This window comes from Perca fluviatilis, chromosome 19, assembly GCF_010015445.1.
Source record: "Perca fluviatilis chromosome 19, GENO_Pfluv_1.0, whole genome shotgun sequence".
NCBI classification, from domain to species: Eukaryota; Metazoa; Chordata; class Actinopteri; order Perciformes; family Percidae; genus Perca; species Perca fluviatilis.
In genome coordinates this window covers 7,865,021-7,937,109 of record NC_053130.1, presented here as the reverse complement: position 1 = coordinate 7,937,109, position 72,089 = coordinate 7,865,021, and the positions used below count along the sequence as shown (strand labels likewise).

Here is a 72,089-nt window from a genome sequence, read left to right as displayed (position 1 = left end):
AGTTATATTGAAATAAAAAGCAACATATCAAACAGAATATTAATAGGCGATGTAATTACATCATGGTCATCACCAAAAAAAAATGTATTTGGATACGCCACAACAAACAGTTATATTCATTATCAAGTCATCTACCAATTATTTAAACGTCAGAAAATTGTGAAACACGCCCATCAAAATTTCCCAGAGCCCAATGTGACATCTTAAAATCTCTGATCAGCAGTCCAAAACCGAAAGAAATTTTGTCATAATGATATAAACACAGTGGAGAATTAGAATTAGCAGTTATCAAAATAGTTGCTGATTCATTTTCTGTGATGAATTCCATTCCAATGTATTCACGGTTACTATACTTCCATATATTTCAGAACAATTTGCTTACAACAAGAACGAGACACCAGTCACCAGCCATGCAGGGTATGGAGTATTTAATCCTAGTGCTTCTCTGCAGCCTGAAGCTTAGGTGAGTGGAGTAACAATCACCCTAGCTCTAGTTTACCCTCATCTAACCCCAACTGGAGCAACGTTTGAAGTGTTCCTTTGCCCAGGTGTAACTGTGCTTCTATGACCCAGAAAGCAGCTTGTATTTTTACAAATGTCTTCATATATGAGTCTGTGAATTAGAACTGGGGTCTAGTCCTGCCCTACTAAATTGAATTAAAGAAATACTGCAACATGCACGCACCGATCTGTCAGGCGCAGAAGTCGGGACAGCTGCACGCGTCTTTCCTTGTTGATGTAAATGTTGAATAGAAACTCTCTCTCCAGCTCTCTGATCTGCTGCTTGGAGTAAGGACAACGCGTCCTCCTCCTCACACAGGGCTCTGCTGGAGAGAGAGGGAGAATGATACACCTTGAGAAAAGAGTTATTACAAAGAATAGTAAAAAAGCTAATTTTTAATCTAAGTGTGTCTAATGTAATAGAAGAACATTACTAATGTAATACAATGCAAATGTTCAGAGGACACCTGTCTCTTTAAACACCCAAAAGAGATGAGCGACAACCAGTCTGTGAATTAGACTGAGTTTAATTGAACTGTTTTTTTGGGGGGGTTTTGGGGGTTTGGATATTATTTTTGGCTTTTTTTAGCCTTTAATGGCTAGGACAGCTATAGACAGGAAAGTGGGAGAGATATGGGGGATGACATGGCCACAGGTCGGAATCGAACTCGGGCCACTGCGATAAAGACTGAACCTTAATATATGGGACACACACTCAACAAGTTGAGCTATGGGCGCCCCTGAAATGATTTTTAACTTTGACATTTTTTGTATTTTTGTTTTACTATCCACACAGCCACACATTGACAGGAAAACACTCACTGCACATTTCAGACATCTCAAAAAATTAATTAACAGACAATACAATTAAAATGTAACTAGACTATTAAGAATAAGTAAAACAATAAAGAGAAAAATTGGAGATAGGTTTGCATTAAACACAATAGAATGGTCTTTGACAACACTAGTGTGGTGAAAATAGAGAGACCATGCAGACAATCAATCATGTGAGATGGGAGAGTCTCCATGTAGATGATACAAGGTTGACATATTTTATAGAAACATATCTTGTTTATTGGTGAGTAGGTTATCTTTTCCAGATGTACGCAACTGTTCACTTCTGAGAGCCACAATCCAACTGGAAATAGGAGATCTGATTTTGACATTTTTTGGCAATGGCCTGTAGGATTTTTGTAAGCTTGATGGAATAATGTGTAAGATTAGATTTTAAGAGGTTACTCAAAAGCCATATCTCAGGATTATTGGGAAAGTAACTAAAGCATCACAGATCCCCTGTCAAGAGCCTTTTTTAGTCTATACACTGCCAAGTGGAATGAAGGAAAGTACATTTACATTTGTTACATTTAAAACACAGGGGTGAGAAATTGAGGTTAACATGTAGCTTGGAAGGGGCAAGCTAAATCTGATGTAAAACATTGAGATTTTTAACTTTTCATTTAAGGTGAATGTCAAGGTCTAAGTGGGAACAGTGAGTTCAAGAACTGACTGACCAGAGCCAGAGTTTATAATTACAAAGTGTTTACATTAAGTTATTTGTTTGCATTTGTAGATTTGTAAATGTGTAAGTCACAGGCAAAACATGCTTATTTAGGCCCACATGCATAGGTAGTAGGCTACGTGACTGTTTACTATTTCAGCCATACACTATCAGTTGGGAGTGCAATTGGCAACAAAGAAAATTGGAACATTAACTAACTTTATTGTGTCATTTGATAAATAATCACATATCAGTGCAAAGAAGCCTATACTTTTAAAATAGCTATAGGCTAAAAACAGCATGCATGCTTCCATTTTAGAGAGATTATATTGCTATATCGGGGCCATTAAATACATTCCTTAGGTTGTAGACGTGTAGAGAAGAAAGAAGCTAAAACAGTACACTAGGCTATTAGCCTAGGCTTTGTGTTGTTAATTGTTACATTATATTCAGTCCTGTTAGCTTATAGCTTTAATTTGAAAATACAAACCTGTTCTAATCAGAATCAGAATACTTTATTGATCCCCTCAGGGAAATGATATAGTTGGAGTTGCTCACAGTCAAATTCAAGGTAAAATAAGAGTGAGAAAAGTCAATAAGTGTATAAAGTAACATAGCTACAGTATAGATACAGAAATATATGTTTAAAAAGATAAGTAGAAGTAAGTGAGATTAGGTTACAAGTAAGATTTGGTTAAAAAGATTGTTTCAAATGGATTGTACAAATTCTATTGTAGTGCAGTGTCAACATAAACACAGTAGGACATTACACAATAAGTACAGTGTGAATATAAGTAGCAGCAAATAGATTAGATTGAGTAAACACAGAGTAGCAGTCTACACAACAGCAACATACATAAATAAAAAGAGTTAACTATTAGTCTATTTATTTATTTTTTTGCCTGGACAAAAGGTCTATAAATGACTAATCTTGGCTGCCCCCCGTTGGGCCTATTACGGCTCTTCACAGCATTTCACAACATTCAGTGAGTGTATGTGTAAGGAGTAGAAATGATAATGTAGGCTAATGTTTTAATGAAAAACGTATAGGATATCAAATAGCAAATCATTCGTTGCACAAATCTCTTGTCTGAAGCAAGACACCGCACGTTGGTTCATCATGACACTAACAAGTGCTGTGGGATTTTTCAAGGGGCTCTACGAGGTCTCAATTAGGAATTCAACTGGTCTATTTATCTAGCCTAGGCCCTACTTGCTTTTAAATAAATTAAACTATTTATCTCATTGAAATTAAAGTAGTCTATTGTATGCCTTCCACTTACTCGGGCCTTGGCTGTAGTCTCCTGCACTGCCGCTGGATAACGGCGCATCCTCCTCGTCCTCCTTCGCAGCCTGGGGTGACTCTGACCCGTCCCTCACCTTGCTGCTTTCTCCGGTGTGACAGCTCGTCCACTCGGCCGGATTCGTCTCTTTCTGCTGTTGGCTCCCAGATGTGGGTCTAATCTGGGCTCTCGGATCTACTGCCTCTTCCGCATATTCGAGAAACTGCTCGAAAACCGGCGGCAGGACTCTGTTTTGCCCTGCCGGGAAGAGAAGTCCAGAGTCCGGATTGAACGCCGTGTGTCTGCCGGGGAAACCCCGCGGCGGGTCTCCGGAAAACGACTGAGCGTGAAAACGGGGACCGTTAGCCGCTCCGCCGTAAAGAAAGCAGTCTTTACCGGTGTTGAATATCGTCTCCGACGAGGATGGTAAGCCCTGGTACTCGTGAAAAACCGCCTCCCCCGGCATGCTGAGGCAGGATGGCGGCGCAGAGGTGATGGGACGGTTCGCCTGGTGGAGACTCCATTTCCACGGAGGAGGATACTGCTGTCGCGGCTCGTGGTGGTAGTAGTCCCGGTAATCCGGCACTCTTCTCGCTGAAGCGGTGCTATGGTCCAGTAGAGCTGCGCCGCTCTTCGTTAAAAACGGTGAAGCGATGGAGCCAAAGTCAGACTTTGACGGATAGGTGCAGCTTGGTAAATACATGGACAATTAAAATACTTTAAATTCTAACAGGCTGTGGTTTGACCAATTAAGCTATCTAACAAAACCTGCACGCATTCATAAACAGGGTAAAGGTAGGCCTATCCCTATTTCTATTTCCACATGGGCAAACCTAATTAGCAGGCTAACCCTAAATGTAGAAATTAGGCTATAATCTATAGGCCTATAAACATCAACCTAAACCTAGCACTGCATCGTGACCTAAGCCCTGACAGTTAAAACAAGAAACATAAATATTATAGCCTATAAAAAGCATACCTCCCCATCTCTGTATTAGCCCCAATGAAACCACTTCTCAATGGTAAGTGAGTAAGGTCTTTGACCTTGATCCCGCCCAAACTGGGTCTGCTGGGTAAAATTAAAAAGGCTGGGCTGCACGTTTTCGTGGTCAGGCCACGTCAAATCCAAGCCACACACACACACACACACACACACACACACACACACACACACACACACACACACACACACATACAAACTATGCCAACAATAGTACTGTAGTTAAGCCTTTTCTGTATAAAACAAATACAATGCCAGGAGGTAACATTTAAATCATACAGTGAAACAAGCAGTTAAGTGTTACGTATGTAGCCTATAATAAACAAATCTGTTTTAAGCACAAAGAAAACCATCCATTTTGCATGCACACTGATTGTCATAAGACCTCTTGGGTATTTTCGACTTGTAAAAACACACAGCAATGTTCAAAGTAGCCTATAGTATTTCTTAGAATAAGGAGCACAAACAAGTCCAAAAGCTTGACTTCAAAGCCCATTTTGAGCATCTACAAGGGAAGCAGTTGGGGCTAAATGTATTTTAGAGCCCTTTAGAGCCCTTTAAATGTTTTTTTTATCCTCTGTGATCACCCATCCTGTCCTATGTGCCCACACTGAGTCCAGTTAAAGAAAACATTCACATTCCGGTAGTATATAAGTGTATCAGTGTCTGTTTAGCTTCATCTAATCTTTTTTTTTTTTACTGAAATATTGTGCCTTAGTGATTGACAAGTGTAATATATGGGCAGCAACAATCCCCAATTTTATTTACAGAATACAGGTATTCTACAAAAACTTTGTTAACAGTGACATCAAGGTAGAGTAAAAACTGTCAAATTATGTGTTTAAAGAGAAAATCATAATTGAACTCACATGAGTTTTATAGCTTTATTAATCTGACATTTTGCTGACAACCGTGTTTTACGACAGCATTGGACATCTTTAGATTTGTGATTTTCCATCCCAAAACATCAAAAGGATTTTTAGCATTGTGAGAAATATTGCAGATTTGCTTTTAAAACTTGTATACAACCACTATCTGATATATATAATCTAAAGATATATATATACTGTATATGTAATGAAATTCCATTATCAGCTCAGTATTTTGCAAACTAATTAAAGGAAATGTTTTTCTTCTTAACCTTAATCATTTTGACTTTGTTGGTGATTTTGCATCATGATTATTGCCAGCTAATTGTTAATCTACTTCTTCTTCCTCCTTACGTAATGCCTCACTAATTACTGTTTGGAGGACAACCTTCCCAACACTACTCTATGTCTTCAGACTTTAGTCTCAAATAGATCGAACTAATGAATATATATTAAGGAAAATAGCATCACTTTGATATTCTTGTGCTTTTTGTACAAAGCCAATTGCTCTAGGGACAATAAAGGTTTCATTCAACAACATATCCTGTTGGCTAACTCATCAATAGCATTACTGGTAATAACAACCTAGTAACAGTGGGCAGTGGTAGTAGTTAATTGTAGTAGCTGTAGCAGCAGATTAGGGCTGCAACGATTATTTTCATTGCCGATTAATCTGTCAGTTATTTTCTCGATTAGATATTTGGTCTATAAAACGTCTGAAAATGGTGAAAAATGTAGATCAGTGTTTTCCAAAGTCCAACATGACATCCTCAAATGTCTTGTTTTGTCTAAAATATATTTAGTTTACTGTGAAAGAGGAGTGAATAAACTATAAAATATTCACATTTAAGAAGCTGGAATTAGAGAAATGTTGGTTTTTAAAACAAATGACAAAGCGATTAATCCATTATCAAAATAGTTTCAGATTAATTTAATAGTTGATCATTTATCAATTCATCGATTTATCTTTGCAACTACAGCAGATACAGTAACAGTAGTATGTGTCCCTAACTGGTGGCCCGACACTCTCCATAGATAACTACTGCTAGTAAGAGTAGCCTACTCATATTGGTTTAGAAGTACTAGTATCAGCAGTAACACAGCCAATACTGGTAGCAGACATGTGTTTGGTCAACAGTAACAGTAATAGTTGAGCAGTTGTCCTCAGGTTATATTTTGAAATATATATAACATCTCTGTAAAAGGAAAGTCTCGTGTTGTTAGGGGATTTTCCAATTTATTGCTCAGTAAATATATTTCACATTCACTTATCATGCGGACATCGCACTGAAACACATCGGTGTATTGTTCTGAAGAAAGTTAATTGTCGCTCAAAGCCCAGAGTTATTTTTTTTTTATGTTCTTGTTGTATATAGACCATATAATAGGTTGGATTCTGACATTCCCTTTGATCAGCCTGCATTAAAGTGCTGCTGAAGATGCATGTGACAGAAAATAATGTCTTAAATGGCGTTGATTAAGGCTTCGCAGACACTCACATAGGCTCAAGTAAAGACCATTAGATGCCACTTTTTCAGATTTGTTTGATAAACCCGCTTTAAACTTACAGTCCCGGAAAAAAACAGTTGTGGCTGCCTAAGAGAGGGGAGGCAAAGGCCAACCAACAACCCAAAGGCCTATGAACCCAGGCTTTAAACTACAACAGCAACTTAACTACACCAAAACAAAAGCTGAAAACAGGCCTTACAGCCAAAATCAAAATTAGCTACAACAACAAAAGGATTTGTTCTGGTGGAGCTGGGCTCTCTCTCTCTCTCTCTTATCTCCATCTTGTAGCCTTTGGACATAATCAGCCCAAGTTCATTACTTCATTAGGCTCTGGAGAGAGAAGAGAATAGGCAGAGAATGAAGGAACGCCACCAGAGGGTTGGCTTACTGGCTGACTACCTTTCGGTTATTGTGACTGTCGAAAGAAGAGGCCTTGATTATAGGAGATGAAAATCATGGCCTGGAGTGGCTTTTTGATATTTACACAACATTTGTGTCATATAATGCAAATTGTCGGCTTGTGTGTTAGTTTTGCATGAGAGTTGAGTTATACATAGCGTTCCCTTGCCAAACAAGGGGTCTTTTTTGTCCATAAAAGACATTTTGACATTCCACGGTAGGAAAAACCACAGGAGTGAATGATGAAATGGTGGCTGAATTTCATTCAGCTGCTTCAGTTTTCAGGGTCTTGCTGTTGCTGGCACTCACACTTTTAACATGTATCACTTAATAAATACATTTAAAAAATTATAGAAATAATATAAAAAATACATTTTAAACAGCCTGAATAAAAATAAATGCACAACTGTTTAAAGTTTAATTTAAAATAAATACATAAAAGAGAAAAATAAATAGGAAAATAAATAGACAAATTGTTATAAAGGTAAATAAATAAAGAAGCAAATTAAAACAGAAATATCAATGTATTTTACATTTTAAATTAAATTGCCATTTATTTTTAATATAATTATTTGGTACATTTAATGTCACATTAATATATTTATTGGGTCATTTAGAATATTTATTTTTTATTTTGGCAGCTTCCATCATCCATACACACTGTCATGCTTTACTGGAACACTTAAGAACCAAGCTAAGCTATTTATAACACTTATTTGCGTAACAATGTGTTTGACTGCTGACGTTTAATTTTTATATGCCACTGTCTTGGGTGCCTCAGCAGGTGTCTGCAGGTGGGCTGCTACACATCTCAGTGGTTGTGACTTTACAGTCTCTCTGGTGTTCACGGATGCTTCTCTGACCAAGGGGGGCTATGCAATCCACATACTCAGAACAAGTGACTCTGGGTTGACATGCATTCTTCACACCAACAGATTCTGAATCTGAATCATTTGAATGGTGTGAGTTAACTTTAACTTACAGCAGTGCAGGGCTGTTGCAGCCAGTGAACATTTCTGTGTAGCATTTAAGTCATTTAGTACTAAACCTAATAAACAAACCAGATATAAACAACAACAAAAAGTGCATTATATTTAGGTTATCACATTTCATATAGGCTGAAACACCAGAAACCCCCTGAGGTCTAAAGCCATATGGTGTATGGGGATTTCCCCATTTATTGCATAATCTAATTAAAAGACTTGGGCTACTTTATGGGCTAATGCTCAACAGGCAAGAATGTGTTGCAACAGGAGGACATCTGAATTTAACACATCAGTGTTGTTATGAAAAGGGTTATCTCTTTCAACCCATGTTCAGCAACTTTTTGATCTTAAATTGCTGTAATGTTTTCTACTGTAGAGAGCACGCGATGTATACCAGGAAAACCTAAAAAGCCTAAATGCAATATAACTACGGGGAGAAAGTAGCCTTTGTGCTTTTATGTTTTGTTTCACACGGTATGGTGACAAACGGCAAATATAACAGAAAGAATGAATGAAGCTCATAGTAAAACCACCTATATCCAGTTGTGCCAGTGGAGCCTGTAGGCCTATACGCCAGACTCAGGAAAAGATTCTTTGAAGACCGAGATAGCCTATCAGTTCAATTTTCTAAGCACAAACGGACATTTGGAAAAACAGAAAAATGGGTTAAAATATCCAATTTATCATTTTTTTCCACCTTGACAAATTAATAAATTGGATCTTTAACCTGTTTTTCCAATTTTCTGTTTTTATTCAGAGGTTCAGAAATTGAGAAAATTACAAAATAGCGTCTGAGTTCCAGTTATTCAATACTGCAATTGTATTCTCTTCCTCTACTTTGCGGAATATGCAGGTCATTAACAGCATATGGACCAACAAAAAAAACTGATAAACTTTGGGGTCAGAGGTGCTTGCAACTGATGATTTCGAGTGGGGGGCGGGGTGGAGCTGGGCGGAACGAGGGAGAGAATACCATTGCAGTATGGAATAATTGGAGCCCAGACGCAATTTTGTAATTTTCTAAATGTATGATCCTCTGAATTAAAACAGAAAATTGGAAAAACAGTTTAAAGATTTTTTTTTTTGTCAAGACGGAAAAAAAAAGAAAAATTGGATATTGGAACTCATTTTTCTGTTTTTCCAAATGTCCGTTTTTGGAAAAACAGAAAATTGAACTGATAAGCGTTACACTGACCCCTACAGCCCCATGTCATTACAAGCTACAGCAGGCACTTAGGAGCCCTGGAACAACAGCACCAAAGACCCTGACAAAAGATTCTGAGGATCAGCTGGGAGGACAGACGCACCAACATCAGCGTTCTAGGGGAAGCAACATGACCAGCACAACCGCCACAATAACGCAGTAGGCTATGGCCTACCAGCTACGATAGACCGGCATGTCAGCCGCATGACCAACACGTCTCCTCCAAACACATCACGTAGCTCCCAGCTGAAGGAAGGGCAGCCAAAAAAAGCCCCGGCGGGCAAAAAAAATACACTTCAAGGACAATATCAAGGCCAGTTTCAAGACATATCACATCACATGTAGCACCAGAGGAGCACTTTGCACTGGACAGGCGCTCCTGGAAGAAATCCGTGCAAAACGGAACTCTGCCGTGCCGCAGAGACAAAGCGACAGATAGAAGAGAGAGAGAGAGAGAGAGAGAGAGAGAGAGAGAGAGAGAGAGAGAGAGTAAAAGGCTCAATCACTAACCATGCATGTGGATCATGGCCGCTACAGTCACCTGAAGACCGATCCAACAGAGAGCATCTAGGCCTACTCGCCGATGATGATAAGTGAGGGTTTTTTTAAGAACAGAAATCTCACAGCAGCATTGACGCTGATTTCAGTGTGAAGGGCTGAAATTCACCGTTTCCCTATTCAAATATAAAAAAAACTGGGATATTCATTACCTTATTAAATACATATAGATATTAACCCATATCACTGCGCGCTATCCTGTAAATAAACAGGTCTAATGTAAAAAAAAATCCCCATATACGGGGTTATTTTCCTCATTAAACCTTATTTAGGGCTTGCTCCTGTGTAGCCTATTACAGGCTTGAATGCTCATACAAAAAAATCCTCTGTGATTACCCATCCTGTCCTATGTGCCCAGACTGAGTCCAGTAAAAGAAAACATTCCGGTAAGAAATAAGTGTCTGTTCAGCATCATCTAATCTTTGTTTTTACTGAAATATTGTGCCTTAGTGATTTGTATAGTATAATATAGCAACAATCCCCAATTTTATTTACAGAATACAGATATTCACCAAAAACTTTAACAGTGACATCAAGGTAGAGTAAAAACTGTCAAGTTATGTGTTTAAAGAGAAAATTATAATTTAACTGCGCGCTATCCTTTAAATAAATAGGCCTAAAGTGAAAATAATTCTAATTAGGCTATGTAAATGGGTCAACAAATCCCAAAATACGGAGTTATTTTCCTCCTCAAACCTTGTTTAGGGCTTGCTCCTGTGTAGCCTATTACAGGCTTGCACGCTCCTACAAATAGTTGTTTATTTTAAGTAAACGAATCTAACTTGTCTAGGCTATTACACACTTTGTGCATTAAAACAACATTTATTGTAACATTCAGTGAACGTGCGGGTCAAAAAGTCGGTGCGCTGAAAGGTGAACATGCAAACTAAGGAGAGCAAAGGGAGAAACGGACAGAAACATGAAAGAATCACGTTTTCAGAAGTGATTGCATGTGAATAACTGAATCGTGAAATAAGGCTAACATCCAGCAGAGTAGAGGTTTACCTTGTAGGCGGATGAAAGGCCGAGCAGCAGCAGCAAATCCAGCCCAACTTCGCAGTGAGTCGGCATGGACATTTGTCCAAAAGCAGGTGTCTCCTTTTTCTGACAGACACACACTGACTGCCAAGTCCAATAAATGGTTTTACACCCCCACCCACCCCCCAAACTACTAACACTTGAAGCATGTGCCGTCCACTTGAAATGTTCAGTCAACAAAGAGAAACTGACAGCAAATGGTGGCATGCGGCCCTTTCATCCTCACTGGAAAGACTTTAGTCCTAGAAATGTGGATAATATAGGCAATATCAATACCACTATTATATCAAACCATGGCCCTTAAAATCCTAACATTTGAGTACCACAATTGAGCTTTTTTTAAATTAAAAATGAAGAGGCTGTAAGTCTTTCAGTTATCAGAAGGCTCACTAACAATGTTTTTTTTAAATAACATAAAGTAGCCTAGCCTGAAAGTCTTGGCTGCTTTGTTGTTCAAAATTACTTAAAGATCTATTCACGTCTATTCTTTCATTAATAACTTTTCTTTAAAGATGATGTGGTTGCTGTTCAGTAACTTTGCAAAATCCATTACACACACACACACACACACACACACACACACACACACACACACACACACACACACACACACAAAGACAGTGTGTGTCTGGGTGTGTGATTTGTGACAGTGGGATACTAGTGAGTTGTAAAAATAAATAAATAATAATACTAAAAACAAGTCCCCACTTTTCATTTTCATCCAGAGCGTTTAATTCATTACGGGTTAATGAAACGGAAATAACATCCGCATCAAGATTACTCATCATCAGTCTTCAGTTATAATACATCATTAGCATATTGTGTGTGTGTGTGTGTGTGTGTGTGTGTGTGTGTGTGTGTGTGTGTGTGTGTGTGTGTGTGTGTGTGTGTGTGTGTGTAAATTAGGGGGGTAAAAAGAGAGAGTTTTATTAGGCCCATAACTCTTGAGACTCCAGAGGAAGCTGTAAGCATTAAAGCTGAAGGCCAAATCTCTGCACACAGCCTAATCTGAAACAGCTCATGCTGGGAGTTGAGAAAATGCTGCTGAATATTAGAGAGAGAGAGAGAGAGAGAGAGAGAGAGAGAGATTCCAGTATTCTCTTCACAACATTTTCTACCATGCATGTGATAATTGTGGACACTACTGTCGAACTGAGTCGTAATTTGTATTGGCATGTGATATTCAGCAGGCCAGATTTCCTTAGTAGAAAAGGTCACTTAAAGGAAAACTATAAAAAAAGAAGATATTCTCTTATTTTCAATATATGTCTCAGATTCTAAACCATTTGTAGGTGGTGTGTGGTCTCAAAAAGATGCCAGTGCCTCATGACTGTGTGTCATTTCTGTAGTTGAAATTATTAGGCTACATTGCAGATATTTTAGAGGTGATTGTATTCAATGGTGGCATGCATTTTGACAAGATTATTTAATTTAAGATGTTGTATCATCACAGTCACAACCCAGTAAAAATGAAATCTATTCTCTGTCACACTGATCATCTCACACTGGATGTTGCATTGCATAATGAAAGCCAACGTGAAATAATAATATGTGTGTGACATCTAGTGGCGAAAATGTGTCTTACATTGTGATTACATGCAGTAAAAAAACATGATGCGGTAGGCTAATTAATGTGTGCAAGGGATCCTTTTTGGACTTTCCTATTTGATGACTGCCTTTTTAATATTCCACCTATTTTTTGATGGCTGACACTTTATGATTTGTAATAAAATGTGTAAATGTTATGTCTGGTTTTCAATTAGTTGCAATGTGATGTGTGGCCTATTTGTTAGGCTAATTGATGTGTGGCTTTTCATGATTGGATATCAATATTCATCATTGGATGTTTGGCTTTTCAAGATTTACTGTAAATATTTATTATTTGATGATGTAGCCTACATATTCAATAATTGTTGTTAATTAGTTGCTGGATACTGGCATGAATGTTTGTGTGTGTGTGTGTGTGTGTGTGTGTGTGTGTGTGTGTGTGTGTGTGTGTGTGTGTGTGTGTGTGTGTGTGTGTGTGTGTGTGTGTGTTTGTGTGTGTGTGTGTGTGTATATCTTTTTGCACTCAAGTTTGTTTTCCTGTGTTAAGTAGTAAAGGGAAATCATTAGTATTCACATCAGAAATGGACAATGTGGAGTTTAGAGTAATTTTCAGTTTCTGGTCCCTCATGTGGAGAACACACTGCTGCTTTTTCTCTGCATAGCAACGCCCATGTGGGTGCTATGTGTGCGTTTGATTAAAAGCTTGGGTGTTTGGTTCCTGTTATGTTTCCATTTTAGTAACAACCAGTTTTGGACTGTAAAGGCGCTGACACACCAACCCGATTATCGGCCGTCGGACAGTCTGGCGACGTCTGTGACTTGAGTCTGTTCGGTGTGTTCCGTGCCGTCGTCAGTCGGAGGAGCCGTCGGCGTTCATTTTGGCCGATTTGACTTGTTGAATTGGCCAGTGGCCAGTCGGACTCAATTACCAATCTGATTGGTGGAGTGGTAGCCCTTGAGCCAACCAGTGCACGAGAAAACCGGAGCTGACAACTCAAGTATCGTCTTAGTACTAGCCATCGTATTTTCTTCCGTTCAGCGGGTAATGACCACAACGATCCTTCTTGACCGCTATCAACACTCTCTGATGAAAACAATGACTGACAACAGCGTGCTCTTTGTTTATTAGTAGGTCTAGAGAGATGTTCCGTCATTTCCGGTTTTAATTTTTTAATACAGATTAGCGTCTGTCAGTACCCGATCCGTTCCACCGGCACGATCCGTTCTGTGCATGTGCAAGATGACACGTATGCCATGACGTATGCGCAGATGATAATACCGTTTTACGACCTGCCCAATCTGTTCCACGCTAGCCTCCACCGAGATAGCTAACAGCTAATTTGGCTAACCGCTAGCCGACAGCCTTCAGTCTAAAATAACGCATGCGCAGAACGGATCGGGCAGGCAGAACGGACAGCTAGATTCAGTCTAAAATAACGTTAAGTCAAACATAATGGGAAAAGCAGGCTACAGCTAAATTAAGACTTTACAGTTATAACAATAAAGACAAATATTGAGTGATTGTATTTTAAATGAGCACAAGTAGAACTGACGTAACAGCTGTTATATATGTTAACGTTTATTTTCAAGTTTTATTTTGAGGGTCTTTTAAAGTTTACATGCTGTCTCAGCTAGCGGTTAGCCGAATTAGCTGTTAGCTAAACTAAAATTAGCCTAACTGTGGAGGCTAATGGCAGACCGCTACAATCAGCTAGTGGTTAGCCAAATTAACTGTTAGCTAAACTAACGTTAGCTTCCCGGTGGAGGCTAACAGCAGTCCGCTCTAATCACCTAGCGGTCCGCCGAATTAGCTATTAGCTAAACTAACGTTAGCTAGCGTGGGAACAGATTGGGTAGTGTCGTAAATCCTCGTACCACAGCGCATGCGTGAACATCTTGCGCATGCGCTGAACGGATTGTGCCGGTGGAACGGATCGGGTACTGACAGCGTCGCCTGCTGTTATGGAGACGTATTACGTCTCGCACAGGCGCACAACGTACGCTCAAGTTGACGTCACTTCGGTGTGTTCCGAGGCACTTTTTTGACCTCAGGGAGCCGACTGATTCCAAGACATTCCAAAAATTTTAATTAAAATCAACTATTTAAGCTATTGAACAACACTGGTTTAATCAATTAGCCTAGTTGATTTAATAGAAAAATATGTCAAGTTGTTTCTGAATGCAGTCCTTCTCTTACGCTTAAACACATGGCAAAAAAAACTCAATCAATGACTTGACCAAAGGATCCATGGATGTATAATAAAACGAAAGGACCAGAAAAGACTACAAGGCAAAGGACTGTGGGAAACAAGTCTCCCGGGTGACGTCATCCATGTGTTACGTCCGTTACGTCTTCACGCCGCGCCAACTCAAGCTTTGCTTGGCAGTTGAGATGTCAGGTAAAAGGGATAGTCTTTGGTTTGCTAGTTTCTGCAACTTGACTAAACTGCCGCTTAACAGAAACACCACCTAATGTAAGTACTTATTTAAATTAAAGGCCTAATGAACTACCTCAAATACATTGTGTTGCTGGTGACGGTGCTAGTCTGTTATTGTTTTTGTTGCAATAGATAGCTAACGTTAGGTCTAGCCAAAGATGAGGTCTAGCTAGCAGTTAACGTATGCTAGCATAGCTAGCTAACGTTAAGTTACACTTTAGGTATGATTTTGTTTAACTCACACAAAGGTTTTGTCAAGTGCAAGCTAACGTTGACGTAAAGGTTTTGTCAAGTTCAAGCTAACGTTAACGGTCTCTCTGTGTGGTTTAGTGATGGTTATATAACGTTTCTGTTGCTTGCTAGCAGCGGTGTGAAATATCTAACGTTATTGTTTGGATGGAGCAGCTAATGTTAGCTAGCTATAACTCCATCAAGGTTAGCTGGAAACGTGAATTTATATTAATTTACGGTTTAATTGTCTTATGTGGAAGTGTAATGCACTATTTGCCTGCAAACAGCTAACGTTATAAGTTATAAATGTGAGTTCTTTAAAGAAAAAGTAACAGTTAACGTTGTAACATTACAATAATATCTCTGGTGACCACCCTTTGACTATTAAGTCTTTTTACCATCTTTAGTTTAGAAAGATTACGAAAGAGAGGAGAGGTCTGCATTTTTTTAGTTCAAGTTATTTACTGAAAATGTTGCCAAGAGTTCTTATAGACTTTATGCAAATCAACAAAGCCATTTATCTCATTGAACATTAAAGCTTTGGAAGCCACAGTAGCGCTATTTCATTGTAAGTATATGATGTCTAGTATGTAACGTTCTGCTACATTCTCTCTCTCCCTCCCTCTCTCTCTCTCTCTCTCTCTCTCTCTCTCTCTGTTAATTGGTAAATTCATATTATGAAAAACACTGCACATGGTTTACTATTGTCTTTCATGCTAAAATGACAGCTGTGATAAAACAACAGCAACATGTGGACCTTGTCATAGCTAACTATGCAAACATTTGTATTGGTCATGCAGAATGAACAGATTGTCAGGTTTGACAGTATTCCAGTATTCCAGAATATGTTATTCAATATGAGTTACGTCTTTGTTGTAGCCTATTATTTAAGTTATATAAGGAGCCATAAGAAAATAATTCAGTAAACCCACAACAACAATGGGTAAATCCACAGCAATGAGTAAATCCACAACAACAATGACAACCATTGTGTCCAGTTTTTATATCGGCAGCCTTCTAAATCCTGAGTCATAGCCAGGCTTGAACATGGTATTTAACATCAGGAACATACATTGTGTAACTGACTGCCAGGATTATGTGTTAACAGAAACGTTCTGCTCCCTAGTGAACAAAAGGAATCAAAGAGAGGGCTACTGTAATTTGCAGATATGGGGGGCCTGATATCCCGATGGAGGGTAAGTGAATGACCATCTGCCACTTTGCTCGTTTGAAAGCCATGATGTCTCTCTCTCACAGGGGGGCCACATTCTCTGGGTGGGCAAAGCAGAGAAAGGGGAGGTAACCTTGGTCCTTATGACCTCATAAGGAGAAGATTCCAGATTGGCCCATCTGAGCTTTCATTTTCTCAAAGGTAGAGCAGGATACCCAGGGCTCGGTTTACACCTATCACCATTTCTAGCCACTGGGGGACCATAGGCAGGCTGGGGGAACTCATATTAATGTTAAAAAACTTCATAAAGTGAAATTTTCATGTCATGGCACCTTGTAACAGGTCTTGACGCTACATTAGTGTCCGATGTAAAACAATTACGGCACAGCGCCATCTCATGTCAAGTCTGTTTAATTTCTGTGGTTTAGTGTCAAGAGTTGACGGAAATTCATGCTGTCTCCTTTTTTTTTGATTGAAATGATTAGAGCTAAATAACTAAACATTTAAATTAGTTTTATTTTTTTAACCTGGCAATACAATTTCAGTTTATTAGTTTTTATTAAATATATATATTTTTTAATTTAGTTTCAGTTTACTGAAAATATTTTTCACTGCTTACTTTCGTTTTGGTTTACTATAATAACCCTGGTTAGCTGTCGACACAGTGAACCCTGCACCCAAGCTAGATGAAAATAAATGAATATACTATTTTTAGACGTACTAGAGAAGTCAAGGGGACAGGGTGTGAGCTAGCCAGAGAGACAGCAGGAGAGAATGAGGAATAGAAAGTGCAACGCTTGGTTCAGAACAAGAGGAGGAAGTACAGTATATAAACAGAGGGATACATACACTCACCTTAAAGATTATTAGGAACACCTGTAAGATTTCTCGTTAATGCAATTATCTAATCAACCAGTCACATGGCAGCTGCTTCAATGCATTTAGGGGTGTGGTCCAGGTCTAGACAATATCCTGAACTCCAACCTGAATGTCAGAATGGGAAAGAAAGGTGATCTAAGCCACTTTGAGCGTGGCATGGTTGTTGGTGCCAGACGGGCTGGTCTGAGTATTTCCCAATCTGCTCAGTTGCTGGGTTTTTCACGCACAACCATTTCTAGGGTTGACAAAGAATGGTCTGAAAAAGGAAAAACATCCAGGATGCTGCAGTCCTGGGGTACAAAAATGCCTTGTTGATGCTAGAGGTCAGAGGAGAATGGGTCGACTGAGTCCAGCTGATAGAACGTCAACTTTGACTCAAATAACCACTCGTTACAACCGAGGTATGCAGCAAAGCATTTGTGAAGCCACAACGCGCACAACCTTGAGGCGGATGGGCTACACCAGCAGAAGACCCCACCGGGTGCCACTCATCTCCAGTAAAAATAGGAAAATGAGGCTACAATTTGCACAAGCTCACCAAAATTGGACAGTTGAAGACTGTAAAAATGTTGCCTGGTCTGATGAGTCTCGATTTCTGTTGAGACATTCAGATGGTAGAGTCAGAATTTGGTGTAAACAGACTGAGAACATGGATCCGTCATACCTTGTTACCTCTGGGCAGGCTGCTGGTGATGGTGTAATGGTGTGGGGAATGTTTTCTTGGCACACTTTAGGCCCCTTAGTACCAATTGGGCATCGTTTAAATGCCACAGCCTACCTGAGCATTGTTTCTGACCATGTCCATCCTTTTATGACCACCATGTACCCATCCTCTGATGGCTACTTCCAGCAGGATAATGCACCATGTCACAAAGCTCCAATCATTTCAAATTGGTTTGTTGAACATGACACTGAGTTCACTGTACAAAAATGGCCCCCATAGTCACCAGATCTCAACCCAATAGAACAGCTTTGGGATGTAGTGGAACGGGAGCTTCGTACCCTGGACGTGTATCCCACAAATCCCCATCACCTGCAAGATGTTATCCTCTCAATATGGGCCAACATTTCTAAAGAATGCTTCCAGCACCTTGTTGAATACATGCCACGAAGAATTAAGGCAGTTCTGAAGGCGAAAGGGGGTCAAACACGGTCTTAGTAGGGTGTTCCTAATGATCTTTTAGGTGAGTGTATATGTACAGATGTAGAGAATTGTGAAATTTACACTCAGCCGAGATATATCCGTGAACCAGGAAGTGACCCCTTGATAAGTCACGTAAGTTTACAGCAACAGGGTTGATTTTTTAATGACAAAGGGCTCCGTTCTGAATCTGTTGGCTGTGAGCAACACTGAGATCCCAGTGTTAATTTGTCTGATGAACTGGATTTTCTGATCTTTCCAGAAAAAGCCAACCACAATTGAGCTGCTGGAGAACCATGAAAAGGTACTGACTAAATAAAAAAATAAAAACTTTTTAAATGCACTCACAAAATGCTTATAGCACAAAAAATGTATGCCGTGTCTTTCTCAGTTTCCCTGTGTGTATGTATGAGTGCAGTCAAATGAAACATGCATGCCCTTTCTGCATTTTAGATAATCATAATGAAGATGTACAGTACAATCAACTGGGGCCTGTCTCAAAAGCAGGATCATTGAATTATGGGATGATCACACTAAACATGGGGCAGGAATTCCACGTTTTACATAACCTAGTTATCCAGCTAATGTCATGAATTCTGCTTCATGAAAAAACTATTTTATTGAAGATGGGATGTGGCGTTTACTTGTATCAACCTGAAACAGTAACTCATATTTTAGCATGCCAAATGAAATCAGAGAACAAATAGAACATAACTTAAAGTTAATGAAATGGATTTCCTGCAAATTCACAATTGTTGAACTCTAGACTTAACATCTGATTATTTGAGATTCTTTGCACTGTTTAAATAACCTTTAACCTCCATTTTTCCCTTGAAGGAGATTAAAGAGCTGGAGGAGTTCAGAGCCAAAAACCAACGTTTGCAAAAGGTAGAGACGGCAAAACATCCAAGATGTGCAGTGATATTCTTGAATTGTAGGGTGCACGATTCAGAAAATGTCACGGTTCAATATCAATTTTTAGGCTCAAGATTCGATTCAAAATCGATTTTCGATTTAAAAAAAAAAAAAAAAAAAAACATTCACAGTATGTAAATGTAGTTACTTTTCCCATGTGATTGCAGTGGACATACAATAAAAAAAAATATGAATTGATTTTTGGAATTCTATGAATTGATTGAATTTGAATCGGTAGAGCTTGAATCATGACACGAGTGTGAATCAATTTTCTTTGCACACCCCTATTTTATTGTACTTTCTTTTCTTTCATTGATGTGTTTGGGTGTATCTGTCTGCAGCTGTGGGTTGGCCGGTTGCTTCTCTACTCGTCACTCCTGTACCTGTTGACCTCTCTGGTCGTGTACTGTCTCTACCTACCTGAACAATGGTTGCCGAGACTAGCCATGACTCTGCCTTTCTTCATATACCCCGTGCTGTGAGTGCTCATGTTGTTTTACAATATCCTTGTCATTTCTAATCTGGTACAAAGATGTGTCATCTTAAAATACCATTTTAATACCCTGTTGAATGCACATTTTCTTTCATGTATTTGATAAGCTGTACAGTGTGCAAAGTGTTTTCATGTTAGCTGACCAGTTTGAATCTGAAGATTATTATCCAGAAAAACGACATCTCTCTACTGGCTTCTCTTTTTCTTCCTCGTCATCAGGGTGTGGCTCATCAGAAAGTTGTTGATCTTTCTCTTTTCCAAACGCACTGAGAGAAACAGTAAGTTGTCCATCAGTCCCCCGCTATCCATTTGTCCATCCAGCTAACACACAATATTTCTGTTCAGGCTTTTGTTGATTATAGCACATACCAAATTACACTTTGACTGTGCATTCTTTCAAAATTTGTATTCCGTCCATTTCCCCATTGTGGACTCAAACTCATCATGCTGTAATTATTGTCATACTTAACTCTTATGCATTCTTTACAGTAGTAAACTATTCTGCTGTCTCATACATGAAATAGTAACATATGAAACTGCTTTGATTTTATAGCCTGCCCTATGAAGGCAAACATTGCTTTGGGGTTCTAAACATCAGAAATCAATCACTGTGATATTTTAAACTGCACACCACAAAAACAACAAATACAGCTTGATAATATTTAAAAAATGCAAACTCATTAGCTTAATAATATGCTGAGTACACACCACTTCCAAATATGTTTGACATAGTATATTTTATTGGATAATGATGATTTAAAGTGACGTGACTAAAGTTATTTCCGCTTGCTTCTTTTTTTTTTTTTTAGATGATAAACTGGAAGATTTAAAGGCTTCCAAAAAAAAGATTGTAAGTGTCCAATTCATCACCGTTTACATTTCATTTATGTGTCTTTTTCTGACTTGTTTAAAGAGAGTTTGGATGTAATGGGGGGAGGGAGAATGACTGCTGTCTTCACAATGCAAAATTGTATCTATTTCTTTTCCAAATATGCAGTACTATTTTTTTGCCACGACAACTCGTCAAACAAGAATTGCTGCTCATTTATTGCAGCTGCCTCCTAATGTTATATTTTCTGTTTCTTTTACTAATGGATAATTTCAACTTAGAAAACATCTACTTCTTGGTCTATTTTTTTTTTTTATTTTTTTTTTTTAAGATTATTTCTTGGGTATTTTTAGGCCTTTATTTGACAGGACAGCTGAAGAAATGAAAGGGGAGAGAGAGGGGGAATGACATGCAGTAAAGCACCGCAGGTCGGAGTCGAACCCGGGCCCGCTGCGGCGAGGAGTAAACCTCTATATATGAGCGCCTGCTCTACCAACTGAGCTATCGGGGCGCCCTCTTGGTCTATTTTTAATATGTTGTGTCCCTTCTCAACATTTAGGGTTTTCTACTTCGAGATTAATCATTCTGGCCAAGTTGTTTGTCCTCAGGGCTCCTTTGTGTTTTAACCAGTGTGCATGTTCAAATTAAATTTGTCTTGTATGTGTTTTCAGCTGGAGGAAGTGATGGAAACAGAGACGTACAAAAATGCCAAACTCATCCTGGAACGCTTTGATCCCGAAGCTAAGAAGAAAGCTGTGAGTACCGTTGTATATTTTGTTGTTGTTGCTCTATCTGTGTGCTTGTTTAGTTTCTATCTTTTATTGTATCTTTCTTTTGTTTGACTTTTGTTGGTATTGTTTGCTTTCCTGTTGTAGGAGCTGGAGTCGACTCCGGTGCGTCCTCAGATGACTCCCAGGCCTGGACAAGGTACAACACGCATCAAAACACAATAGAAAGATAAAGCATCACATTTAAAGTTTGTTGAGTGGTGTTGATAACGAGCTACTAAAAGTGATTCCTTCCCACTAGAATATAATGATTAAAGGAGAGACACAGCAAATTCTTACATCTGCAAAAGACCAAATTCTGTGATTAATTCCTCTCCTCTATGCAGAGATTCGACAGAGAGGGGTGGCAATGAGACCCATGCAGATGATGGGCACCCCGACTGCAATGGCAATGTCTCCTCAACCTGGAGCAGGGCCCCGATATGGACCAGGGGGCACACCTGTGGGTAAGGGGGCGTACATTAAGTATGATGAAGTATCACAGTTTGGAAGTGCACCATCTGTGATGCTCGGCACATCATCGTGAGTTGACAGTAGAGCTGGGCAATATATCGATATTATATCGATATCGTGATATGAGACTAGATATCGTCTTAGATTTTGGATATCATAACATCGTAATATGGTATAAGTGTTGCCTTTTCCTGGTTTTAAAGGCTGCATTACAGTAAAGTGATGTCATTTTCTGAACTTACCAGACTGTTGTAACTGTTCTATTATTTGCCTTTCCCACTTAGTCATTATATTCACATTACTGATGATTATTTATCAAAAATATCATTGTGTAAATATTTTGTGAAAGCACCAATAGTCAACACTACAATATCGCTGTGGTATCGATATCGAGGTATTGGGTCAAAAATATCGTGATATTTGATTTTCTCCATATCGCCCAGCCCTAGTTGACAGTGAGAGCTTGTCAGTTACCTTCTTTCACCAAGGAATAAAACAAGTCAAGTCTCTGTCTATGCAGATTTTCAGGCATCCAGGTCATGGGCGTAGTACTAAGTCAATGGCAACTGGAACGAAAAGCAAGCCCAGTTGCTTTTGAGTTGCGGTTTGCTTTAGTTTTTTTTAGACATGTGTCTGTGTCTTTATCCCATGTTGCTATGCCAACATAACCTGTCCCTCTCTCAGCTCCAGGAGGACCGCCGGAGAGATCTGCTCTGTCCACCTCTTCCCTCCAGGGGGCGGTACCCAGGACCCCCTGCTCTCCAATACCAGGAGTAGGTAGGTTGCAAAGCCTTTGAATGTATCTTGGCAAAAATGCTTCTATGTATGCATGAAAAAATCTAAGTTTGGGTTTTGTAAGACCAAAGTACCGTACTTAATTCTATGAATCTATATGAAATGCAAATAATATTTGACAAATTTAATGAATTTAGAAAGAGCAATGCATTGTTTTCATTTCCATCTGTGTGGACTGTTTTTTTAAGGCATGCACCCACCAGGTCCCCCATTAGCAAGACCCATTTTGCCCAAAGACAGGGGAGCCGTGGACCGAGTCATTGAATACCTTGTAGGGGATGGACCACAGAACAGGTAACAACCCTTTTGTTAGATGTAAAACCAAACTCACATTCTCTTTTAGCAGTCTGCAGATTCCCCACAAGGGAGTGGTGTTCAGTCATTGTCAGACCACCTCTACCCATACCAACCTGCACTATCTATAGGATTGGGAAGTAATAGCAGCAGCAGTTTAACCCTGTATGTGAAGACACATTGATGCCGCCTCCTCGTGGCAAAGTTAGTATTAGCTGCACCAGAAACTGTAACAATGAAAAAAGCTGCAGTTGTAACCAGAGTACAAAATAAGCACCATCCACCAGCCAAATGCTGGTAAAATGTGCAAGTGGCTGGTAGCTTTGCTTCACTCTTTTCTATTGAGTGGCTGGTAAAATTTTAACATTCACCCGCGAATTGGCCGATGGACAGTTCATTTTGCACCCCTGGTTGTACCGCTCACTGCCAGCATTGTGGCACAAGTGTTATAAATGCAGAAGCATTATTGTCCTTATGAAAAGTCCTCTGGGAAACCAGTCGTCACTGACTGATGTAGATGAGGCCGATTAATGGAAATAAAATTTTACTACTAAATAACTACTGGAATGCACTGAACATCAAAAAAGTATTGTATCAAACTCTTCCCCCTCCCTCTGTCCCTCCTTCCTTCCTTCCTATAGATACGCTTTGATCTGCCAACAGTGTTTTTCTCATAATGGCATGGCCCTGAAAGAAGAGTTTGAATATCTAGGTAAGAACAGAAACACACCTCTGCATTTAATGAGAAAGACTATCATTTAAGAAAAGACACAATGTAAAAACATTTTTTAGGATCATAAACTCCAGAAAGTTATTATAATACAATTTGGAATTATGGAATCTTAATACATGGGTTTTGCCATATTTATAAAATTATACAATCTCTCATTCTAATTTGCTTTCTTGTTTGCTTCCCCAGCGTTCCCCGGCGTTATTGCTACTTCCTGAATCCAGCCAGGAAGACACGCCCTCAGGCTCCCAGGCTTCCAGAGTTCAGCTACGAGAGGAGGCTGCGAGCAGAATCCCGTTCCCCTGGACCAACGCCGCGTTCTGGGACAGACACAGAGGAGAGTGCACCCCCTTCTGGAGGTAGTGAAAAACACAGACAGGCAGCAAGCAAGACAACAAAAGGCAAGGTCTCCTCAGGTCTGATTTGAGAAAACAGAGAAAGGGGTTTTTGTTAAAGTTGAGAGCAATGCTGATGATAGCAAGTCCTAATTTAGAATCTGTCCTGCTTCATACACACTGGAAGAGCAGTCAAACATTGTTTGACTGAATAAACATCTGAATCTGAGACAAGAAGGTAATTGAGAAAATTGGTTCAGACTTGAGACCAAGACATTTAGGTCTTTTTACATTGTCCTACTTCTGAGAGAGGTAACACACACACACACACACACACACACACCATCTCATACTCACACCGTTGTGTGCAACGCTATTGTTACTTTCTCCATGTCCTAACCACCTGTGATAAATGCTTCTTAGAACATTGCTCTAGTTGACCTTTTTCATTAGTTTGTGTTTGATTCTTTTCCCAATGTTAATGATGTCCACTTTTACCTTTTTTGTAGTTGTTAGTGAGTACGGGGCCAGCAGAGGTGAGACACCACCACCTTCAAATATCACCATCCTCTTTGCTACAGGAAGCACCTTAGTGTTTAAGAAATTATAATTTTAGAATTGAGAAATACAACTGGCATGACATAATCTCTCAATATCTTTATTCATAATTTTTGCCAGATGAAATCAGTTGAAAAATTCTCGGTGCAGACAACCATTTTGTTTGTTGTCGTGGTGGTGCAAACCAGAAATAATTATTTTAGCTTGCTCTCTTTTAAACTACTGTAGGGGGGGCATACCAGTTAAAGAGTGTATGTCTTTCCCAAGTGCTAGATAGTGTAACTTTTTACAAATTGATTCTGTCCGTGCGGCAGTAATAAGGCAAGCAGAACAGTATAACGGAGAAAATAGACGTTCCTCAGCACATTTCCTTTGTCAGACTTGTGATCACACTAACAGTGTTGCGTTATAGTGGCCAGTGGGTTTGACAGTGTGATCTTGCCTCTAGCCAAGGCTCCGGCTCCGCGGAATTTGGTCCACAGTTTCCGGATCCAGCAGAGTCCAAAGAACCCTCAGAACATACCTCTGCAGAGTCCAGGTTCCCCTCCTCTCCCTGCACTGTCTGACCTGGCTTAATTTAAACTGGATCAACTTTTTCTTCGCTGTAGAATCCATAACATTGTAGAACGCAGGCCCAATGCCTTTGCCAATCTGCTACTTCTAATCACACTAAAGCAACAATGGGTTTAAGCAGTTACTGGATGTCTTTACCAGACCTGGGTCAAACCGTGTTTCCAAATACATTTCATCCTATTCAGAGAATTCAAATTCCGTCCTGCAAAGTTTAGAAAATCACAGAAACTGAACAACTGACTTAGTATTGTCTGAATTAAATTAAAAAAAAAACACTTGTTTGACCCAGATCTGGTCTTCACTGAGTGCACAGTATATTTGGATGGATTTTATAATTGATTGATTTGCTCTCCTCCAATCAACAGAATTAATGTTAATTAATGTCTAAATTGTCTTAAAAAAGCCAAAAGTACTCTTGACAGTGCAGTCCACAGCAATACGTTTTACAGTAGTCACCAAAGAGCAGGGCTGTATTACCTGTCTTCTCCTGGAATATTAATCCTGTCCAAACATGATTTTTACGCCTACATTAACCTAGATGTAATTAGAGGGCCCAATACCTACTTTTTATTGTTCATCCCATAATTTAAGGCCAATCTGTACAGGCACCTTTTTAAAATATAGTTTTGAGTTTTTACCCATTCAGACATGCGTTTCCAGTTATTTTCAGTTCAGCAGGTGACGTGTTTCATGTGATTGTTCTCCAGAATATTCTCGTGTTATTGGATGACCTGGAATATTAATCCTGTCCAAACATGATTTTTTTATGTAATGGAATTAATCTCAAAGTGTGCAAATAATGGTGCATTTAGATTGTGAAGATACACAGTGAAACATACATACTAAGCGTTACATTAAGACCCAGTGATTTCTAATAATATAATTATATGATCTTCTTAACATATGTGTATCTGCAGCACCATAGCCTCTGCTGTTGATTTTGATGATGAAAGGGCTTTTCTTTGTGTTGAACAGACATTTTACAGTTTGAATTATCCTCTTATAAACCGTGTTGTTGGATGGGAGAAGGGAGATTTTAAGGGATGTTAGTAAAGCCTCTTACAATCTTTTCTTTTCCTATGTCTTGTGTAACTTATGTTCACCCTAACAAAGGGAATGCTGCTAATTTTCTTTGATTCATCACTGATTATTTTAAATCCCAACAACCAATCATTTGTTGCATTGCAAACTATTCACATTATCCCTCTTTCTCTCACCCTTCCATATTGTTCTGTATAGTCATGTACTGGTTATATACATGTCTTACTTGCATATCTTCTCCTCAGATGAGAGAGAGTTGGTAGAAGATGAAGGACCCACTAAAGAAGTAGAGAGTGAGAGCCAATCAGTGGAGCAGCAGCAGCAGGAGGAGCAGCAGCAGCAGGAGGAGGAGGAAAAAGACGGGGTTCAGAAGGAGGAAGAGGTGGAATCCGAGCAGAGTCCCAGCACCCCCTGTGAGACAGAGTCTCAGCCATTGTAGTTGCAGAGAGTCCAGAAGAGGGCCAGGGCTGTCGGATCATTCGGTCCAAACTAAAGGTGTTGGTATTGGCCATGATAGACAGGTGGCATTTTTAAGCAATATAAGTGAACAAGGATTGTCACCAACAATAGTTGAACAATATTGTTTTTCCTTGCAACCAAAAACTACATCAATCACACTTTTACTTTTGTCTAAATGACTAAGACAAACCACGTAGAGGAGATTATGTAGGCGATGTAGTAAATGGTGTGTATTCATAATGAAAAACATTAACATACTGCATTATATTCATCATATGTAATAATACAGTTGTCTAACTTTATTGCCTAAAATGATGCCAACATATTATGGCCTTTTGAGTTTGATTGACTGCGAAGGTGTCAGGTTGATGATTGTAGTTTAAATCTTAAGGCTTTTTTTCTCAATGGGAGCAGTTGGCTGCTGATAATGCTCTGTATGTGGGGACTGACCTAGTCAGTATTCTATAATTTACCCTATAAGGTTCTTTTAGGCATGATTTGTTAAAAGTTGTGATTTGTGATTTTAGAACTGCTGGTTCACAAATGGTTTGTCTTTAGGCGCAGCAGAAACTTAAACATGCTTAAATCTTAATTCCTTCACTGACCCTGACCCCACTCAGTGTCTGGGGTGCCTGTGTAATTTGCTAAATATCACAGTTTATTACAGTATTTTTACATTTAAAATGTAACTACAGTACATACATGTTATTTATAGTTTTGTTGATTGGTGAGAAAAGATGAAATCAAACCAAGTGCATCTTAAGACAAACCTGCTGTGAATCAGGACATCATCAATTGTGTTAACAGTATGATATTAAGTTTCAAGGTCTTGCTATAGCTTTCTTCATCTCCTGCTTTTCATCCCCCCCATTTTGTTTGGATACATTTATTATACCCACATTTTACCAAACACTTGTCCTGCTGAATCTTTAAGTTTTATTTTAGGATGTTTTTGTCCCAGACGAGAGGTATACCCAGAAAACGCAGCTAATGTTCTCCTCGTTAGCTGCACTCACATCTGCAAGAAAAAGGATGGCACTAACCAGAGAGAGCAGCTGCTGCAAGTCTATATATTGACTGTTGTTGACCTCTCATGCCATTGTTTCTTCTTTGTTGGTGAGGAAGTCCCATGCGGTCTAACGTTTTTGTAGGCCAACTTGTGTCAGCAACAAATTATGTTAAATGTCCCACTTATTACTTAAGTTAACCAGAACAATGCATGCAGCACCCAATAACTGAACTCAGATCAGCCATCAGTGGTGTGGGAGAAAATGTGTGTTTTGAGCAGAGGCGCATGTTTGTAGACTATTTTGAATGTGTGGTAAAAACCATATAACCCTGCTGCTTTATCTGCGCTCTCCCTAGATAGAAACATCCGGACTAATCAGGTCTTCATTACCTAACCTAGATTGTATTGTAGTGTGGGATAAGTAAACCTCTACAATTGATTTGAGTTGTTGGGTTTTATGAAGATCTTTGTTTGAAGTAGGGAGTTGCAGTACATGGGGATAACCACACAGAAGGGCCCTGCCCATACCGGGGACCCAGCCCAGTACTCATCAGTGCCTACTTGCTGAGAAGCAGCAGTGCTAACCACTGAGCCACCATGTTGATGAGTTGAACTTAAAATGAAACAGATTCTGACTAAACTGAACATTTTGGAAGGTGAAATCATTTAACAGACTGGAGCTAAAACTGCCAATTTATCTCGATCTGGTTATTGCCAATCAAAGTTGTCAATAGGAATATAATTTGCCAAATGCACTGTTGTTTTATCTGTATTTCAAGACTTGCACTGAGTTTCTCTTTGTATTTATTTGGCCATATTCATGTACAAATATGGCTGCACTGTTTAGTTTTAATCCTTTTGAGATGTAGTCTTTAATTGCCATGGTATTGAAACAACCGCTTAAAAGTATAGGCCTGGTTTGTGTTCTGTAGCATTTGTTGAAATATTTTGGTGTTTTCTTCTTTTGTTTACTTTCATTTTAAGTGTTTTAAAAGTGCACTCACAGTAGGCAATCATAGTGCGTGCCTTGGTTGCTACAGTTATTTTCACGAGTTTACAGTGTAATCTGCCCTGTGTCTAGCTACTGTAGCAGCATACAAAGTAGGAGGTTCATGGTTCGTTTGACCAGCACTAGCACCTCATGTTTTTGACAATAATTTCTCAGTTTGTTATGAAATGGAACCAGAAGAAATGGTGTCTATGCAAATGTAAATATGTGGTATCACCTGTGTTGTACAGGTCTGGTCCTAGAAACACACACAACACAACTATGTGGGCAACGTATTCTTGAGGGGGGTACACAGACAACACAATACATTCTATTTAATGTTTAGTTTTTGATTTTCACACTAATTCTGTGTGTGTTTCAAGTTAGTTGTTGCCCTCCTCAAAACCTCGCAACAACCCAGAATCATTTGGCAGAAGTTGGCCTTAAAGGTTTGGGCTAGCCTTCGGAGTCTGTACATGGCAGCAAACGTGCTTTTGGACAAACCTTTGTTGAATGTTGAAGAGAGATCTTGTAATGAATTTACAGCTGCCTGACTCCACAGCTTGACATGATTTTTGATTGACTTGTGGTTAGCTGAATGGTTCCAGTGTTAACAAGCTCTTAAATCCCACTTAATACCTGCTGGTGGTGAAAATGTGGTAAAAATTCTAATGAAGCTGTCCCTTATATTTAATATTTAACAAACTTCTTGACTTGTGTAATACCTGTTTACTTTGCATTTGTAGTTTGTTTTTTCTCTGCTAGATTTATCAGTTACCTTTCTGCCAAAGCTGGTTGTCATTAAGTAGGCGCATGGCACGTCTTAATAAAAGTTTTTCCAACAACAAAACAAGGCAGTAGTTGTGTTGTGGTTACTTACATGCTGTCCATGTCCGCGTCACAGATTAATTTTAGTTTTGCCCCAAATTCAACGAGCTGCAAGGCCAGATATCACGAGGGGTTAGTGAGAAATCTTTGCTTATTGTGATTTAAGGGAGCTTTTTGAATTGCTCAGTCTAAGCTCGTGCCCACATGCTATCCACAAAACACACCTATAACCTATGTGTGCCATCCCTTTTGAAGTTGTATTCAAATCAGACAGTGTTTTTTCCTGGGGAAAAAAAAGTTAGTTTGACAAGGAAACGCAACCTACAAAGTGCACAATCAAATTAGATTTTTGGCCTGCTATGAAGGATAAGTAATAACTCACTTACATACAATATATTATGATAAAACAATAAATTAAGATAAAAATGGTAGAAAGTAAATAATGTATTTTATTTTTTCACTCTAATTCACATCTACATAACTGCAAATATAAAAAAAAAAAAATAAGATCAGCGCAATATGACAGCAGAACTTTATTGTATAATTAAACCAAACTAAATGGATGTTCTATTATCATATGGAATCACAGCTGCAAAAGAAATCAAGTTGCCTTCAGCTGGTTGCTGTTTACATAGGCCGCAACACTAGAGCTGTGATATTGCTTTACAGTATTCCTTTGCTATGTCACTGTTTATTTTATTTGCTATGGCACAATTAAAGCTGCACATAACACACCTTATCAGCATAAATCCCATGTTCCTGAAAGGAGTTAAAATTATTTGACCTTATTTATTTAAATGGTAACTTAAAGCTTTAGTGCGTAACTTTTTTTATATTAATGAACGTCCGTTACATTCAAGCCGTTGCCAAATGAGTTGTTACAAAGCTAATTAAGACTATCAGCTCAACACAACTCTCTCTGGATTTCTCAGTATGGCTATGTTCAGAAGATTGTGGCGTCCGGCAACCTTTGCGCACAGAAACTCGGAATTGAAGATAATTACCTCTTCTGAAGAGTCCATGTTTTTTTAATCCTCCGTGTCCTCCTTGGTTATAAGCAACTGCGTGGAGGAGGGGTGGGGGTGGGTGCGCGATCACGGAAGGCTTGTATCATGTGGACGCGCTGACAGAGTTGTTGTCATTACTTAGAATTCCTCATGGGGGCGACAGAAACTATGCACTACAGCTTTAATAAAACTTTATAGGCTCCATGCCTTTGTTGGCTCCCCGTTTACCAGTAACTCCACCTACAACAGGTCTGTTGTTCTTAGTATTTACAGATTTTCACTGAAAAATAGTTTTTTTAAAGCGGCAGATCAGTTCAAACTGATTTTCAACCATAGTCCTTCAATGTGGTTGAAAATCATGTATCGAAACGATATTAAAAACTAATGAGCTCTTAACAAACTGTTCAACAGAGTAAAGAGGAATTGACATGCAGTGAGTTACAAAGCAAACCTTGCCACTAAGCCATATTTACACAATTCATAACCTTAACCCATAAATATAAATGAGAAGTTTAGAAGTCAAGTGAGTGTCAGGCAAAACGAAACAACCATACTTCCAGGCAGGCATATATCTTGCCTGCACCCAAAGACCAAGTCTGTCATCAACCAGACTCCGTCTATACAACTAGCAGTAAAGTTGGATTGAAATAAAAATAAAATTCGTACACAACACAGGTTTCTATGTAGACAATCGCTCTAAACTGGAGCCCTCGACTGCCCTACAGTACAATAATGGGATGGAGAATGTTAAATTAGACAGTGCATGTATTTGCTATACAGCATCCATTCTCAGTTGATCCTCAGCACAGCGGACATGATCTCATGTTAAAAGTCTGTTTTAACATTGAAGAAAATCCTCGGGCCCAAACCTTAAACCGAGCTGCCAAAAAAGGCAAAACAAAACAAATACATTTTTACTGTTATGGCTTTTACATGAGAGTGATACCATACACTCACCATAGTGAATCACAGCAATGAAACACTGTACAAAAACTCAAATAATAAACAAGAATAACTTCAAGTATGACCCATGTAGATCACAAGACTCATGCCTTTAAAATGCAAGCTTTACTGCAGTCTCCCCAATTTCAGTAAATACAAACGTGCACATTCAAAGGCGACACAAGAGTGATTTGAAAATGAACTCAAACTTTGTACGTGTGTGAGGGGGAAAAAGAGAGCAAACACAACCTCAACCAATGATAAACGTGGTTCTGATGCCTCTCCAAGTGTGACGACAGACGTACTCCTTCGTGGGTCAGGCCTCTACAGCATGTTGAGCTCGATGAGTCTCCCAGCAAAGACGGCAAGCGTCCCGATGATGCACACGGCCATGAAAACACAGAGCAGGATGTGGTCCAAAACCATGGCAACAAACTTCCACTCCTCTGCTGCCTGGAACGAGACGAAACGAGGCAGTATTGGTTTGCTGGTTTATGTTTTGAAGTTTGCTTTACAGACACACAAGAGATATTAAGAAGACAATAAAGTGCTTTTTGGGTTCAAGTCTGCCAGTACCAGTGAACATCACAGTTTGCCTAGTTAGCAGGATATTTGTTTGACGTTTGGATACATATGCTTATTGGCAGAGGGAACGGAACATTGATAAAACTCCGAAGCTGGAGAAAGCAGCTGGTTAGCTTAGCCCAGCACAAAGAGTGAAAACAAGGTAAAAAGCCACCCTGGCTCTGGCCAGAAGTACAAAATAAAATGCCCAAAAAGGCCTTGGAAATATTTGACTTCATGTGCTTTTTCACAGTTTCCACATTCATAATACATATCTGATATGTGCCACATGTGACCAAGTACATTTGAAGTAAACAATAAAATGCCTACCAGCACCTCTAAAGCTCACTAACAACACATTTTACCTTGTTTGTTTAATCCATACAAAAAAATTATTGTACAAGGACAAGTTGTGGTGACAAGAATTCAGGAAGTCACTGTGAAATGTAATTAAATCTTTGCTATTTTTGCTACTGCAATCACTTGAATAGCACATTTAACTCATGATAATATATCACTACTTTTGATGCAGATAAAAATATTCAACATAACATTTTAGATTTTTAAAATACAACATTTTGACTATTGTGCAGCTTTGATAGAGGCATTTTAGTTGGATGGTTTTATGTATTTGACAAACTTATAGGTTCATACATTTATGTCCATTATCCATGCAGGCGTTGTCTTACATTGTTAGATTCCTCGTCTGATTTCATGGTCTCAGCGATGTATTTCACCCCTTCAATGGCGCTGCGGACATCAGGGTTTTTAGAGATGGGGGACTGGTAGGTGACACTGGTGGGGGTGGGGTTACCTGCAGGGGAGAGACAGGATGTAGTTGTGGGGATGCACAGAAAGAGATACTGCACCCTGGTAATGTGTTTCGGACTTATGTGGTGTATTCTGCTTTTTAATCATGAAGCATATTACAGCACTTTAATGTTTTAATTAGTGTTTCTTCACATCTGGGATCAGTTGGAATTATCTCTGTGACTCACATTATCTAAAACGTTTCCACTGATAATACCACCAGCATGTTACGCTGCACTAACATTCCCAGGGTATAAACAATCTGGCTCCCTGTCCCAGAACACGTACTGCTACCACTTGTCCTCTGTCAAAATGATTGTGGGTTCTGTCATTTAGTTGTAGCCTAGTCTATATCCACGACGTTCCACTTCCGGGATTACTCCGGTTGTGCCGGAAATTTCGCCGGATGCCACTCTTTTTGGCTGGATGTCCGTTACCTTCCGCTTTCTTTGTGGTGGAATTTTAAACTCCGGTGGATTTGTGAGGACTATGGTTAACTGCTCCTCAGATCTCTGCAGGGTAAATCCAGACAGCTAGCTAGACTATCTGTCCAATCTGAGTTTTCTGTTGCACGACTAAAACAACTTTTCTAAAACAAGTTCCTTCCCGAGGCTATTTTACAGCGGCACCGTGGCGGGAGCTTAGCGCCGCCCAAGACGATTGTGATTGGTTTATAGAATTGCCAGTAAACCAGAGCACGTTTTTCTCCCATCCCGGAATGTTGTGTGGACTAGCCAGACCCTCCTTCCCAGCGCTGTGGAGGAAGGGTCTGGCAATGCGAGACTAGTTGTAGCCTTGCCTGAGATGTCAGAGATGTCCATGTCAGTTGGGAACAACCTCTTCTGCCGGATCTCCTGACTGGGACGCTTCATTGTTGAGAAGAACATCATGTTGGGAATGGTTTCGATGAAGACCTGAGAGACAAACAGATGCAGGTATTGATTACATTCCTTTTCATTCATTCATTTTTATCAGTCACATACAGCAAAAAATTTTTAAAGCATCGTAGGTAGATAATAACAACAAAACGTAAACCTTGCGGATCCAGGCGGGCATGGTGTGCGTGCTGGGCGAGCGGTGATGTGTGTTGATGACGATGACGGTGATGATGATGGAGGCGATGACAAACACCATTGTGAAGAGCATGTATTTCCCTATGAGAGGCACAGCGCTGGAAGTGGAAGGGATCAGCTCCACAATAACCAGCAGAAAGACAGTCAGAGACAGCAGGACAGAGATGGAGAGAGTCATCTTTTCACCTGGAGACAGAGAGGTGGACACAAAAACAGACATTCAGGCTACTTTTACACTTTTAAACAGTTCTTATAGAAGAAACTGGTGGCCAGTTAGGGCTTTCCGGACAAAAGACTAACTTGTCACTAACTTGTGTTTTATTTATGACCTAGTGTTACAGAATCACACCCAAGAATAGGAATATAGTTCATGTAGTACAAGCAAATGACTGGAACATTCCAATCTGTCACATTAGATTTAATGGATTTTCCACATAAGATAGTGGCCCAAAAAGGGCCTGGAAATATTTGACTTCATGTGCTTTTTCACAGTTTCCATAGTCATAACACATATCTGATATGTGCCACATGTGACCAAGTACATTTGAAATGAGTTACGTGTACCAACTTGTGAAAATAGGGTATGGTCATACCTACTCTATTTAGTCACCATCAAAGTTTAAAAGATTTTTTTTTGGACACGTTTCTACGCACTTCAGAACCCACCAGGATCTACGTACCGGAGTCAGTAGGCAGGTAGAAGACCAGTCCGGTGAGAAAAGAGAACAGCATGCAGGGAATGATGACGTTGACGATGAAATAGAGAGGCAGCCGCAGCATCAGGAAATGGTAGGTGATGTCAAGGTATGGTGTGTCGGGACAGCAGGTGTAGTAAACCCAGTGTTTCCAGCTCCTGTAGTCCTTTAACACCCATTCACCCGACTCCATAAAGTTACTGAGGTCAGGCCGATCACTGTCCTAAAAGGCAGAAGAGTAGGACATAATGCCCAACAATATATTACAAAAGGGATAAGAGCATTTGGGGTTGAACTATGGTGTTATGACAGGAATGATAGGATGGTTAAATTCATTGTTTTTTGGGGGGGGGATAGATACTAAATCTGTAGTCATTTGAAACAGCAGACACTAAGTCACACTCACTGGATTGATGACGACCAGCTTTCCATCGTATGTCCAGGTTCCCAGTTTCATGCTACAGTTCTGCAGGTCAAATGGGAAATGGAGGACGATAATCTCACAGTAACTCTTAAAGATGGCTGGAGGGTTCCATGTTATCATCCCAGTGTGCTCCAACAGGACTTTAGTTTCATGGATGATGGCAAAGTCACCATCAGCGCTGTAGAAGAGCAGGACAGGGACAGAGGAGAGGAGCAGTGAGATGTTTAAGGAATGCTAAATGTAAAAGGGTGTTTGAGAATATAAGAGCGTGTGTTTACTTGTTGTATAGCACCAGGTCAGGTTTCCATATGTCGGTTGAAGGGACTCTTATCTTCCGGATGCCTCCGTATTCATCTGGATTCCACTTCAGGTTCACATCTAGCCATTGCTGGGGTGAAAATCCGGAAATTTAGATAATGTAGTCACTAATGTTCTAAAAAAACTCTACAGCAGATTAGTTGTTAAAAACTAAGAACAGTTTGATAACTCACTGACACTCTTTGCCTTTGTTGGTAAAACCATTGACAGTTATGAGCAAACCTAAGCATTGCTTTACTTAAAAATAGACCACAATGATCTTGAATGACTGTAATAGAAGTAATAGAGAGGATCTTTCTAACAATTGTGGGGCCTAATTTCCAAATGCTGTTATAGTGGCCTATTTGCAATGTAGCGTACCTTCTTTTGTAAATCTTGTGACCTAGTTAGCATTTTTATTGGGATTTTTAGATAAATGGTTAGCACACATTTTTGTTCTTGTTGTCCTGAATTCAACACATTCATATTTACCTGTCTGAGACGGACATTACTGGTCACAATCTGGTTAACTTCATCCTGAGAGATGCAGAAAAAGACAGCAAGTACATTTTCTAATTTGTACGCTTATAACCATTTAGAACAAAACAATAAAAAGCACATATAGAGGCAAAGTTTTCCCTCCATTTTAGTGCATAAGCTCTTGAATCCCTCAATTAAATGTTAATGGTTGAGCAAACTGAAATGTGACTTCAGCCAGAGAATATCTAATAAGGGGAGAACTTCAACTCCCTGGAAATCTCCGGCTTCTGAACTGGTTGCAGTTCCACTCTGGTTCCATATGAGGGCGCTCACGGGCAAGTGCAGAATGAATGGTGGTCTATGGAGCTCTACCCCTCAAAATCCACTTTCCTCAGGATATAGTTTTTGTCTAGTAATTTGAATGTTGCATTTGAAAGGGGAGGCTAAGAAAGTACACACTGCTGGGTGGTAGATTTTTTAAAGTTGCTTTTTTGTTCTAAAAAGCCTTTTAAAATGTCAATGACGTCATACACATCGTACAGCCAGAGATACTTGCTGCGTTCATGCCACCTCGGAATAACAGGCACCGCCCCCCTGGTTACGTTGTTTTTCCGACTGGCAGCGTTCACATGGTCGGGATGCGTGTTCTTCTTCTTCTGTTATATTGGCGTTTGGCATAACAACTTTTTGCATGACTGCCACCAACGGTTGGCCGTAGCCGAGAGCATCAGGTGTGTGAAAACATGGAGGCCACAATAACAAAAGATTTGCTGCTGTTTTCTTATACGAGCATCCAAACAGCACATCGCCAGGTGTTTGTTTGTGTTATCTGGAGGACAACGAACGGGAAAAGACACGGATAATGTGTTGTTTTTTTATACATAGGCCGAATTTATGAATAATTTGAAACATATTATGTCTGTGTATGTGTCTTGGCAGAGGCATTTGTCCACAATAAACAGTTTATTATCATTAAAATATGTTCAGTGAACCAAAGTCGCCTCCATCAAACGTCAGTTGTCAACAACACGTCACCAACTGGGGAACTCGGTTATCAAAATCCAGCCCGAGTTTCCCACCTCTGATTCCCACAGGACGTTACATGAATGGTGACGTTTTCACTCGGAAAAACGTTTTTCCGATGTCCATGAACGCACGGACTGCTTTACGGCAAGCTCTGTGTCACTTCCTTTTTTCTCTCGAGGCATCGTCAACACAGCTGACAGGTTAGGCTCTCCCTGTCAATACACGCGCTAGAAAGAGGTTTGCTAATGTTTTAAAGACCACGCCGAAATATTCACTCTGACATTCTGGTTCCACTTCGGCTGCCATCAAGCGGGATCTCTGGTCGTAATCAGTCCTTCACTGACCAGTCAGCATTTATTAGCAGAATGCTAGTGTGTTACGACTCAACCTGTAAAAAATCAAAAGGACATAAGTACTCGTTCATTTGACTTTCGACCTACAATCCATGTTGAACTTGCAAAAACTACAATCAAACGACAAAAAGCAATTCATTTTGCACTGGACCACGATCACCCTGAGTGGAACTCTGGTGGAACTGCAACCAAGTTCGGTACAATGGGGCTTAATAGGGAGTGAACAGGCTCTCTGTAGACGGGCTCTTCATCAGCTAAAAAATATTTCTACACCAACTTATGGAGGAAATATTTATTCATAATTCAAAATGAAAGTCCAAAGAGAAATTGAAAGTCCAAAGAGAAAACAAAGCGAGGTGAAATTTAAAAATATTATTATTTTTTTCATTTGGCTTTGGCTTTTGAATTTCAATTTATCATTGGCTTTTAATTTCCATTTAATATTTGGCTTTTGAATTTCAATTTAACATTGGCTTTTAATTTTCATTTAATATTTGGCTTTTGAATTTCAATTTAACATTGGCTTTTAATTTTCATTTAATATTTGGCTTTTGAATTTCAATTTAACATTGGCTTTTAATTTTCATTTAATATTTGGCTTTTGAATTTCTATTTAACATTGGCTTTTAATTTTCATTTAATATTTGGCTTTTGAATTTCAATTTAACATTGGCTTTTAATTTTCATTTAATATTTGGCTTTTGAATTTCTATTTAACATTGGCTTTTAATTTTCATTTAATATTTGGCTTTTGAATTTCCATTTAACATTGCCTTTTCATTTGGACTTGACACATGTCAATGTAAATGAGGAGGCGTGGCCCAAAGGCTGGTGGGAGGGTCTGAAACGAAAGGGGTGCAGAGGCACCTTATAACAGCAGGGGGAGCAGACTGCTGAGGAGCACACTGTTGAGCGTCTGTCTGCAGCTTCACCACCTTGGCCAGGCTTGGCCTCTTATTTCACATGATAGAAAATGATGATGTAGGCTAAACACAAACGACATTTCATGCAACAACAGTGAAGTTTTCATGCAGTTACTATAATTGCGCCCGTGTTAGTGAGGACTAGATTAGGACTGTATTTAAAGCTGATTCTGGTTCCCAACGTCGCACTAGGTGTGTCTGTTTAAAACACGGACTCAGACAACTTCTCTCTTTTGATGTTATATTTAATTAAGCAACAGTAGAAACATGGGTGTGGGTAGCTCTGCTACGTGTGTTTGTGTGTCGTCAGATCTCGAGGACGCACACACGCACACAATCTCAAACGGATCGTCATCGTCCAAACTGTGACCTCTCCTTTTTCTTTCTCTCACTTTTTTTCTCCGGGTGGTGCGCGCGGTGTGAGGTGTGTGTCCACGCTATTCTCCAACATGTACTCACAACAATCACTCCTGATTGACGGCCTTTTGTACAGCCCGTGTAGGCTAGTTTTTCAGACTTCCAGCTAACAGCGGTGTCTGTAAGCATCACTGGCCCATGTTAAATTGAAATTAAAAAGCCAAATATTAAATGAAAATTAAAAGCCAATGATAAATTGAAATTCAAAAGCCAAATATTAAATTCAAAAGCCAAAGCCAAATGAAAAAAATAATATTTTTAATTTCATCTCGCTTTGTTTTCTCTTTGGACTTTCAATTTGAAATATTTCCTCCATACCAACTTGTCAAAGCAAAGAAAAACATTTTCTGAGATGGCCACAACCACCTCGCCATTGCGCCACCTGCTGTGTTTTTTAGTGGTAGCCTACTGAGTAATTTAGAAATGAATATAGGTCTGGACTGGATTAATGCATAACACATCCTCGGTTGCTATTTATCTTTATTCTACAATTTATGATCACTGACTGTATAGAACAGTTTAAATTTAAAATTTGCTCTCAATGTCATGGGCCTGGTTTGTGGGAAAACAACAGTGCGCATGCTCAAAGCCATTGAACTGTCAGTACCCTACTGTTGTCCTCATTGGCTGGTAGTTGTCACTGGACACTGGCAGAAGTTAGTAGGCTTTCTTATATACTGTCTATGGTTTAACGTTACCCGCCATAACCATGAACGACATGGATTATCTTTTACAGCACACATGTAAAAGTCTACCTTTTGAAAAAAAACTTGAGATAAAGCACCTTGGTGCTCACCAGCGACGGTATGATGTTATAAACCAAACCGCCTGTAAAAATATTCGCATTTACCGTGGAGTGATTATCCGGGAAAAATGGCTAACTGAGAAGACATAGCTTCCCGTGTGCTATTCGGAGGGGATTGTAACGCTACCTGGGCAAGAACAGGCTTTCAGGATCTCAAGCACCTTTCTGCGGTGATTAAGGTTAGCTAACATGAAAGCAGCAGAGTAACAGGGAAAATTGAAAACTGCCTTTGCTCCCAGTAGTAAAGCTTTTCATCAACAGTGCTAACGCTAGTTAGCTTACTTAGCTAATTGCTGTCCACTTGACGTCTTGTGGGGAAAAGATGGATACTGCGACACGAGGAGAGAAGAGAAGACCGGAGTAGTAAGAAGTGTCGTCGAAGGACTTGACAAGCGAATGTCAGCCATGGTCTAGCTACTTCTTTACAGACTGGTAAAGCTAAGGACCCAGAAGGAGAGCTACAACAGTAAGAGAGCGACTTACTTGTATTTGCATTTTGCCTAATGTGTTTTCTGGCCGCCGTGCTGAGACGATATGCTTGTCGTAACCTGGTTCTAAAGTATGGGTAGCATACCCCTCAAAAGACCTACACAAAGGATTCCGATCTTACTGATGCATCCGCTTCATTGGGAAACTTTAAACCATCTGGTCTACTAATTTACTGATAAAGCTAAGTTTAGTTGTTTTATTTCCATCTTCATAATTATTTAAAGGTCCTAGTCTGAACAACTGTGTTTTCAGTTAGTGTGGCTGATTAGACCTCTTCCCAAGACTGTGTAGGTGTGTATAGGCTGATTAATTACACCTTTATCATTCTTTTTGGTGAATGAAGATTTGTGACTTAATAATTTCCCATTAAAGCTCCAGCCCACCTTCAACCTAAGCAGAGCTCTAATCAGCCAGAAAACACCTGCGTGGGTGTTCAAGGGCTTTACATTGTTTTAGTTTTAAATGCCTATTCCTTGTGAAGTGTCTGGACCCAGTGCCTGGACACAGAAGTAGAGCAGTTGATTTATATTTGCGTTGTGTTTTGTGGCGGCAGTGCCATGACTGAGCTGATATGCGTGTTCTAAACCCCTGTTTCTATGGGTGGCATACCCTTCAAAAGGCATACATCAATTACAATTTTGCCTCCACTTCAGTGGGAAACTTTGTATCCTTTGGTCTACTATTGACATAGCTAAACTCATTTTTATTTCCATCTGAAAATGATTTCACCCGTTGTAATCTTGACACATTTAGCCTAGGCCATATAGACTTTTAACCGATTCACGATCCATTGTTACATCCCTACTATTCACTTCATACACTATGAAGTGCCATGGTCATCTTCTTTACAGCCTGGACCCAGAAGGAGAGCTACAAACCGTAAGAGCAATTTATCTGTATTTTGCATTGTGCATGTGTGTTTTTTGCGGCTGCCGTGCCATCACTGAAACAATATGTTTGCTATGACCCTGATGCTAAAGTATGGGTGGCATACCCCACATAGGCATACATGGCTGCTGAGCCAAGCCTATTGTCATTTGGCCTCTGTCACCTTGTTGCATTGTGTTCTCATGACACAGTGTTGCTGGATTCATGTGAGCCTTGGTCTTTACTGTGTCAAAACTCCTCGTTGTTTTACATGAGGTTTGCATTTTTTTGGTTGCCACGCCATCACATGGTCTAAAAAGCTTGTGACTTTCTGTCTGTATGTGACATAAACCTTGTTGCTTGAGTGTATTTTAAATGGTAATTGAAAAGAGATGCTATATGTGTTGGAGAATATTATGTGTTTCACACAATTTGGCCAGTGCTTACGATTTCATCCTTTCTGTATAGACTGACTAGGTTTTCAGACAGTGGCATTTGCTATTATAGCTCTAGTTTTGTGATCCATATATGGCTGTGACTTTTTCCTCTGATGAATAGGACTGTTTACATGTATTTTTATATTTGATTTTAAATTAGTTTGATAAATCCTATATTTAACTTCAATTAACAGAGCATCATTGAGTTAACAACAATCGTGAAGTGAAACCATGCTGCCAATATGTCTGGTCTTAAATCGTGACTGCCTTATTAAGCTATGTTTCCAGTCCATCAAACAGCTTGTCTAATGCTGCCTTGTTTTGAACTATGTAATACAATTGGAACATTTCTTTGAGTTGGCAAATTTATACAAATTGTGGCATATATATATATATATATATATATATATATATATATATATATATATATATATATATATATATATATATATATATAAAAAATGTGTGCAGTACACAGGGTTTAAAGTAGTGAAATGTTTTACTGAAACAGCAGTTTTTTCTGGAGAGTACAATTCTTACCAGTCTGCAAAGTGAAACCAGAATTACAGATGTTAGTGCTTTCTTACATTACATTAGTATGACAGCCTTCAATTTCTTTCTTCATGTAAAAGGCAGAAATGGAATAATGGATGGATGGTCTTCACTAACACCATTTATTTAGAGGAAACCTGAAAGCCTCAAGTGATAATGTTGTGAATATGTCATGCCACTTACATCATTATTTTATTTAGCTTTTTCCAATATCAACTCTTTCCCTCTCCCTTACCACACTGATAAGCTGTATTAGCTGCAGTCCCACGGTGACCACTACGGCTTCACTGAAGTGGTTAACGGGACGTACCACCTTGTTGTAACCAGTAAATAGGGTTTTCACCAGACGAGTCTCATCCTCTGAGCAGAACACTGGACCTAGGACACACAAAACATTCTGTCAGACTTTATTTTGTTACACTTGTCTCATCTTCTAAATGTATGGATAGAGAGGTTGGGGATCAGACTGAAATGATTTAAGTGAAGGACTTAAAAACCTTCGAACTTTACTTGGATCTAAAATCAATAATGTGCAATGTTCAATATTTGTGCTGTTGACACATTCATAACAAATGCTATTTTTGGCTCACTTTGGTTGAAGTACACAGTATGACATGTTGCCATACCCAGCTGACGCCCATGTCCAACCAAATGTTTTCACACTGGAACTAAAATCACAGCTGAAGCGAGAGGGAGGCCAGCACATTGCTTTTAACTGTGATTCACAGAGCAAACATTTCCCAGGCTTACAACCAGCAACCTGAAACCCTTCAAAGTGACTGCGAGAGTTTAAGTAGGAAGATCGAGGAAATATCAGATGAGAGAGACGGGCAGGGACAGGCACATGCAGACAGATCTACCGCAACAGCAGTCAAGTGACTGGCATGCCATATTGGTGAAAAGCCTCCGCACTGCATGTCCCATGAGCTGTCTAGGCATTGCGATCAAGTAGGTTTCTGTATAAATCCTTAGAGCGGAACCTAATCTCAGTGTTAAGAGGGTGTTGTGAAAACCAGCCCTGGCCAATCCACTTGACATTAAGTCTGCATCCGTTAGTGCTCAGAACAGTTAACCTGCATTTAACACCTCTTCATACAAAAGCTGTTTCCAGCAAACTGACTTGTAGGCCTTTTTTTTTTTTTTAAACCATGACTTTATGAGCCTATAAATTATGCTTGGCCTATGGGATATTCAACATCAAAATATAGCCTTCTACAGCCCAATGCAGCCTAGAGCAGCTTCACTTGTTGGTTACTGATGAACTAGAGACATAAAACAGAAAATATTTGTATTTATTTATTCATTAATTATAATAATTCTTACTCCCAGTTGGCCTGTCTGCCCCCGGCAGGCTTTTAGGAGGCATTGCATTGACAGGAGTGTGTTTATCTGTACTACATCTGACCTGTGTGGGAAGCTTTTATGAAACTGTGCCCTTGTTCCAGATTTTCTTTTGGCAGTTTTACACTTTTTTTTAATACTCTTAAAGTTTGGTGTTTTGTGTGGCTGGGAGGGTTACTTTGATACCAGAATTCAGAAACAAAAACTGTGCTGTGTGACTTTGATTTTTGACCTTTACGTTGCTAAAATAATCCCAACAGTTTATTACATCATCATTTAAAAATCAGCAGACTAGATGTTGGCAGTAGTTGAAATCTTTAACTATTTTACAAACAATACAATGATGAGTACTTGTTTAGAACTGTTGAGGTGTGAAATGTACATAAGCTTTACTTTTGTTGTTGTGTGAACATAAGAGAGCCTGAACAATACTGAATTTGTGAAGCTAATACTTGATGTTAATATGTGATCATGCCAGATACACACGGATGGAATACATCCCTCAAATGTGATTTTTATTTTAGAGATTCTGACTGCAAATTATTTTTTTATATTTGCAAACGTGTATCTATGATCAGTATTAGCAGATAATATATTAAGGTACTGTTCTGGTTCTACCAGAAACAATAGGCATATCATATTTGAAATTAACCTTCAGTCTCCAATAGGCTGGTAACCACTCTCAAGCCAGAACTAACATAACTTGAGTCTTTATCTTGCCCACGTTTTGCCACTATTATTGTAGTAGGCTATACTTTGTACTACAAGTGGACTATCTCATCCCCTTTGTTCATGTATCACCGTAAACGCATTGTGTAGTTTTGTTATAATGTGACTAAGCAGATTAGCATAGTGCTGCTTGCCAGACTGGGAATGTGCTGGCAATCCACACCCAGCCTGAACTGAGCAGGCTAGGATCTAGTTTCATTTAGCCAGCAAGAAAACGCACGCACGCACGCACGCACGCACGCACATGCACGCACATGCACGCACATGTACACGCATGCACGCACGTAATCAGAATACCCTATTATAATCCCAAAATAATTATCGTCATTGGTTTGTATAGTTGTAATTGCGTACTGCTTCTGGACATCACGCACCAGAAAACCATAGCACCTTTTATAGGTAGGAGTAGCCCTTAAGACAAACCCACCCGCCCCAAACAACTATCATCGTCCAGCGTGACGTTTCACGGTCAACATCGTTATATGCCAAGTCAGTAGACCTCATCCAACCCTATTGTTTACAGTACTGATGTTCATTTCCCTGGCTGTCTGTCACTGACTGCCTGCTCCCTGTCTGTTGTCTTGCTAACACGCTTTGATCTGGCCACATGCAAAAATAGATGGGAGGGAAGGCGGGACAGTGGAGCCACTTGGAGCTGTCAATCATTGCCTACTCTCAACTCCACTTTCCGCATGATACTGAACTACCACAGGAAAATAAAACCGCGAAGGCTCTTTCTATTTTCTGCCACTTTCTAGCTGAAAAGGAACTAAAGTGTGGGTGTGGATATTATTTTGAGTTGTATTTGAGTCTATGATTTTGTGGGCGTGAAGCACGCTTTAGACCAAATGTCTTGTGACAGGATGGGAAAATGCTGTTGAGTAAAGTGAATTGGTCCTACTGTTACAATGCATTTGAGCAGGGCTTTAAAAGCTGAGGAACTAGCCACTTACCCTTAAAATTGCCTCATCTGTCTGCTTTCCCAATTAACTTTTGTAACCTTTTTAGAGAACGGGCATGAATTGTTACCTTCATTCATTCGATCAAGGTTTAATGGATATGGTTGGCTATAGATGGCTAGTTCGCTTACTCTGATCATTGCATTGTGTCTGTGCTGACAGTCACACCTGTTACTCAAACACTAAACTGGTTATTGTTTCTGGCTGACACCAAAAACTGAATTTTCTTGTTGATCTTGTGTATAGCTGAAAGTTTTCTGCTGTTTCTCTTTATGTAACTATCTCATAAAGAGACCGATCTGTTCTATGTTTGACCACCCAATCATGGGAAAAATGCTTAGGCAACCTTCACTAAATACAACCATAATAAAATAAGATATATACATCTAATTGGATCTTTATTAAAAAATTATGCTACCACAACCAATAACTAAATATCAGTCCCTCCAGAAAAACGCGATTATGTGATCGCCTAATTCAATGCATAATCGGCCAAAGTCCGCATATTGATGCGGGGACCGCATTTTTTCAAATACGCCGCACTTTTGCCACAGAAATTGCCGATTTCCGCGCAAAATATGCGGGGCTTGCATGATTTCATAATCCCCGCATTTTCGTTGCAAATAACTCACATATATCTTAGCAGAAAGTTGAAAAATTTTGCGTTTACTTCACACGAGCAGCCATTTTCCTGTTACCATGGGAACGTTATGATGTGACGTAATAACGCGACGTGAACATCATCGAAAAGCAGGGTGTTGGGGGAATCACTTTTTTTTCTTTTTTTTTTTTATCAAACTGCAGCTTTTGCAAGTTCCCGCAATTTCATCGCATAAAATTGCATAAATATCCCACATATTCCACTATTATTATTATTATTATTATTATTATTATTATTATTATTATTATTATTATTATTATTATCATCACAAAAAAACTGCATTTTTCTGGAAGGACTGAAAAATGGCAGCTGCTTACAAAACAGTGGCATGGAAGGCCACAGTGTGATTTTTTTTTTATTTATTTATTTTTTTTTGAATAATGCTATCTGAAGATCTTCATTTATTTAACACGAGACATAACGGTCATGATTGGAGGCTGGAATAATCTCTGATGTACCGACAAGCAAGCTCCAGCTAGTAAATATTTTCCAAAGTGGATGTGTAGCATCCGGGAATAAAGACCTTCAAAAGATTTACTGAGCACCATTTTATTGCACATCTGCAGTGATGCAGATAATGTCCACCTGGTGTCTTACAGGCTGCATCCATTCACCCTGTCACACCATCTCTATCTGGCCACCACATCAATTTGTCACCAATGTGTTTAATAAAATGTGCCAGTACCCAAGTCACTGAATTGCATAGGGTAAATTACTATTGAAACTCATAGTTGGTAGACTGTTAATTTGTTGCTTCACGGCAGGTATGAGTGGATCATTTAATTTGATGAGTAGATGTTTTCAGTAATTAAAGTTAGGGTCTCTTCATTTGCTTTTTGCTGCTTACCAGATGAACATTCTGTTATAAATACTGTCTTTCTTTCCAGAGTTGCGATACCCAGAACATGTGTTCAAGTGATAGATTGACTAACTGGTTGTTAGACTGTTCCAGTATTTGAATGGTCACACGTTTAATCCCCCCCCCCCAGAGACAGTATGTGCATCAACAGGCATGTGCCCCGTCCAAGTGTCCTTGAACAAAGACACTGAACCCATACCTCCTCACTGATAAATATAAATCACTCTTGAAGAGGACAACAGCTACAGAAAATGCCTAAAATAAGAATGCAGCAAGGAATGCTAACAATGCTGAGTTTCCTATTTTAGGGTAGCTGAAGAGAACAAATGCTAACACTCATTTCTAGAAGTGCTTTGCACATAAAGTAACATGCACAAATTCAAAGATTCAGTTGTAAGATGCTTCTTCATGCATACATCTATGGGTGGGCGTTATCATGATATATTATGCGATTCAGAATAGTAGAAGATGAAAATCACGATTCTTTTCCCTAATATTTACACCATGGTAGCTGTGCCTTTTTTAATGTCTTTAGTTTTGTTGGGCCATTGTGGGAAATCAATGAGCGAGTCCGCTTTATGGCAGTATTATATCTCTATGATTTTTGCATCATTGTGATGAAACACTTTGATTTGTTCGTTTTGTTTGATTTAAATCACTAGATTAACCAAAACAAAGAGATTCCTATGTGATTCTTTGCAGGGACGGACTGACAATCTGTGCGTTCTGGAAAAGTCCAGAACGGCCAACCGACGGCCGTCGGCACAAAAAATCAAAGTCTATTAAAGCGATATTAACAGCCAACAGCAGGGAGCGCAAATACAATCACTTAAATGCTACTTATAAACATAAAACTGAAGAAGAAGACTAGGCCTACATCATTAGACGTGAGTTAATTGTGCCAGGAGCAGGAAACATTGTAGGCTGCCTTTATCCCTATCTTAGCGAATTGCATAGTCAGCTCAACATGTGCATCATGATTATGAAAATGATCGTGCCATTTAGTGCTGTCAAACTTAACGTGTTTAATAATTTTTGTTAGGTTAATTTGAAACATTAAACGCCTTATAAATGAATCGCGGGTTGACCGCGATTTCACTTGGTTGTATATGAGAGGTTGTAATGAGCTCACTTTTGCTGCTAGGATGAGGAAAACATCAGGCATGCATTGGTACCACTCTAAACGTGCTAACAAACAGGGAAGGGGGCAAAATAATTCACCAAATGTAACCAAAAGTTTAACCAAACATCCTAGCTTGCACTTTGTCTGTCTTCCATCAGAGTGCAGTTTTTCCTTGTCTTTCATATTTGCGTTTACTATTGTGGAACTGGCAAAGACCTGGGGGTTGTTTGTGAAAGCTTCACAGACAACATTGATAGGGCCTAGTCATTTACATCATTTCACAGCCTTAATATGAATCAAAAGTGTTAAATAACTTTGAGAAAATATTAAATAGGTTATTCAATGCTAATCCTTTAACACAAAGCAACACATGTTATATATATTTATATTTGAATAGTATATAGTAACTAACACTGTCAGTGTACTTTTGGTATAGACCTAAAACTACACTAATCTAATCCCCATGTTCAGGTACAGCAAGTAGCCTACTTTATCTCTGAAAGTGTTGTCATTAATACTCTGTACTGTTTTATAATTACAAGTTTGTGTAATTTGGGGTTTCTGTAGCCAGTGACATTTCATTATTTGTATTTTATTTTTAATGCAGATGTAGCCTAATGGCATTGAAGGCTGAGGCTTCATTAATAAACACAACCCCAGTTATCATCATTGGTTTTGAGATGTTACTTGCTGTGAATAGCTTGTCTGATAGGCTACAGTATTGTGGCATAGTATCAGGACATCCTGGCTAGTGTCTGTCGTGCACGGCTATGGGCGAATGGCCGGATGATGGGCCTATTTGGGAGAAAGTCCAGGGCTGTTTTTTAGCCCCAGTCCATCCCTGATTCTTTGTTTTATCCATAAACTGTTTTCTCAAAGGTGCCGTAGGTAGGATTGCGAAGATCCAGGATTTAGGCAAAAAATTTGAACATCGACAACTTCTCAGTCCCTCCCCCCACAAGGGAGAATGAATGCATGTGCATGAGCTGTGATTGACACGCAGTTAGTCACCCCTGGCCCTGGTGTATCTGAACAGGGAGCGGAGGATTTTTGCAAATCACACTACAGGCTGTTGGTGGTGCCAGAGGAGCCGGATTGTTTTTAAATGACCTGCTTCATGTAGTTCTACTGGAACATAGGGTCAGTTTCAGCAAATATGACAAAGTTAGTTTTTTAAGGCTTACCTACTGCACCTTTTTGAAGTTTTTTTTTTTTTTTTTTTTTCTAAAAAAATGTACTTAGCACGGTATATCTATATTGTGAAAATAATACATATACGGGAAAAGAGGATTTAATTCATATTCCCTAGTCTGCATTGTAGCTTTTTTTTTTTTGGTTCCCAGGCCACGTGTCAGGAAGCTGTCTCCTGTTTCTGAGCAATGCCACTCCACACACCAGTCTCTGGAGAGATCAGTACTTTCTCTACAGAGAACATGTATTTAGCAACATGCATGCCTAAATACATACATACATACATACATACATACATAACCCTAAGAAACTAAAAAACGTAGACTAGTAATTTTAGTTATAGTTAATAGTATTGTTCAAAGAACATTGGTCAAAGAAAACATATCTACATTTACAGTACCTCTTTATTCTGCAATTTTAGGACCTGTGCTGCCATAGCAAGCCCAGCAAGCCCTTTCTATATTGATACTGTACATATTTGTACATTTGTTAGTATCTTTTTACATGTATGTACACACACATATATTCTGTATTCTGTATTTATGTTCTTGACTGCAGTACTTTGTTCACTTTTTAATTTGTAAGCACCTAAAATACCAAGGCAAATTCCTTGCAAGTAATAATTCTGATTCTGAAAACATAACCAGGTTTCAACAAGGTTGAAATATACACATATACACACACACACACAGGATGACTTACCGGCAAGTACACCGAGGATCCATGCCAGAAAGATCTGGACCTTAGAGAGGTTCATTTCTCCACCAGACGTTTATGAAAACTGCCCTGAAATCTACAGCATCTACAGTTTTAATGTGTCGTTAAACAGTTAGCAGGTCGCAAGCTAACCACAAGCTAACTGACTACACACAGAAGCAGACATATGCACTAAAGCTGTAGCACTCACTTTGGAGTTAAAGTGAGTACTGGGAAGTGAACTCTGAGCTCTGGTTTCTCCACTCCACCTCCCCCACCCAACAACATCCCAACCTCTCAGCACACTTCAAGGCACAGGAGACAGCTGTGTGTGTGTGTGTGTGTGTGTGTGTGTGTGTTTTTTGAATATACACAAATCAACACTGTCCTCATTTCTCATACATGTGGAAGTTTTTCTTATGGCAACGACTCCAGTATAGCATCTTATATCAGTGAGATGGAGAAGCAGAGGGCATGACGACAGACAGCGCAGGGGTACAAGTAAAGACAGACTGATGGACAGTTTAGGGGACAGGACAGAAACAGGGAGGCAGACAGGAGGACAGCTGAGAGCTGTCACTGATGGAATGAGAAGCATGTCCACACATGCTACTTCCAGAAAACACACAGACACACTGTACCCACCATCCTGCCAGCATGCATGCCATGACAGGAAACTCACCAGTGTATGTGTGTGTGTCAGACTGAACAACTGACCAGTTCCACATCTCACAAAGACAAAAAAGATTAGAATTTTCACTGCGTCTTAAGGTGCCGTTTTATGCCAAGAGCTCTGACAGACTGTTTCATGTGGACACACTGCAGCAATGGGCAGTATGAGAAACATAAAGTGTTTTGAATATCAAAGCATGTAAACCTATTCTAGGAGACCCCAAGAGTACAAATATGATGCTGAAAAGGAGTAAATAGGGGCTCTTTAAAAGTAAAGTCTAGAGATTAATAGGCCTAGTGGATTTGTTGTTTGGTCCAATCAGAGATCCTGGATTGAATTCAGAAAGCTAAATAAGTTTAATTTTCTTCAAAATCAATGGAATAACAATTTGTTCTTTAATTCAATTTTTGTCAATAATAACAAAAACTAGAAACTACACATGGTAAGTGGCTCAAGCATTTCAAGTGGGAGCAGTATACTCTTAAATTCTAGCTGTATTTGCCTCTTTCTGCAGAGGGACAATATTGTATGCCGATCGTCTTCAAATTTTAACATTTTTGTGCAAAACAATCCGAGGATTCAGATGTTCCCCTGGGATAGAGTTGTAGTGCTGTGCCAAAGGAGAATGCAATTAACAGTGGAAGCAGACACACTTTGTAAATTCCTTAACACAAGATACAAACATAGAGTTTACTTGAAGGTAAAAGTAAAAGGTGGGCAAACCACAACCAATCACAACACTGTAATGTGTATCATGGGCAATGAACTTCAGCTCACGTAACCTGCCATGCTGCTGTACTGCTAAATACAACAGTATAACCTCTCCTTCCTAATGCTTGGACTTCATGACATTAGTGTTCACGATAAACTCTTTGTGGGAAATGTTTTCTGTTTTTTTTTTACTCTGCATTAAACTGAACATACTGTGGTTCTGACTTAGGAATCTGGTCCCTCTGCTGGTCATACAAACAGCACATTTTATGCCAATGTCTAGCTCATATTTTCCTTGCTAGCTGTCAAGACTATTGCAGCTCTTACCAATGTGTCGCTTGTTCTTTATTAGGTTTCGCCTAGGACCATTAGGGTCATTTTATGATGTGGTTAGTTTGTAGTAAGTCACTCAGTTGGAACAATTATTTGACAATTCAAAACTTCAAAGATTCAGCTGCTGTCAGTGTCAACACTAGATGGCAGTACAAGACTGAGAAACCACAGCACATGGCACAGGGCTCAATGACATTATGGCCTACACTGGGATGTCTGTGTAAATATAATTGTGTGTGTGTGTGCGCGCTCAGTCTGTTTGACTGTTTTTCCGTCTGTCTGGCACTCTAAGGTATGCTTCTCCACTCTGCCAGTCTGTACATGACTCCAATTGGTTTCTCTTTCTCTCTCTGTCTCACTGTTCTAATCATCCTCTCTGTTTCTGTTCAGGACACACACACACACACACACACACACACACACACACACGCGGACACACACACACACACACACACACACACACACACACACACACACACTGCATTTTCACCCCACGTAGAGGGAAGAAAGGGAAAAAAATTCTCTTTCTTCCCTCTATGTGGGGTGAAAATCAAGACTGGATTTGAAGGGGATATGAACGAGCACTTTGAGATGAGTAATGTAAGCCACCTGTCAGTGTCTTAAAGACACCTCATATCTCAAAATGTAATGGCATGCAGAAAATTCATCACTTCCATTCCAATTATGGCCGAAAACCATTACCCAAAGTTCATGTGTATATCTACAATATATTGAAGATAATCCAGTTTACCGGGGTCCTGTCAATCACACTCTTGCATTACTAAATACCCTTTAAAAATTTTAATTTCTTAGATTAGTCTAGTTCGTTTCTTTACAGTAAGTGTCACCTCTTTGATTTGGCAGATATCTCATTTTAGAATGAAACTTAATTTCCTTGTTGATGAAAATGTTATTGAGTCGAAGAAGAGAGCACTCTGCAGAAGGCTGACAACAAACAAGTTACAACAATTTATGCAGTCAGAAATTGTTTTTGATTTACTGCAGGGACAGTTCAGAGGTTAGATTTGTGTGTTTTGTTCTAAACTACTAATCCTACTTACAAATGAACAGCCACAATTTAATATGTGACTTGAGGCTTATTGAAGCATATTAAATTAGAGAATCGGACACAGATGTGGTGCTTTAATTGGCAAAGACAAGGTTTTAAGTTTAAGTTTTACCATTAGTGTATAACAAGGGTAGGGATGTAACGATTACCGGTGTAACGGTAAACCACGGTCAAAAATGTTGATGATAATTACAGTTTTCAAAATATCATTATCATGGTGGATTGGTAATACACCGTGGTATGGAACCTGCGTTATTATAAATCTTCCTGGATCTCAAAGTCAGACATCTCTGGTTCAAGTTCTTACCGGACACCCTACACCGGGCCAGTGTTTCAGTAGCCAGTTTTCAATAGTTTTTACAACCTGTTTTTAATAGCCTATATTTTTTGTAATATAATAAACACTTTTTGAAACTATTTCAGCTTGGGTAGGCCTATCAGTGCTTTCTGAACATATTGAACACACTTTTAAAAATGCCGCGATAATACCGAAAACCGTGATAATTTTGGTCACTATAACCGTGAGGTTAAATTTTCATACCGTTGCATCCCTAAACGAGGGTTAATTCACTTTTGCTGTGAGAGCAAGTTGTCAGGCAGAATGTAGTCTGTGGGTCAGAGCAAAGCTGTATATGAGGATGACATGCACATTTAAAAGCAGATTAAAGAAACCCTCATTTTAAATGTATTTAGATATGCACATATAGACAAGGTGTGTATAATTGAGATTTATTTTCAAAAATGTGAATCAGAGCCACAAAGGGTTAAGACCTAGCCTACTTGTTTAAATGCAACAGCAGGGTGAACACAGCTTGTCACATAGTAGAATATGGCAATATAAACCTCTAGTCTTAACTGACATTATTCTCTATAAATACAGCTAACTGTGAAAGAAAGGGGTGTAAATGAAGCTTTTTGTTTGGGCTGCACACACTCATTTGAATGATACATAGAGTCAAACTTATTGTAACAAAAAATGTAATGTCTCTTATCTGACTGTCAGACTACTCCTTAAAGTTTGCAACAACTGAAATGTGAGTTGTTCTTTGTTGTTATCCTGGTTTTGGTTGTTAGAATGTTTTTGCTACGGTTCTGTTTTATAGTTAACTGTTTTTTGGTACTGTATTTACACTTTGAAGCTGTGACTGCAATTTAAGGACTGTGAAGAGCCCAAGCACTAACTTAAAACTCCAGATTTTTCGTTAGTTTGTTTTGGGGGGGGGATATATCTCAGATATATTTGTTAAATGTATAGTTTTTTACAGAAGAGGTGTTGATGTTCCCACAGTTGTTGAATGGTCCCAGATTGCTTGTAATATTTCACCCATCCAGGATGCTTGGAGATGAACTCTGAATGCTTTCAGATTAAAAGGACCAGAGTTCTCCAGCTGGTGAAGAGCTCACATTCCAGTGGTTGGAATCTGAAAAGACCAAACAGAAATATGTTTAACATATGTTCAATGAAAATGTTCATAGTTTGAGGCACTTGATAATAATTCAAAGTGATGTATATTGGCCATATAGGTCATAGGCCATATCTGATTGTCACATGAATATGGAAAGTTAATAACAAGAAAGTAAGTGAGAAAGAAGAGCACAGACATATTGTTGAGCCTAAACCAGAACAAGCCTTCAGGGTGAGCTGAGCCAGAGATTCAGAATGAAATCTATTTCAAGGCATATATATATATATATATATATATATATATATATATATATATATATATATGCACATACATACATACATACATACATACATACATAGTTTTTTTTTTTTTTTTTTAAAGGCCTTTGTTGTGAGACTCCATCAGGAGAATTGAATTACTAGCATGACAAATCAGTTTTATCCCTTTATGGTATTTGTAAATGTAGCTTTGTGTAAGAAATTATTTTGTGCGATATCCAATGCTACCTTAAGATGATAGTTATTTTTAGAGACAGGAAACTATGTGGATGTCTTCAAGTATTGAATGTTTGAAATATAGTACAATAGAGAACACAAGGTGGAAGTTATTCATTTTTTAACACATCACTAAAGATGAAATAAGCTGTGTCACATGTTTCAACCCACAGGGAGGTCAAATTACAGCGTCAGCCACAAAGCAGTTTCTACGAAGCACAATGTCTTTCTGACGGACACTTCAGCAGGGAGTGAAATGAGCTGACTGATGAATTGGAGAGCATTTAAATCATCCAGCCTTCTGTAGTGTCTTCGAGCCAAACTTTGAATCTTTATCTGCCCCCCAAAAAGTTGCATCTGTGTTTTGGCCCTTACATCCATGTGTATAGGAACTAAATTATCACATTTATGACTACAACATCCAGATTGTGCCTAAAAATGATTCAGATCACGGACGTTTTCCTGCTAAACATTTGCCTTTTATTCTTTTGGCATTACTGCTTACACGTGTCTGAACTGCTTCCAGAGGTTTCTTGCTTGGTTTCTTGAGTAAGGCTACACCAAACCACATGCGCCTAGATTTGAATCGGCAAGGCAGCTTCATTTATATAGCACATTTTAGCAACAAGGCAATTCAAAGTGCTTTGCAGAATTCAAGAGCAATTAGAAAACATCATGTTATCTGCTCCATCCCAAATACATAATTTTAAATAGAATGCACTAGCCCAGTATGACATCTGGAAGAGATACCTGCTTTGTCAGGTTTGGTCCTTTCACACAGTGGCTACTGAAAACAGGTACTGTTACCAGATTATATGGCCACTGGCGTCATTGTTTTTGGCTAGCTATAAAAGGATATGCTTGGAAAAGTAAGTTCTCCTGTTGCTACTTTTCCCCTACTTGTTGTTGCACTGCTGTGTTTTCACACTGTACAAACATGTGAGTTATTTTGCTGTACTGTATACAATTTTATTGTGACAATTGCATGCCACAAACATGTTGATTGGCTTTGAGAGGAGCAGAATATAAAGTGAAGAGGACTAGATCAGGGGTTTTCAAATTGGCTGAATGTGAGCCTCCCCTTAGAGTAGGTAAGGACAGCCGAGCCCCAAAATCCCGTCCGCCTGCCCTAACCCACACACGCCTCTGCAGTAAATGCCATCTTTTGTGTGTTCCAGGCAATGATGAGTTTCAATAACAACTGATAAAATGTAAATATTTTTTATATTGTATTTGAAGACTTTTTTTTATTTCCACAACTTTTTTAAAAGTGCATTCATAAACGATTCTTTGCAACAGCAAATAATTTCCAACTTCATGCAGGCCTAATTGAGGCTACTTTTAAAATCACTGAACATCAGTAGGCCTATCCACAAGTCAACAAAACATGCTTAACATGTGTAATCGGCAAGTTAGATGGCACCAACATTTGGCCTAATCATAACTGACCTGGCAACCCAAAGGCCAAGGTTTTGTTTCCAGATTTGTGTGGGGACTTATGATGCTGGGGGTCCACCCCCTGAACATTTTGAGCATTAAACACTTAATTTCATGCATTCTGGTGAATTTTTATGCACCTATTTCTACCTTTTTCTGAATGAATATGCTGGAAATATCTTTATGTAAAGGGAAACAGATTACAATCCAAATATGAAAACATAATGGAATATATTGCAGTTAGGCTCTCAGGCATTCTGTATTACTTTCAACTATTTATTCTCCTGTAGATCGACTTTTCTAATTATATCGGAGTCAGCACACATGTAGCTTAGGCATAATTTACTCCTCCCTCCTCTTTTGCATCTTTTGTTGGGGAAGTAACCTCCGTAAATGTGCATATGACAATTATTCACCTCAATGATACATTCATTAATTTGAATTTATTAATAAATCCCTGGGCTGTAATATTTCAGATGTTTGAGTGAGATTTCTGCTCATGTCCAAAACTTAATGCACATTCAAAATATAACTCATCCCATCTGTGTTCCCCTGAGGCTTGGAGGAGTTGAGATATTTTGTGAAAAATAAAGTTATAATAGGCTATTACAAGAATAAAGTCACTATATTTCAGAAAATAATCTACCTGCACCATAGCCCGCTGTGCAATACGTGATTGCTCTGCTGATACGGTAGATCTCAGACCTTCTGACAGACACAGAGCCCCATTTGGGTCTCTGGTCTCTGAATGAGACAAAGTTTAGGGAAGTGGCTGTACGCTGCTCTACATCGGAGGTGGAAAACCGAAACTACGGCAGAAATACACGGAGCACAAATGCGACACATCTGCCGCAGCATGTCGACAGCAGAGCGCATCCATAAACCTGAAGCTGCACAGATGATCACAGCTGTGGTCTTCACCCTCAAGTATCAGAGGAAAGCAGTGTGAGTTGCTAAATGTTATGGAACAGCTAACAAACAGCAAAAATGCAAAAAAAAAAAAGGAATCCCTCTGCATAGCTGAGCTCTAGATGCAACATTGCTCAAAGGGTTGAGGTTGGAACCATTATGAAGTTGGTCATACCAGGTACAATGTTAGGTGAGACAGTGAACAAATGGACTTTGTTGGACAGGTGTTCAATATTTCTGACTCCCCAGCATGGTGATATTGCAACACAGTTTGAAAGGAGACAGGAAGAGAGATTTAATTTGTTGCTGTTTGAAGGCATCCCCCCTGTCTGCCTTCTCTTGACTTTTGTGAGCTATAGCTGCTTTCCGACCGGAGGGATTTTTGCAGTTCCTAGAACATAACATTCCTAGAACCCTTTTTTTCTCGTGTTCCAACTGGACCAATTTGGGGATTTTTAAGTTCCTCTGGCCGCAGTTCCTGTAACTCTTTCAGCTCCTACTTCAGGGCAGGTTCTTTTCGCTGTTCCCTTTTCCGCATAAGAATCTAGGTCAACGAGGCTCGGGTTTCCAGTACAGACAGACCAACAACGGGACAATTTTAACAATTTTCACCATCTTATTCATCACTAAATTCAGGCGAGAAATTAACCGTTGCCGTGCATGCATCACTCTCTTACCCCTCCTATAGTCCCTATGGCCACTTGGCCAGTGCGAATGCAAATGGAAAAACCGGTTTTGGGGGAGAGTAGTTAGTAGATCTGCTTAGAAGTGGACTTTTCCTATAACTGTGTTCCTGTAACTACTTGGAGCGGCTAATGTGGTCATGATTCTCTGAAGTGCTCTCCTGTTTTAAAAGAAAGTGTTTAAAGGACGGCAATTCAAACACAAATGTCCCCTTGAACAGGCCCCCAGGTAAGAGATGATTACTAAGTACAAGTCCCCAAATGATAAGAGTCCTAGTATATTTTAATTAGCCTGGATTCTTGGTTGAGATGCTATATTTACTAGAAATAAACCCTCTTAATGGTGTTTTTAATTTACCTACATTTACTAGATTTCGGTCCCTGGTGGACATAAGGTAATATGACTAGGTCCCAGGAAACACAGCGACATTTAGCCTCTGGTGACATTAAGTTTGTTTTGTTTGTTTAGGTTCTAACGAATGTAAGCAGTACATGTAAAGAAAAGTGCTTTTTTTGGAAGGTTTTGTTTCTGCACAGTGGGCTCTGCAGAAATAATTTTTTTGTTATTATTTTTAAGTTTGGTTTATTGGTATTTAACAGACGTTGCACAACAAAAACTGATCCCCACCCAATCCACAACCAACGTTCCCTAACATCCTCTTGTGGTTACAGAAAGGGGAAAAATAATTTTAAACAAATAGACAAACATTATACAGTACACCTTATACAAAAAAGAACTACACCTAAAGTCATCATCCTGTCTCAGATAGAGAAGACCGTACTAAACCAGCGATGTCACCTATTTTCTAAGATTGGTCATTGGGAAATCCTAAGATATTTTCAAGGCACCTATGCACTTTGGACCAGAGGCCAGACACAGAGGGACATTCCCAAAAAACATGAAGGTATGTGCCAACAATGTTCTGATCACATTTTGTACAGTTGGGATTAGGGATGGGCATGATTACTCGACGATCGATTATTAAGAATTTCTTCGATCACGTTAATTTGTTATTGATTAGACTAATGCTGGTTGCGTTGCGTAGTGTGAGTCTTGAAGCAATTTAAATTAATTTCACAGTGTGGCAGCAACAAACATTTTACCACCCGGGGGCAATATTTGACTCCATACTCAGTTACCTGGCTGCGAGTTTCCGTTTTGATTTCAGAAGTAATCATGAAGGGGACACGGCGAAGTGTGGCGTGGGACCATTTAGATAGATTTCTTTTTTTTTTTGATATTTTCTTTTTTTTTTTTTAAACTACTTAGTTCACTGCAAACACTGAGATGTCTTGTATAAGTACAACACGGCCACGACTCAAATTATGTAGCCTACCACTAAACAAAGTGCATCCGACCCTGGTTAATGTCGGTGGCGGCCGCGGTGCATCCTGCTCTCAGTCTCAACATAGCATAAAATCGGCGTTAGCATGGAGGAGCTGCGATGCACAACGAGCAGAGAAAATTACCAAAGGAATCTGCAAGTTCATTGAGATGGATATTGGAACCAGCATATCACATTACGTCACGATGTACCATCACCAGACTGGTAGAAACTCACTACGAACGGAATAAGGTTCCCCGGGCTGGCCAAGTTAGCGCGGAGGTAGACGACCTGTGCATCCCGGCAAAGCAGCTGTTTTGGTCAGCTGGACCGACGGTCACCAGGTAGCGGTCGCGTCTGACCCCACATCATGTCAAAATGCTTATCTTTCTCAACAAAAATCAGTAGACTGGTGCAGAAGTTGTATGTGAGTTAGCCTACTGGTTATTTTTTATTAGGCTTTGTCCCGTGCCTTGGATAGTTATGAGTTACATTTTGACAAAACCTGTCAGATCTAAGTATTATGTTTTTGGTTAAGTTATTATTTAATGATTCTTTTTATTTATTATTTTGGAACAAACGAGGGTCTCTGTTTAAGAACGCCGGCTCACAGCTGCAGTTTCTGCTGCTTCAGAGCACCGCACCGCAGCGCATACATCTATAATCTATATCTATAAACTATATCTATAACCTCCAGTTTAACTGCCACAAGTTGTTCTTCTTGTAATTAAGATCTCATTGAGGAAAAACATGCTGTATTTTCATTGCATTTTTAATTTATAAAATGTTAAAGGGGTGATAGAATGATTATATAAGGTATTTCACACTGTTCCTTATGGTCTCCTAATGGGGTATGTAACATTGTTTGGGCTGAAAATGGCCTGGTTGATATGTTATTGGCCCTTATGCATCCCTGTGTTTTGGCCCTATTTGTAACAAGAGCTTTTCTTCCAAATATGGTGAGCTGCACGCTGATTGGTTGAACGAATCGCCATACACACACATTAGAGACGCGCGCTGATTGGTTGAGCGAATCCCCAATACACACACATTAGAGACGCGACAGAATCTCATATTCCACACACTGCAATGTTTCCTTAACAAATTAACTTCTGAGACTTTTTTATGCGAGAAATCAACTATATAAAACTCAAATATGGGCAGTTTTACGAAAATGTATGGCTAATTGCAAATTTGGTAAGACCTGTCGGACTTTAGGAGCTCCACACAATCTGACGAGAAAGCGGCAGCCTGCTGGGCTCCATACCCAGCGCAAAGTCACCCTTTGTGGATACTGCACTACGGGGCTCCGCTGCCGGCATAACTATAATATATTTACAGTTTGAATTTCGTCACGCCACTTATATAACATCATTATCTTATAAAGCTAACCGTTGTGTCCGATATGATTTTAAGGCATTTTTATTAACGCGAGGCATCTTTGTAGGACGAGCAGCTGTTAGCTATATGTCCCATTCAATACAATGGGGAAATATCGCAGCTAGCTAGCTACACTTTAGGCATAACTATAGTATATTTACAGTGTGAATTTCGTCCCGGCATGAATATTACAGGTTCCCCAAGGTCTTACAAAGCTTAGCTAACACTTCAATTGAATGCATTTTTGTGAATGTCAGAGGTCTCGTTAGGAGGAGGCTAGCTAGCTCTCATTGATGGACTCCAGCTCACCGCGGCTCTATCAATGAGACTTGCGGACAAGAGGCGTTTATTTCCCCGATTGTTTGTTTAAATAACTCAACACACATATCCATTATAAGATTAACTGGAACCTGCGGGCTGTGGTAACAGATTGCGGGCATAACAAGCTCGCTGACCGCACTCTCAGTCACTCACCGGCCGGCCGGTAGCAGGAAGAGCCGGCCGAGCTCAATCGAGCTCACAGCAGGCTGGGGTCTGTGACGGAGGACAGGCAGGGCGGCGATGTAGCAACCCAGGCAGCACCGGCCGCTGAACTCCAACAGTCGGACAAAATTTGCAATTAGCCATCCATTTTCGTAAAACCGCCCATATTTGAGCTTTACGTGGTTGATTTCTCGCATAAAAAAGTTTCAGAAGTGAATTTTGTAATGGAATAGCAGAGATCTGCGTGACCTAGATTCAGAAGATAAATGTTGGGGTGTGACTGTTCTCTTAATATACCCATGGGCGTGACAGAGGTACGTAAGCATCTAGCTTTGTTGAGATTCGCCCGTTTTCAGCGTCAGTTTCAAAATATGAGATTTTCATAGTCAAGGGGTGTCGATGGGATTTTGAGCTTCTATGTATGTCCTGTCTACCCACCGAACTGTCGTTATTCAATTATGACAGGGTAAAATCAGTTTTGCATTCTATCACCCCTTTAAATAAATAATGAATTTTAATATAAAAATATTAATGATTAATCGATAGTCGATCGTTAATTCTCCCGACGATCGACTAAGAAAATGTAATCGAATGCCCATCCCTAGTTGGGATCATCGGTCAGTTTCATTGTAAAGCGTCTGTATGGTCTGGCATAAAATGTATGCACCAACTTATAATGAATATGTTGATGTGCTGGATTCTTTGATGAGATGGGTATGTTGGTCCAAATATTGTCCCAGTCCAGATCATAACCCTGACCCTCAAGTTCATTGTTCCAAGAACTGATCACTCCCAAAGGTGTAACATTTTTAGAGAGCAGGTCATTGTAGATAATGGACACTAATCCAGTGGAGGGTGTTCGAGAGGAAATCCAAGTGTCCAGCGGATGAGATGGTAAAGGTGAATCCCATGGAACTCCATGGGCACGGATTGCAGATCTCAACTGGAAATACAAGAAACAAGGAAACCCAGGGAGAGAATAACGTTCTTTAAGCTCTTGGAGTGAAATCAAACCATTTCTGTCATATAGATCTTGGAGAATATGAATTCCTCCAGAAGCCCAACTGTCATTACAATAGGGACCAGAATGCTGTAATAAATTGTAGTTATACCAAACAGGAGAGCAGTCACAAAGCTTTACATTACATCCCATATGTTTCTGGACAGCAAACCAAATTTTCAAGGAGATGCCTATGATTGGCCCAAACTTTCTACACACAGATCTAGGTTTCACCCCACAGAATAGTATGTCTGTCATCCTATGTGGTCGGACGCCAGGGTGTGACAACATTCTCATTGCACCAAATTGTCAATTGCTTTATTTGAAATGACCAGTAGTATAATTTAAAGTCAGGTACTGCCAAGCCTCCCGAGTGTTTTTGTCGCTGTAACGTGCGTAGGCGAATACAAGCTCTGTTATCATTCCATATGAATTTAGTGGTCAGGGACTGTAGTTCATCAGAGTGCTTAGGTGGTGGAGGTGTAGGGATCGTAGAGAACAGGAAATTGAGTCGGCCGAGTACATTCATTTTCAGCATCACAGTTCTGCCTTGCAGTGACATCTTGAGATCAGACCACCTCTGAATGTCCGATTCAATCTCCGTTTTAAGTTCATTGTAATTTGCATGTGATATATCTGAGAAATTGGTTACAATTATGCCTAGATATGTAAATGCGGAATTATGCCATTGAATGACTGGTAAAGTGAGATGTTTAGCAGGGGCATTTAAAGGAATGAGGGATTTATCCCAATTAATTGTATAACCAGTAGACTGAACTGCGTGAAGACCTTGAGTATTTGACGTAGAGACTCAGAAATGTAATACATTGTCCGCATAAAGCGAAATTTGATGTTGTGTGCCTTGTACACTACTGTACTACCAATGTGCAGATTATCTAATTTCTGGGCTAATTGTTTTTCGTTCGGTGAATGAGGAATGGAATGAAAGATAAGTTTTACGAAGTGCTCGCGCAAAGGGGATGTTTTAGATAGAATATTATTTGTTTGTACAATTGCACAAGGGTTGGTGTATAGTGTTTTGACCGTTGATATGTTTTGCCAAATCCAAACTTCTCCAAAACCTGCCACAGATCCAGCTCACTCGATCGAAGGCTTTTAGTGCATCCAAGCTGAATATAGCTGCAGGGTGTGTATCCGATTCTGATACATGTAATATATGGATTAGGCGTTGAATATCGTCTGATGCAAGTCTCCCCTTTAAAAAAAAATGGTCACAATGAATTAATTTACCTACACATGGCTCCAGTCTTCTAACACTTTCACAAACAGCTTTAGTTCTGTTGTGATAAGTGATATCGGCCTGTAACTGCTGCATCTCAAAGGTGGTTTATCTTTCTTAAGCAGAACTGATATGAGAGATGTATTTTGGTCACGATGGAAGGAACCAGTGTCTAAAGCGTAGTTAAAGGGATATGCCACAGTTTGTTGAAATAGGGCTTATCACGGTCTCCCCTAGCTGTAGCTAGGTGGGCCAACGAATTTTTTGTGCATGCATGGTTTTAGTCCGGTGCAACACCGGCAGCGCCGCCGCTAGTTAGCTTAGCGTAGTGAATGGAATCCTATGTTGCCGGTTAGCATGTTGTGAGTAAAAACAACCTAATTACTTGCACTGAGACAAAAAATGCGTTGGCCCACCTATCTACAGCCAGGGTAGACCGTGATAAGCCCTATTTCAACAAACGGTGGTGTAGTCCTTTAAGAGATTTTAAGAGCAATGGCCCAACGATGTCCCACAGTTCCAAAAACAACTCTGGAGGCAGCCCGTCAAGGCCAGGCGATTTCCCTTTTTGCATCGAGCTCAATGCCTCTTTAAGTTCTAAAAGAGTAAACGGTTTCAAGGGACTCTGCATTGTCAGTCAGTGATGGTAATTTAAGTTCTGACAGATACAATTTAAGGGCAGCCAAGTCAAGAGCAGGGTCTGCTGTATAGAGACGAGAATAAACTTCTGCAAAAGTATTACTTATTTCACCTGGGTCATAGGTGACCAGTACAGATGAAGTTTGGATTTCACCGATAGTGGAAAAGGATTCATTTTGTTTTAAACTGGCAGCTAAAAGCTAGCTTGATCTTTCGCTCTGATCATAATATGTGAGTCTCGTACGATGAATATAAACTCAGCTTTAGCCTTGAGCAAATTATTCAGTTCAAATTTCAGGGTCGAGAGAGCTGAACGGTTTTGTTCATAAAACTGCCGTTTTAGGTCAGATTCCAAAGTTCGTATCTCATCTTTTAATTGCGTAACCCTGTGCCTCCTGGTCGCCTTCAAATGGGAGGAAAATGACAAGGCCTCTCCCCTTTTTATAAAGCACTTAGTTGTTTCCCAAAGTATTTGGGGTGAGGCTGCTGTCTCTGAATTAATTTCTAAAAATACTTTAAGATTATTTCAGTTTTAAAAAAAATTCTGCATTGGATCGATAATATTAAGCTCAGAAATAAAGGTGTTAATCCCATGAGGGGAGTTCTGGCTTGAACTTGCATTTACAGATTTGTCTAAATTTGTGTCACACATCTGGTTAAAGTCACCCCCGACTATAAGCTGATGACCTGGAAAGTCTAAGAGTATTAGAAATTGTGCTTAAGAAATTTGGATCATGGATGTTTGGGCCATATATCGATGCAAGACAAAGTTTTGTATTGTTAATTGTAACACAGACGTAAGTCAGTCTACCAATGTCCTCACTGCCCGATTTTTCCACCTTCACCCCTAACTTCCTACTGAATAAAATAGCCACTCCCTTTGTCCTATTTGTCGCAGAAGAGAATCTATTCTGAAACCTATGAATATTGGTTGTTTTCAAATGTGTTTCTTGGATCAGGGCAATTAAGATCACTTTACGTTTAAGGAATTCTAGGCATTTGGTGCATTGTACTGGAGAGTTTAGGCACATTCCACGACATTCCATTAATGGAGTTATTCATATTAAAGTTTGTGCATGTATTATCGGACTTTTGAGACGGAGCTCAGAACTACACGCACATCACGCTTGGGCAGCCACCGGAAGTCTCAGCAGGCAGCTGTTTATAGCAAACAAGCTCTGATAAACCAGCGGACTAGTGCAAAATGAGCGACTAGCTGCAGAAGGTCAAACATCTAGTAGCCATAAGTGCCAAATATGTTTCTCAGGAGGTAGTGGATTCCATGACCTACATTTTATCAAGTAGACAGACATAGAAGTCCAACAGGATTATGGGGATAGTGTAGGATAATTATGTGTCTGCTGGTTGTGTTTGAGAACGTTTTTGCCGATTGTTTTTATTTTTTATGGCAGTAACACATCAGTGGTGTGTAGTTTTTTACTTGTGTTCTCCAAATGGCAAAAAAAAAATCAATAATACACCTTTAGAAACACAAACTAATTATATCCTGTATCTGTTTTAGATTATGTACATTCCAGTTCACTTGACAAAGAATGGGAACTTAATTTCTTGCAAAGTAATAAATACTGATCTATACCAGGTGTAAAACTAACTGTGCCATAATGAGTCCTGTGGGGTGAAAATAAATATTGAGTTTGATTCTCTACATGACAAGTGCATTAAGAATTTGAATGTGCCTGGGACCGAGAGAAAGGGACTGCATTTATTTAGTTTGGATGCAATATACTCTGGCATTAAAACAGTTAATGAGTTCATCAAAACTTCTGTTGATCTGCTCTTTTACCTTCATCTGTATTTAAAATTCAAAGGAACAAAATGTTAAATCTGACAGTGTGCTTAAAATTGACATTTGTATATGTATAAAACTAAATTACCTCTATTTCTAAACTGTCTCCCTTTGTCGCATTTACACACACACACACACACACACACACACACACACACACACACACACACACACACACACACACACACACACACACACACACACACACACACACACACATACATACACACACACACAAGGACTTTCACTGCCATAAACCCCCACACTGGAAGTCAGTGCGTGTGACCTGTGTATAATGGGGTCATGACCCCTCCAGCCACTGTGGAGAACTCATCACTGGGCTCTGAACTAAGTACACCTGACATATATATATATACACACACACACACACACACACACACACACACACACACACACACACACACACACACACACACACACACACACACACACACACGCGCACACGTACGTACACACACACACATATTTTCACACTTTAATGATCACACACAGATGCACACACATCCCAGCATGAAATATAACACACATATGTGAATTAACACATCAAACATATATCACAGATGGATGTTAAAAATTACTGCATGATCTCTCTCTCTCTCACTCACTCACTCACACACACACACACACACACACACACACACACACACACACACACACACACACACACACACACACACACACACACACACACACACACACACAGAAGGTATGGTTCATATACCAGCAGTCCCCTGGGGATGGGGTATATTGTCTGTGTGATTGTGATTATCAGTGCTGCCTGATGCGAATGATTTGACAGAGGAGGACAAATCAATCTTTGCCCTCCTCTAAGAAGATCATACAACTGGAAACAGCCAAAGTTTTCCATCAGACATCTAACCGTAGCTGCTAATGGAAAGACTATTCCGAAGTGGAAGTTCAGAAGTTGATTTTACTCTCAACTTCATAGCACAGCTGTCTATCTATAGATAGTGTACCCCTGTCTGTCCAGTTTGTGGCCCAGCTGTGCTTTTCACACCATCCTCCCTGCTCTGCTGCAGTACAAGCTGTCCCAGCTGCACGTGCCTGACTCCACCTGCAGGGGGATCACATACTTCACTCTGCTTTGAAGGTGATTGACTACAATCTGCCGTCTCTCCAGGACCCCAAAGCAGGAAAGCTTGTGGCCGACCCCTCTCTATCTGGACACAAATATATAAAAAAAAAAACTCCCCTCTGGCAGGAGGTTATGTTTCATCAGGACCAAAACCTCACGCCACAAATGTTTTAAACCCAACTGCAGCTGGCTTCATCAACAAAGTTGCACATCTTGGGCTATTATCACTGTGCATTGCACAAATTCTCTTTACTGTGAACTTTTGCACATACCCTGATCAATATTTTTCTTCTTTTCTTTTCAAACCGTTCTCTTGTACGTATATAGTACATTTAGTATTTTACAATATTATTTGTTTTTGTAATATTTCTATTCTATATTTATGTTCTTTACTGTTGCAGTACTTTGCTTTTATTTGTATTACTTATGTTTATTGCACCAAACACCAATGCAAAATCCTTGTATTGAAAACCTTCTTGGCAATAAACCTTATTCTGATTATTGTGTCCTGGCCTTGGTATCCCCTCTGTTTTGGCAGAGGCATTAATATGCCGTCAAAGGAAGAGATGGGAGGCAGAGGACAAGAAGAGAAACGTACTGCACTCATGCCATATATGAGACATTGTATTCTGCAATTACTTAAAGGGGCGCTATGCAGTTTTGGCCATTTCTTTGCTGTTCGCTCGCAGGTTTCTCTATAGAGCTCCCCCTACAGCTTCGGAATAGATATTTGGCAGCTCCTATGTTTACTTGTGTGTCTGACTCCTCGCTCGGTCAGTCTGCCGTTTCCTCTTTCTTTGTTCCTCCGACAATGCTTTCCTAGCTTTCTGCTTCTTTTTTGCCGGCTCAGCCATAACTATAGTGTGAAAAACTCCATCACTACCTTGTTAACCGGTTCCTGAATGGGCATATGTGTGCTGTGCCGTGAAGCAATTTGTTACGTGGCGAGACCTGATATCACGCGGTACTTCCTGACGCTTAAGCCAGCGGCTCGCCGGCCGAAAGTTACAAGGGTGGCTTTTCTGCCCACAGGCGCTAGGGGGAAGCGAGACGATCACAGTTCAACTCGGAAAAAGGCATATAACCATTCCCGTGACTCCGAAGCTGTTCAGTTAAGGTAAATGGAGCTAAAAAAAGGCCTAGTTCCCCTTAGCAGCAGCCACATCGCTGTACTGAAATAGCAAGGCTCTACACACACTTCTAAAAGTGGTTGCCAGGCAGGCATGAGCTTTTGGTAGCCAAAACAAAAAAATATGTTTGCCATATTTAATCACCTTATACTTTTAGTAATGAAGATAAAAATGAAAATAATGACAAAATGAACCTCAACATTTTCGGTATATCTGGTCTGGTACTTTGTCAGTTACATCAATTTGCACATTCAAACTTTCACCCCACAGTCACTATTGTCTCTAAAAAAAATGAATGTAAGAGCAATTTTTAAATATCACTACTACAAAAATATTTATTTTCTGCTGCACGTCCTGCAGTTTGCTGAATGATGTTTGTTGAGCTATACTGTACATTTATTTGGATGTTTGAAAGTTTGCCCAAAGAGGACAGACTTAACATCATCAATGGATTTATTTTTTCTAAGTGACCACCATCAATCAAACGAATTGCAACAGTTTGATGCCTGAGGGCATTTTTTGGTCTGACTTGTAAAGCTTCAGCAAAGTAATACCACTTCTACTTCAGAATACGTATATAGAAAAGCACTCATCTGTCTCCTTCCAGATGTGACAAGACAACAAAAGGTGGCAGACAAGGAGTGGCTACAGAAAGATTTGCAAAAGAGTGGTGGAAAGAAAAAAGAGAGAGAGGACCGAAGAGAGTTGTTGTAGAAACCCTTTTGATGTTTGATATGGATGTATTGTGATGTTCCATGTTGTAAAAACCTCACCTAGACACATCTCCTTGGGGCTTCACATCTCTGCTCTCCTCTGTCAGTGTGTTGGTCTATTTCTGTTCATCTTCCTGTCGGTCTGTCTATTGTTTCTGGATGGTAAGATTAACAAAGTCAGAAATCTCAGCATGTGGCCAATTTAGCGAGTATTACCTCATTTATGGGCATTAATCGATAACCTTATCGAAGCATAGTCTTTTTCTGCCATACTAATACAGCTTTGTTGGCATGTCCTTGATTTACTAATTTATGACTTTAGATGAAGATAGTGTACAGATCAATATTTTATTATACCATATACAAACCTGCCTGTTTTAGACTGTGTCCTCTGGGGTACATAATGAATGTAAGGATTAGTAAACCTTTGTTTAAATATGTAATTCACAGCTTGTTCTAAAACCAAGCTATAGAAAGTCAAACCCTGAGCTGGATCAGAACTGAACAAGAGATATAACAAAATGCAATGATATGCAAAAATCATGGCTAGTATGTGTTGTAAAACTGTGGCTCAGATCTGGTCAAAGTGTTCAAAATAAATGCCTTTTAGATGTCTGTAGTGGTGTAGTAGTACAAAAAGTCATCTTGTGCCTTTGCTGGGACCTCTGGAGGCCAATGTAGGCCACCAACTGTAATGTTGGCCCTCAGTCAGTCTTATAGCCAACACAGGCAAACCGTATGACATATGTATGTCAGTTTGGCAAAACATGCTTCATCTTCTGTAAACAGCTGGAAGCTGTAGAGCTAAATACTGCGTAACCTTGAGGAGTCTGATGCCAGTGTTATGTATCTCTTCTCCCCTGCAGTGAGCATAATTTAACGGATTCCCCCGGAGCACATTAGCTATGCGCGGCAGGTCAGTTAGTTTGACCCAAGCTGTCAGACTAGCAGCATGTGGCAAAGAACCAGAGGAAAAACTCTGAGCAAAGACAACAAACGGCAGACAAGAGTGATCTTTTCATCTCGGCACAGAAAAAAATAAAAGAGCGAGGGAGAGAACAGAGAGAGAGTGAGAGAGAGCATGAAGAGAGAGGAATGAAAAAGAGACAATCATATGATGAGCAAGTAAACAAACAAAAGATCCTTTAATCTCCGTTAAAAAAGGAGTACAGTGAAAGTGGAAAAAAAAAGACATGAGTACTGACAAAACAGAGGGATGAAAACAACATTCGGACAGCGGCAGAAACCACAAACATTGAAGACAACAGACAGACAAATTTCATCTGAGCCTCAAAAGGGGAAACGAGGGGAGATAAAACAGGACAACAAAGGAGTGACAGAACAGCTGAAGCTTCACGAAACAGAAACAGTAAAACAACAAAGTTATCTCGTCTGTGATTCTCTTCTCTGTATTGGAGGTGCATATAGGAAAGACAGCTGACAAAGCTGGAAAAAGGAGGGAGGAAATGGAAGAGAGAAAACATTATGAGCATAGATAGAGAAATTCAGATGCATGTTCCAAATGCCTGAAAAGAAAGCTGAATACATTTGTGTCCTTGTCACACTGGTTTTGTGAAGGCTGTTAAATTGGCAAAACAAATCCAGCTTACCCAGAAGATGATGGTCAATCTGAGCATGATCATTTTTATTTCTGAAAACCAACCTTTTGTGCTATTTCATCTGAAAGCAACTTTTTTAATTTATTGTGTAAGATGTACAGCTGCTTCTAGCTGTCATTTTCTTTTGTTGTGAGGAAGAAAGCAATCAAGCCCCAATCACGGTTACAACAGACTTACCCAAGTCAACCCTTGTAGTTTTACTGTAATGCCTGTTCCATCTGTTACCGTCGAATGATGTCCCAGCAGTAATGGTGTTCACCCTCTGAAGTTCACTGAAGCAATCTCCAGAAAATCCCCATTTTTGTCATGGACTGGAAAATACCACCCAGTAGCTATAAGGGACAACCTGCTGTATTGTGTGAACTGAAATCCACATCAATCATCTTCAAAGGCCAGTTGACATAATTTAAACATTATCGTATTATTATTATTATTATTATTATTATTATTGAGGAGTCAAAATAATTATGAAAAGCAAGAAGGATCAGTGAAAAAACAGGAACACAATATTGTTCTTCTAGCACAACACAGGTAGGGCAGATGGAAAATTCCTTCCATCATGATTGTCCAAATACAGTATATTAATGGGAAAAAGGTGTGTACTGTGTCATTCCCTGCCACGAAATCTGAGGACAGCAACATCAATAGAGACTAGGGCTGGGCGATATGGCCTAAGAAAAAATCCCAGATTTTTTCACAAAACTTTAAATCAATATATCAGATGACAAAGAAATTGTTCAAAACAAGTTTTAATTTTATTTTGTTTTGACTCGTACACACACACACACACACACACACACACACACACACACACACACACACACACACACACACCCTACACAGCGGGCATGTATACAATTATGATTATTCATGCAAATTTTGTGGCATTCTGAAAGAATGACAGTTATATAATTATGCTATATTAGGGCTGGGCGATATGGAGAAAATCAAATATCATGATATTGTTGACCAAATACCTCGATATTGATACCGCAACGATATTGTAGTGTTGACTACTGGTGTTTTCACAAAATATTTACACAATGAGATTTTTGATAAATAATCATCAGTAATGTGGATATAATGACTAAGTGGGTAAAGGCAAATAATAGAACAGCTAGAACAGTCTGGTAAGTTCAGACAATGACATCACTTTACTGTAATGCAGCCTTTAAAACCAGGAAAAGACAACACTTATGCCATATTACGATATCCAAAATCTGAGACGATATCTAGTCTCATAACACAATATCGATATAATATCGATATATTGCCCAGCTCTATGCTATGTATATATTCCACAACACAAAGGATAGTGAGATAAAGCTGTTTTCACATACAGGTAATTCACTTCTTGTTCCTCGCTAAAAGTTCAAATCATCATTTTGACTTAAATTGTGCAACCTTGCCCATATTTCCACCTGTTGCTGAGCAACGTACATTAACATCCCATGGTCTCGTGAATGTAGCATACCTGTAGCAAGCTCCTTTGTAGTAACTAGCGGTAAAAAAAAACGTCGAAGAGGAGCTCCGTGCTACAGAGCGGCGATTGCTAGTCGCTTAAGCCGCCACAGATCTCCGTAACAGCTCGGTCGTATCAGCGGCTTTTAGTAGATGTGTTGCGCCGCATGGTGCTCCGTCAGGTCAGGCTTTAGTTGGTGGTTCAGTTATCCGAGAATAGGTGACTGTCAGCCGGGGACAGAGCACCGCGAGCTGCCGCTGTCATTTCGGCGGAGATTATGGTTAAGTAAGTAATGAAACGACTAGTTAAGAAAAGAACTAATGTTGGTCCCTGTTGCTGCCATGTTGTTTGTGTATCTCTATGGCAAACGCGCGGAGGGAGGGCTGCGCCCATTCGGAACTACGGGAGCCCAGAGGGGAGCGTCGGCGGATGTTAAGGAGAAAAGCGATTTTCATTTAATTAAGGAGAAAACGATTTTCATTTAATTGAGAAAACCGATTTTCATTTAAACAAGTCGACGTTAACTACACGTTCGAGTTAATCGATAAAATGGCCCAGCCCTAATAGAGACTTTTAAGCATACTCGTTAATCTTTTACCTAAGTAAAAGTATCAAAAGTACAGTGTGAAAGTCCTGCATTCAATATCTTACTCAAACTACAATAGAATTAGCATCAAAATGTACCAAAAGTAAAAGTGCTCCTCACGCAGTATGGCCCATTTCAGAATATTATTTTACTTATAAACTATTATAACTATTGATCCATAATCGTGTTGATCACTGTAATGTTGCAGGTGGTAAAGGTTGAGCTTATTTCAATTACGTACAGTTAAGTACAGTATTTGCCTTCAAAATGTAGTGGAGTGAAAGTATAAAGTAGCATAAAATGGAAGCACTCAAGCAAATTACAAGTACATTTAAAATTGTACTTAAGTACACTAATTAAGTAAATGTACTTAATTATTCCACCACTGCAAAGCTTTTATGATCTTACTGCATATCTTTCTAATTGTTGCTCTTCCATCATGGTTGGTTGTTTTTAAGCTTCTTTAATTTCTGTCTCATGGGCTCAGAAGTTAACCAATACATTCTAAATGTAATAAAGAGCCAGGGACAATGTGTTGTCTCTTGAAACTCAGGGTTGTTCCCCATGGATGACTTCTGAATGCAAAAGGTTTGATGCTGTCAAAATGATGTCAGATCGTTAATAGCCTTCACGTTCCAAGGCTGAGAAAGTCCCTGAATGGCATTTAGCTTCTCGGTACAGAGATTAAGAAGGAATAAACAGGTTTGCTTAAAGCCTCTTATAAAGGTGCAATGACTACGTGTTCCACACAAGTGTCTCATTAGGGTGGAGAGAATTTGAGCTACAGTGAAACTTCTTTCAAAGGTAGGATA

General features: G+C 39.5%; 3 protein-coding genes across 4 annotated transcripts in view; 1 reads left to right on the top strand and 2 right to left on the bottom strand.

Annotated features, from left to right (window-relative positions):
- LOC120547970 (homeobox protein Hox-D11b-like) overlaps nucleotides 1-3,985 on the bottom strand; it is a 5,372-nt gene extending 1,387 nt beyond the window's left edge. Inside the window, exons 1-2 of the mRNA XM_039783818.1 lie at nucleotides 3,283-3,985; nucleotides 686-827 (exon numbers count right to left, since the gene is read on the bottom strand). Of these exons, the coding sequence (XP_039639752.1) occupies nucleotides 686-827; nucleotides 3,283-3,985 (845 nt within the window). The remainder of the gene's footprint in view (nucleotides 1-685; nucleotides 828-3,282) is intronic.
- Nucleotides 3,986-14,725: 10,740 nt separating this feature from the next.
- LOC120547972 (endoplasmic reticulum junction formation protein lunapark-B-like) lies at nucleotides 14,726-29,366 on the top strand. The gene is given in 17 exon segments (XM_039783821.1): nucleotides 14,726-14,867; nucleotides 16,189-16,258; nucleotides 18,516-18,557; nucleotides 19,091-19,141; nucleotides 19,510-19,646; nucleotides 19,881-19,939; nucleotides 20,471-20,511; nucleotides 21,162-21,245; nucleotides 21,366-21,417; nucleotides 21,605-21,724; nucleotides 22,416-22,508; nucleotides 22,715-22,820; nucleotides 23,462-23,532; nucleotides 23,740-23,745; nucleotides 23,748-23,909; nucleotides 24,892-24,981; nucleotides 26,303-29,366. Coding segments are annotated over 16 exon segments (1,335 nt in total). The 5' UTR covers nucleotides 14,726-14,867; nucleotides 16,189-16,231; the 3' UTR covers nucleotides 26,497-29,366.
- Nucleotides 29,367-31,364: 1,998 nt separating this feature from the next.
- On the bottom strand, nucleotides 31,365-49,122 carry chrna1 (cholinergic receptor, nicotinic, alpha 1 (muscle)). Of its 2 annotated transcripts, XM_039783877.1 has the most exons (10): nucleotides 49,068-49,122; nucleotides 41,738-41,880; nucleotides 35,646-35,690; nucleotides 35,135-35,244; nucleotides 34,839-35,034; nucleotides 34,418-34,655; nucleotides 33,700-33,923; nucleotides 33,464-33,578; nucleotides 32,544-32,668; nucleotides 31,365-31,743 (listed from the first exon to the last, which is right to left on the bottom strand). In XM_039783877.1, the coding sequence occupies exons 1-10, from the start codon at nucleotides 49,120-49,122 to the stop codon at nucleotides 31,615-31,617; spliced, it is 1,380 nt and encodes a 459-aa protein (XP_039639811.1). In that variant the 3' UTR covers nucleotides 31,365-31,614. The 2 variants fall into 2 exon arrangements, with proteins under 2 accessions (XP_039639811.1, XP_039639812.1); XM_039783878.1 differs by lacking the exons at nucleotides 41,738-41,880; nucleotides 49,068-49,122 and adding an exon at nucleotides 39,641-39,957.
- Between the last annotated feature and the right edge of the window lie 22,967 nt (nucleotides 49,123-72,089).

Coding starts and splice junctions, on each gene's coding strand:
- chrna1 (XM_039783877.1), bottom strand. CDS start 49,122: ATGAACCTCTCTAAGGTCCAGATCTTTCTGGCATGGATCCTCGGTGTA. Junction 35,691..41,737: donor TAATACAGCTTATCAGTGTG/GTAAGGGAGAGG, acceptor TGCATCTCTCAG/GATGAAGTTAACCAGATTGT. Junction 33,579..33,699: donor TGCCCGCCTGGATCCGCAAG/GTTTACGTTTTG, acceptor TTTGTCTCTCAG/GTCTTCATCGAAACCATTCC.